Source organism: Labrus bergylta, chromosome 8, assembly GCF_963930695.1.
Source record: "Labrus bergylta chromosome 8, fLabBer1.1, whole genome shotgun sequence".
Classification (NCBI taxonomy): domain Eukaryota; kingdom Metazoa; phylum Chordata; class Actinopteri; order Labriformes; family Labridae; genus Labrus; species Labrus bergylta.
The window spans coordinates 20,871,400-20,942,279 of record NC_089202.1 but is presented as its reverse complement, the minus strand read 5'-3'; the positions used below and the strand labels follow the sequence as shown (position 1 = coordinate 20,942,279).

At 40.3% G+C, this 70,880-nt stretch overlaps 5 protein-coding genes and 1 long non-coding RNA gene across 9 annotated transcripts; 5 read left to right on the top strand and 1 right to left on the bottom strand.

The window, feature by feature from the left end:
- The first annotated feature begins 13,723 nt into the window (after nt 1–13,723).
- Nucleotides 13,724–29,346, top strand: il21r.1 (interleukin 21 receptor, tandem duplicate 1). Of its 2 annotated transcripts, none has more exons than XM_029279457.2 (10): nt 13,724–13,861; nt 15,476–15,682; nt 16,624–16,709; nt 18,779–18,887; nt 20,240–20,430; nt 20,950–21,083; nt 21,544–21,736; nt 22,193–22,268; nt 23,883–23,976; nt 27,855–29,346. In XM_029279457.2, exons 3-10 carry the CDS (start codon nt 16,649–16,651, stop codon nt 28,620–28,622), a joined length of 1,626 nt encoding a protein of 541 aa, XP_029135290.2. In that variant the 5' UTR covers nt 13,724–13,861; nt 15,476–15,682; nt 16,624–16,648; the 3' UTR covers nt 28,623–29,346. The 2 variants fall into 2 exon arrangements, with proteins under 2 accessions (XP_029135290.2, XP_020500180.2); XM_020644524.3 differs by having other exon boundaries at nt 13,748–13,896.
- A 3,381-nt stretch (nt 29,347–32,727) lies between these two features.
- LOC109992064 (uncharacterized) lies at nt 32,728–39,883 on the top strand. Its single transcript, XM_020644537.3, has 9 exons — nt 32,728–32,834; nt 33,065–33,146; nt 35,120–35,231; nt 35,315–35,481; nt 36,390–36,541; nt 36,627–36,792; nt 37,032–37,128; nt 37,245–37,329; nt 38,283–39,883. The coding sequence occupies exons 2-9, from the start codon at nt 33,083–33,085 to the stop codon at nt 38,790–38,792; spliced, it is 1,353 nt and encodes a 450-aa protein (XP_020500193.2). The 5' UTR covers nt 32,728–32,834; nt 33,065–33,082; the 3' UTR covers nt 38,793–39,883.
- A 3,393-nt stretch (nt 39,884–43,276) lies between these two features.
- Nucleotides 43,277–48,089, top strand: LOC109992021 (uncharacterized). The gene is made up of 4 exons (XM_020644491.3): nt 43,277–43,945; nt 44,417–44,722; nt 44,905–44,986; nt 47,100–48,089. Exons 1-4 carry the CDS (start codon nt 43,552–43,554, stop codon nt 47,539–47,541), a joined length of 1,224 nt encoding a protein of 407 aa, XP_020500147.1. The 5' UTR covers nt 43,277–43,551; the 3' UTR covers nt 47,542–48,089.
- Nucleotides 48,090–50,110: 2,021 nt separating this feature from the next.
- LOC109992013 (protein rapunzel) lies at nt 50,111–59,487 on the top strand. Of its 3 annotated transcripts, none has more exons than XM_065957741.1 (4): nt 50,111–50,681; nt 51,902–51,981; nt 54,582–54,670; nt 56,742–59,487. In XM_065957741.1, exon 4 carries the CDS (start codon nt 56,783–56,785, stop codon nt 57,464–57,466), a length of 684 nt encoding a protein of 227 aa, XP_065813813.1. In that variant the 5' UTR covers nt 50,111–50,681; nt 51,902–51,981; nt 54,582–54,670; nt 56,742–56,782; the 3' UTR covers nt 57,467–59,487. The 3 variants fall into 3 exon arrangements, with proteins under 3 accessions (XP_065813813.1, XP_065813812.1, XP_020500137.1); XM_065957740.1 differs by having other exon boundaries at nt 50,111–50,691; XM_020644481.3 differs by having other exon boundaries at nt 50,111–51,022.
- Nucleotides 51,711–61,315, bottom strand: LOC109992015 (uncharacterized). The gene is made up of 4 exons (XR_002278305.3): nt 61,181–61,315; nt 60,512–60,630; nt 53,194–53,259; nt 51,711–52,384 (listed from the first exon to the last, which is right to left on the bottom strand). It is a non-coding gene; the product is annotated as an uncharacterized lncRNA (long non-coding RNA).
- A 133-nt stretch (nt 61,316–61,448) lies between these two features.
- Nucleotides 61,449–67,437, top strand: LOC109992012 (uncharacterized). The gene is made up of 3 exons (XM_020644480.2): nt 61,449–61,673; nt 63,374–63,870; nt 64,995–67,437. The coding sequence occupies exons 1-3, from the start codon at nt 61,449–61,451 to the stop codon at nt 65,683–65,685; spliced, it is 1,413 nt and encodes a 470-aa protein (XP_020500136.2). The 3' UTR covers nt 65,686–67,437.
- Nucleotides 67,438–70,880: the final 3,443 nt, after the last annotated feature.

Genomic DNA, 70,880 nt, shown 5'->3' with positions numbered 1-70,880 from the left:
GTATTGATCCCACTGAACTTCTTAATTGTCAAAGCGGCAATCTTGTCCTTTTTGTAATAGATAAGTAGATAGTGAGCACTAAAAGTGACTTTGGGTTACATGTCTGAGCATCAACTTTTTATTAAATCTTTGTGTAAACCCTGTGGAAGATTTACAGTGAAATATAAGAAGGTTAACATAAGCTATTGTGTGTGCAGTAGTTATACTAAAGCTTTGTTTTTTTTCCACTAATATATATTCCAGTCTGTGTTTTGTGGTATTTAAAGTGATGAATGTTAACTAAAGGAAATACATGTTAATGGCTTATCTTGGTTGTTTGTGGTGTGATCAGGAGGGTTTACTCAGGCAGTGTGGAGAGGTGCGTGGAGCGTGCCGGGGCAAAGAGAGAGAGAGAGGGAAGAGAGAGATGAGCGAAGAACATGGCAGGACCCAAGTTAGCTGGTGATGATGTTAACTACTCAAAGTCACAGTGTTAGTCAGACTTTCTGAAGTTGTCTCCAAGGGAACTGTGAGAAATTGTGGACCACACAAACGGAGGAGGACCTCAGTCTGTCAGCCTGACATTTGCTTAAAAATCAGACTTCCTAGTGTGTGTCTGTATGATTGTTTGTGTGTGTCTAAAACCTGGTTTATACTTCTGCGTCGCACCTACACCATAGCTACTCTGTATTGGCCTACTCCATTGTGAGCACTACATACTTGTGTCTTGAGTAGCTCTGCAATGCCTGCCAAGAAGCTAGTTGGCAGAGCGATTTCTATGCTAGTTACATCGCCTGTTTCTGGCTTTGCCTCATCCTCTGCTTGTTTGTGGCATGGCGACTAAAACCAAGCTTGTTATGTTGGAGTTGGAGATGAGAGATATTGAGCAGCCATTGATTATACTGCAATTATTGCAAAGAAGAAAAGAGAGTAGACATTGAAGGAGATGGACTGTGCGGCTGCTCAGAAGAGAGAGAGAGGACAAGGGATTGTTTTGCACTTGTTCTGTCATTGAAAGACATGGATGAGAAAATGCACTTCATATATAATCTGATGCTGGCAAGAAGGTTTGACAAATTTGTTATTTGTCTGCACCTTTTTATCTCACACCAGCGTACACACAATATGCCTGTAGTTATTACTCAGAGACTGGAAGTTACCCTTTGTATTTTGGCTTCAGGTGGAAGCCAACAGGCTGCAGCAGCTAGCTACAAACTGGCGTCCAGTACAAAATAAACATCCTTTAACATACAGCCTCACTAGCTCAGTGGGACTCTGTAGCTGAAGGTTTAAGTCATCGCTCAAGTTACTGCCTGGACTACAGCAGGAGAGATGCAAAGTGGGCTTTCAGTAACTCTGCAGTGCTCAATGCTTTCCAGACCGGAAGAGAGAACACCTGCAGCTCGCTGGCTTGTCTGGACATTTTGCCAGGAGCGCTACATTTGGCCGCACTCTTAGTATGTTTCGGACCAAAAACATCCCCAAATTAAAACAAAACAAACCAAAGCACAAGTCAGTCTGAATATAGCCTGATCCCCTTGGCAAAATATCCACATTTAAAATGGCTGCCGACCAAAAACATCATTCATTTTAAAGATTGTATTAAACAGAAACATACGGTGACTCTTAGAAGACTGGCAACACAATGGCCATCTCCAGTCTTTAAAGATAAAGATCTTTTAAAGATCTTTGTGTTTAAAAAAGGAATAAAAGGTTTTAAAAAAGAAGACCCAAGAAATTAAATTTTCTAAAACGCGGACCTGTTTGTGAAACATTGAACTCAGGACTCAAATGAAATGAAGATTTTTCAGTCCCAAACAAAGTTTCACAAACATCCTCTTTAAAGTAGTCTGTTCAGAGCTGTCAGTCAACCATCATTCTTCTCAGTGACACTCAATGTCACAGCAAACAGCACACACTAACCTCAACAAGACATAAAAGTTTGAATGAGAGGCAGGTAAGTAGATTTTCCAGGCAGGTGAGCTGCAACTAAAGCTTCATGATCTCACATCACAGAGGGGGACACTGGCCTTCACTTCTGAAACGAGCCCTCTAACCTCACACTGTCAGAATGACTGATATACCATCTTAGTGCTGAATCTCACTCAAGGTAAGGTGTCCAATGATGGCACCTTATGTGTCCTGCTTTTATGCATCTCGAAATTGCTCTTTACTCTCCTTTTAGATTGTTTTTTTTAGAGTCATCTTATTCTTAATTCTGAACGATTTCCTCTCAAAATCACCTTTTTATCCATTCCCCTTTTTTAAGCCGTTCTTTGCTTCAATTTATGAGCCGCCATATTGACCTAGTAAGTGACCCCATGCCTTAAACACATTCCAATGGAGCCAACAAATTTATTTGGCAGATAAATCATTGCTTACCAAATGCTGTTGGTGTGCAAGGTCATAGTTGTGGAAGGGAATAAAAATGAAATCACAGAGCCGGTGGGTCGAGCTGAGAGCAAACATAAATGTCCTATGAGTTGGTGCTTATACACAATTTAAATAGAGATTTAAGACACCCGTTGTTTGCATGCATTTATCTAAATGAGGCACACATGGAGCAGGTCACGGTCAGTATCCTCTTATATGATTGAGCTTTACACAACAAAGACCCACACTGTCAATCACTGTCTGTCCTGGTGCAGAAAAATAGCCACCAGATGTTGGTTAGTTCAAATAAACCTTCCATGGCTGCAGTCAGGTTCGACTAGCTACTCTCTTCTTCTGCAGCTGCGATGAGAGCAACAGTCACATCGGAGCAGCAAATAATTAACATATTTATGAGCCGAGCACTCTGGGGCCTGTTCACAATAAAGTTAAATGCTTGTAACTCTTTGCATTAGCAGCTGTAATAAAATATCTTTGCAAGACAGATACTTCACTAACAAATGAGCCCATCTGGACAAGAGGTGGCAATTAAAGCTTTATGCAGAGCTATTTTTGAAGACTATATCTAAGCACATTGGGGTTCAATTTGATTTAACTCTGCCATATTAATGTGTAAGCTTATGGATGTGATGGCAATTTTCAAATTAGGTCTGTAAAGAGAAATAGAAAAATGAAATGACTTTAGTCTGCTTATTCTGTCCAGGACCATAAGAGGCTGGCTATCCCAGCGCAACCTCAACAGAGATGAACCCTAGCAAGACAAGATCCTATATCTATGGAAACTACAGTATGAGAATGCAAAGAATGCCACAGAAGATCTTTTCCAAAAAATAATAATGATGAAAATAATGATGTCGTTTTTTTTGTAGCATTATGTGAATGAAGATTGCACCAGTCGCACCCATGGTCGCACCACATACTATCTTTGGTTGAATGCCAGTCTCTGGATATAAACTCATTACCCCTCCCATCCGTTTGCGATGAATTGTCCTGAATCCTGCTGCGTTCTCACATCAGCTCACCCTGACTTCAGGTGGAAAATGTATTGGGGTACTGGGACGAAAATATTCTTGGTTAAGTCAGAGCGAAAAATTAAGATGTTTTTGTTCACACATGCAGCTCACCCTGAAAACTTTTGGAGGTTTTGTGTGTGAATAGGGCTATGTATAGTGAAATGTATAACTGAGTGAATTCCAAGGATACTGGATTAGAGGGAAGGAACTTTGGGCAGGACAGTGAAAAACACAAACTACCAACGAAAAGTCCAGTCCAACATGAGCAGTTTTAGATTAGGAGAACATGTTTTTGATAATCTCCTATTTTAATGTCTTAAGTCTAAATGGCCATAAAGACTGATGAGTGTGCCCCCTTGCGAGTTAAACGTTTAAATTTGTATGGAAGGTTTGCAGGACCTGAGACAGGAAGGCATATGAGATTCTCCTTATGTCAGTAAGTCTAAAAAAGTGAGGACAGATTTACTGATCACATTAGGGCATAGGGGCCCCTCAAATGTCTTGATTATGGATAGAATAGGCAGTTCTAGAAAATAATTGAATAAAACCAAGAGTTCTGAATCTGTTTTTTGATATAAGGTAAGCAGTATGTTTCTTCCATTGGATGTCACAGGAGGAATATTTGCAGGGTGGAAAAACTGAAAAAATGCAAAAACATTTGGCAAACATTTGCTTCATGTTTGGTCTGAATGTAGTCGTAGGGTGTTCCTAATGTGATTACTGCAGTGTCCCTGATTTTAAACCTGCATAGACTGGCTGCATAACAATTATGCATTTCCTGTTTCTACTCTCTGTTGAAGAAGGAGGTAATCATCTCACATCGGATGACAAATGCTAAAGCCCACCAGAACTTTACTAAAAACCATATACACCTGTATGATATCTGAACTCTACTGCGTGATTAACTGATAACCTCTTGACATGTCGAGGAAGAAATTCGACAAGAAAGAGTCAAATAAAGCGTGCAGCTACCTCATCTAATTCTTCATGGGTGGCGGTTTAAGATGGAATCACCAGGGGATGCTAATTTGATTTGTCTGACCAATCACCCAATAGGGCGGCTTATCCATGACCTCTGAAACTGTGGGTTTTTCCAGTCGGCTGATCAGGGCGAGAACCTTCACTTGACCCCCCTCAGTCTGTATGGTAATGTCATTTACTGGGGGAGGGCCACTGATCAGGGGAAAAGATTTCAAGTGGGGCGTTGCAGCCTCAAGACCTCTCTGCATCATGTCCAAAATATAACTCTGATTTAGAGGAAAGGAAATCTGAGGAAACCCCATCTACTGTGCTTTATTTCAAAAGTATATGTGCATCAGAAAAATCCTGACTTCTATAATACCTCCACATGATACTGAAATGCTTTTACCTTAAAATCCACACTGTTAGCCATGCTTGCTGCCAGACTGAGGGATAATAGCGTTTGTCTCAAGGGTATACGGACTGAATTATCTGAAAAACTATTTGATGATTTGCCTTGAAAGTGTCTAAAACATTCATGGGCTCTACAGGATTAACCCCATTAACTTTAGTGAGCACTTTACTTTCACATTATGCTAAGAGCTTGAGTCATGCTTTGTGTTTACTCAAAGAAGCAATCTGGGAGATATCTACTGAAGTAAATCATAAACTGACCTAACAATATGATCAGACATTAAGGAAACATGCCATGTTGAAGAGCTGTCATCTCCGAAAACAATGCAGCAGCCAGTATGTCCTCCTTAAAAGTTTGGATTCAGGTCGGCAATGGTCTGTATTTGTTTTGACTATAGGGAAGGCAGTTGTTTTAAGGCATCCCAACACGGGTGTTTTGGATGCCCCTTGTTTTCCAGATATGAGACCAGTTATCACGGCAAATCAACAGGTGTTGCAGCGATGGAAGCGAGCAAGAGAACTGGTTCAGATGTAACTGATTCTACCCAAACTAAAAAGCCTCTGCATGTTTCTAATAAGCTCCACAAGCAGAAACGTGCTCAAACTAGGATCAATGTTGGAGATGCTTTTGAAAGACGGAGAGGGGTTAGATGGCAGAAACGTTTACAGACTGGTGCAGAGCTGGATAAACACTGAAGCTACAGTGTCCGCGAAATGGCTCTCTTCAATGTTTTAACTTTGGGCTGCAGAACCCATTTTTAATGTGTTGTGTCAGAGTTACGTATTTCTTCTTTAATGCAAATAATAAGCAAAAAAAAACATAGAGTGAAGGTGATAAAAATCCCCTGCATAAAATCACACTTCTTACTTTTTACTTTACTTTTTTCGCCTCATCCGTCCTGTTGTTCAATGCTAATTAGGTAAAGTAGCATGTTCACATGCCAAAGTTACCTGTTAAAAGTCAATTTATGACCTTCTACATTTCAGAACGTAAACTTTGTAATTGACATGCTTGCATTTTGATGTTTACCCATTCCGCTAATAAAAGCAGGGAGACAGTAAAAAGGATTTCCTGATCAGCCTCCAAAGCCCTGTAAAAGCATGCTGGGCTTTACATGGAAGTGCTGCGATCAGAGCGCTGAAGCTCAATTAGCTACTGTTGTGGGTGGAGAGGTCCAAATCCTCTCTCGCGGGCCCAGCTGGGGGGATTAAGAATGGTTCCTGTCCCGTGGCTGACCTCTTCAAAGCCTGCGCAGATGTCCTGATCCCCCTTCACACACCCTACAATCATCAACACACACACTCTACAATATCTCCTCTTCACGAACTCTCTCTTGACCCTACAACCGAAACAAAGCACTTAGGTGACATTTCTTATCACAAGAGCTCTCACCCTCTCTTTGAATTGTTATCTCTCATATCTCATCTCCTCCGCCGTACGTCTTTCTGTCTCTTTCAGGGTCCCTCTGTCCTGCCCGGGGTCCTGGGAGGGCCTCCCTCCCAGTGTCGGCTGTCCTTTGACACTGAGCATGGTCAGATTTCTGAAATGACCTTAGCATGTAAATGAGCCTGTCACCCTCAATACTCTGGTGCCCCTTTTCTTCAGTGTGTTTTTTAAATAGGAAACCAAGGTCAAGAGGCACCAGAAAAGACACTGGGCGTGAGATTTTGAATCGCACATCTCAATCGAAATAGGAAATAAACACTTTTTATGGAGATGACTGAGAGGTCCTCTGAGGTCGGTGGTGGTCCTTAAAGGTTGTGACCCTTTTTTAAGGCTATAAGTCATGTCATAGTCAAAATAATGGCCACCCATTTGGAGCTTCATTTAAGGCTAAGAAGGGCACGATGGACAATGAATGGATTAAATCACTCTAGGGGGCACGATCCAAGATTACTTTCAATCAGTAAATACCCTTAAAGATCTCAAATGTGAGATTAGCTGTTAGGATAATTGTTTTCTGTTTTCAGCGCCGTCTCTGGTGGCCTGAGGTTTCTTGTTTTGTCAAGAAGATAAGATTTTAGGCAGTACTAGCTCTACCAAAGAAGTTGTACATGTAACGGCAAAAAAGGATTTCAATGACGACCACTTTAAGGTAGTGAAACTGAAATAGCTCATCTGAGCATTTGAGTGTACTAAACGTTGAATAGTTCTGAGGTGTCACCTGATATTAGATAGTGGATGATTTAATACAAATAAAACTCTTTGAGCATAAAGATGAACATTGTCCAATTCTTATGTCTTCCTCAGGACTTGTCATCTCTTTTGTAACGGTTTTTAGCAGCACTTGTTGCTGGTCACATGAAGATATCTCAAAGGTTCCAGATTACTTTATAAACTATTTGGATGGAAACTTTACTTTGTCTGCTGTCGATTACACATGGCTCGAGATCAAACCGTTATGGAAAAGTGTGCTCATTTTTGTAAATAAAGTACCAAAAAAGATTATCAGAAGCCATATGCTCCTGTATTAATATTAAACTGTATTTTATTATGCTTTAAAGAAATAAAAATCAAATTTAAAATGTGTAAAATACATTTCTAGCTTTATCCAGAAACCAAATCACAAATAAAAAATATCACAAATTAATGAATTGTTTTATTGTGGTGTCATAGAACTAGCTTAGGAACAGTGATTGATTTTTTTTTATACAATGTTTTGGTTTTAAAGAAAATGTATAGAGTTACTCTAACATCATGGCAAAACATCTGGTAGCTCATACGATGTACGTTCAGGCAAACCTTTGGCAAAACTGAGAAGCTTTGCTCTTATTAGTTCAGTTTCTTTATCTGTGAGAGTTAGCCTCACTGTTAGCAAGAAGCAACTCTTGCATGTTCTGCTTTTAAAAGAACGTGGAATATGAACCCCGGACTTTGAGGCTAAGGTCCTGACCCATCAACCCCTCCCCCAAGACAAGGAGTCTTGTTTTATACTAGATAACCTGACTTCTCCCTACACTACTGTCTTATTTACTGCAGCTGCTAACTTGTAACCAGTGCAGCCCATAACATGGATGAAGTCTTAGTGACGTCACCCACTGGGTTTTGAAGAAGACTTTTGAAGCACATCGTTAGCGGTCGCCATATTGGTGATGTTTCTAACTTTTGGTCGACCTAGCAGCAGGAGAAGAGCTGGAGCTGAGGAGGGGCCTGAAGCCTCCTGACATACAGCTACTTTTTGGAGCCAGCCTCAAATTGATGCTATGTGTCAAACCGGCATGGGAGACTGTGAGAAAAGGACACTTAAAGGCACTTCAGTACTTTTATAGAAACATTTTACTAATCAGTTGAGTGTCTAATTTGCTAGTTTCATGTCTTTTTTAAAACAGTATAAAGTTTGTATCATAAACTATGGTCCAATTTGAAGTAAAATTGATAATAACATGCTGGTTTTGCTCAATTGGTAGAGAAGGTAGAGGTTGTAGCCACGGTCGTTCGACTATATTTGTGGATATTTGTGGCATGTCATGGCTCTCTTCTCCACGTTTTCTTGCTCTTTTCAGCTTTCCTCAATTCGCCCCCATATGTCAGTCAGAAAGGAGGTCTACTAAAGCCATGATCTTGTATAAAAAACATCTTAAAAAAAAAAGATGTTTTGCGGCCAAAATGCCAAACATGAGGTTTCAAAACTCCTGTCTGAACCAGTTGGTGGCCTCACGTTAGCTAATACAACTTCTCATTCATAGTCAGTGGTTGTTTTCCCTTAACAATAAATGATAAAGGCCAACTCAGCGGGCGATTAGGGTTGAGTACGGCCATTCATGTCTGTATCCCGATGACCAATCATAACACAACATAAGTTTAATGAGCTGACAACACCCAAATTGGCGGGTATGTTCTGAGACCCGTCTACAACTTCTCCATCTTGTCAACCATCAGCTTCTCGTCTCTCTCAGATTCAATCTGTCCAACTTCAATTACTGTCATTTCTACATTCATCCCCTCTTCCAGTCCATCCGTCCATCTCCCCCTCCCCCCTCCCCTCCCTCATTACCCCCCACCTCACCACAAGGCTGTCAGAGTTTTAGGGATCCGCTGAGCTGTGAAATCGCACAAATTGCTGTTGCTTTGCGTCTGGCCCGGCAACAGAGGGGGGAGATAGAGCGAGAGACGGAGATAAAGACAGAAAGAGAGAGAGAGATTTTATGCTTCAACACTTCTGAACCTGAATCCCCCCCCCTCCCCTTCATCCCCCCCCTTCGCAGCCCCTTCCTCCCTTTATTCACTCAGACATGGACAAGCACACGCACAGCTGCAAGACAGCATATCTACCCAATACAATCCAACCCCCCTACACTCCCCTACCACACACACACACATTCACATACTTCTTCACCCCCCACCATCACCACCTCCCCTGAACATGTGACTGCCCCAACACCACCGCCGCCACCCTCACGTTAAAGACACCTCCACCACTTTGCTTCAGCATGCGGGTCACTTCACAGAACAACTCGACGAGAGGCTGCAGCCCTCAAGAGGAATAAAACCCCTCCTCGACCTGAAGAGCGGTTTCAGCCACCTCTACTAGAAAGAGCGACCCCCCCCCCCCCCCCACACACACACACACACACCCATTCACTGTGCCCCTAGGATCACCCTCTGGCAAAAGGTCACAAACATACACTGTGTTGCTCTCGATATTAAGTTGCCGTGTGTTAGTGTTTTCTTGTTTGACGGTAGCTAACAAGAAGGTGTCACACTGTGAGGATGATAGGCCTGACTTCAACTACACCCAAACATTTTAAAGTGATGGTGTGTTTTAAAAATAAGTATTTTTCACATGAAACACTACATCAATCAATCAATCAATCGATCATTATTTGTATAGAGCCAACAAGTTTTACAAAAAGAGCAGATGGGATATTATGCAGGTAGGATTTCTCCTTTGTATTCCTCGCGTTTCTGTTGTCCACACTTCATTGCCGCTGAGGTGGAGGTCGGAGCAGGCCGTGCGGTGGTAGTGGGGACGACACAGTCTAATGGTGGTGGCTGGGCGTCAGGGGCGTCGGGTGGTAGTAGTGCCAGATCACCTCACTGAAGGTCTCTACTTCATGCAGCAAAGTTCAAACTGTAGATTTGAGGGACATCCCCCAGGAAACAGGACTTGTCAAGTGGTTTCTAACATCAGTTCCCGACCTGAACTATTGGAGCCGGCTTCAGTTTGAGAGCCGTTTTCCTTTACCCTAATAGGTGTTTTTAAATTCACAGCACTATAAATGTGTGATCATTTCTCCACACCTCTCAGCCAAAGGCACACTTAGTACTCATTATAAAATTAATATTTTATACCAAACATCATGTTATTCTGGGACGGATTGAGTGTAATTACAATAAATACTTTCAGTGAAATACATGCATACTTATGAATAATAGGTCAAACATTACTAAATGTGGCTGATTCAACAAAGACAAAGTAGTACCAAATGAAGAGTCGTTTGGGAGCCAAAAGCGCCCAGCTTTTGTAAGAACAAGAGGGGCTCCAAGGATTAAAGGTTGGGAACCACTGGTGTATTAGACATGTCAGTAAAGATGTGGGCCTCCTAAACAGTAAACAAATAAGCTAGTAAAACAAAGTTAATATCACAACTTTTTAAAATGCAGTAAAAGAAAATCCTAACATGAAACGATAGCGTACTCATCCACCATTCCATCCATCCACTACTGTAGATGTCGTGATTGCCTTTTTGTACTTAACTTATTGCACTCCTCTTGTTGTTCAGCCCTGTGTATTTCTTTATCTATATTTCACTTACAATCGCAGCTCCTTTGTGTTACCATTAATGTTTTTGTACAGTGATTTAGGAACAATCTGACGCTGGAATTTCCAACAGGAATGAAAAAGTTTTATCTAATCTTCTGATAAAAAAATAATGTATATATATATATATGTAGAAACACTGAAAGCCTACAACAACCATCTCCACTCACATCCAAAATGAAACAAATGCAACTCTAAAGGTGAATTTGTAAAATTTTTCTTTAAGTCATCAGATTCAAAAGACCCAAAGGAAGAGTAAAGGTCCTTACACCTTCTTTAGAACAACTAAAGAGCGACCCCATTTATTTAAAGCCTTGCACGAACTGTAGCCGAAAGGTTGACAGAGGAAACAGTAAATTACACAAAGCGTGACATAAATATGTAAAACTAATTGAGTAAAAGCAGTTCTTACTTTTATTTTGACAGTAGAAATGTATTCCACTGGGGAGGGAAATGATTGAGAACTGAACTAAAAACTTTAGTTATTACTCATAAAGTCATGATTTAGGTGACATATTACTGAAAGCAGCGTTTGCAACACAAGCTCCAACACAAATACAGACAGATACTAAAAACATTCAGATACTAAATATAGCTCATGAGTCATAGTGAAAAGTGCAAAAACAAAGAGATGTACAACAAAACCATCTCTACATTCAAACAAGCAGAAATATTCAGGACCCATGATGTTGTCTTCAAACAAGTCTTTGCTTTTACTGATAAAGATACTGCCCTCTAGTGGAGAAATGCATCTTCTGTTCCACACTTAGATGCTCTGTAGTCCAAAACACTTTCCTTAAGTGATGTAAAAGGATCCAGAAATCGAAATATGAAGTTATCTTCAGTTTACAGGAAGTTATACGTTTCAGGCTTTTAGGATCAATATTTATTCTGAGTCTTCAGAAACTTAATAAAAATGTTCAAACAAGAACTAAAAAAGTTGAATACTTACTGCAGTCATCAGCCAGCTGAAATCAACACTATTTTTTAGTGCAAACACAGGAAACCACGCACTTTGAACATGAAAAAAGGTCTAAGCCCTGATGAAGACCTCTATGGGTTTAAAATGAGCCATTAGCTATTTGAATATCATTCAAGAAACAATGTTCTTCTTACTGAGTTGTTACTCTTGTTGTTTAGACTTCATCAGAACGAGGAACTGATTCAAAACAGAGGATGTTGCCAAAGTTAAACCTGACTTCTTAAAATAAAGCAACCTCTCACATCAAGAAATGTAATGCAACACAAACAACATGTTTTAAAAGTTCTTCAGTGCAATGGTTTACCAGCAGAAATATGAGGGAGACCAAGAAAGAAAAACTCTTTGATTTTAACCATAATATTTAAAATGTGCCGTTTTACTTCAGATTATTTGCATTTCATTGCAGATTCTTCCCTTCCACCATATGTGAAGACATTTCACACAGCATCATAATTCATTAGCTTTTTGTATTAACATTTAGGACGTTTTGTTGCCAACCAGACTTAAATCCTTAAAAATGATATGGACAAAAAATATTGTCGTATTTTTTTGTATTTTCTCCTTTTATATGTCACGTATTATTTCCATAAATGCACTATTCCCTCATTCAAAAAATGAAAATGTGCTTTGAACACTGAAATACCCACCAGGACTAGGGTATTTACAAAGCCTTGAAAAATCCCCTCTAAATTTAGGATTATGTGAAACTTTACTACTTCTTTATGTTCTCTTTTTCTTTTTGTATTTCATTCAGAATGTTGTTTCCAATTGTCTTCATTATATTCATGTAATTTCAAACAATGATTGATAAAGAAAGCTAAAAAAAAATAATAATGGGAGGAAAAAAAACACAAAACAACACAAAACAGACTGGAATCTTTAATTACAGTCCCAGGAACTAAAAGGTTCAGAGGCTTCTCTTCAAGGGACTAAAAGGTTCCTGTGGCCCATAATTGTCAACGTATCCACCGCTGCCTGAAGTCTCAGGAAGATTATACAAATCAGGCTGTATTGCTTTGCAAATGGTTTCACTGATTAACAATGGAAAGCAGATGAGTGCTCCAATCAAAATGTTAGAAGAATGAACACTGGACACCACACTCCCCTCATTTTGCCAAAAAACCTAAGAAACACTTTTATGCTTGAATCCGCTGAGGTTAAGTGGCACCGCTATGGTTACACCACAGGAGGGCGCTGTCAATACAAATACAATACAAATACACCTATCTGATTGGTTGAGATTGCTGTTACCATGGCAATTTTTCTCGCCCCCTCGGCACCGTTCTCTAACAGGCTGAGGCTAGCTAGTTAGTTCGCTAACACGAAATGTACTAATAACCTTGTCATGCTGCAGGTAATGTAGTTTATATTTTCCACAACACAAACTACAAGATAACAACACTTGTATTAACAGTATAAACACTATAATAACAACTAAAGTTACTTTTGAAAAGAAACGATCGCAATGGATTGTGGGATGGGTAGTTCCTTGACTCTGGATGGAAATTAGGAACACAGTCTTGTACCTTTGCTTTTTCTTCCGTTTATTAATGCCGTTTTGGTGCCAAATTAAATATAATATAGTCACGAGTACATGTTGTTGTCGAAAAGGTTCTATTTCACCCTTGTTTTGTTCCTTTCTGTATATACTTCTCTTTAAGTATATACAGATGTACAAATTACTTTATAAAACTGTCGTGCAGACGAGTGGAGTTTACACTGAGTCAAACTCTGAACTGAGTTTTTCTCTCCCTGGTAGGTGTTCACTGTTGCCTTAAACAGAAGTCTGTTGGTCACTATTTAAGTATTGAGAGAACAAGATGTGAAAACGAAACAGGACAAAGCGGAGTTCCCCCAGTGAGTATGTTGGACCTTCTTTATATTTCTATTTACTAAAACTAGATATCTGTGTCTCAGTCATCAGGCCTTAACAATACTTATATTGAAGGTCAGTAGTAGTTGTACAGAAAATTCTCTTGAGGTTGTTTTTAACTAAAACAATGCAGAACATTTGCTGTATTATCGTGTAAGGTGAAAGTAATTATATAATGCTCTGTCCTTTTTTTTTTTTTTAAATAAAAAGCCATATTGTAATGTTAAACTACCGTATTTAGTTATTTACTATTTAGTTAAATGTTTGATGCAGTAGTTTATTCATAAACTGACATGGTTTCCCTTCTCGTTTATAATCAACAATAATCACCTGTGTGTGTGTGTGTGTGTGTGTGTGTGTGTGTGTGTGTGTCTATGAAACAGCAACACTTCTGTCTGGCAGACTGCAAAGATGGCATTGAGTGCAGCCTCTGCAGTGCAACACCATGAACCCTCGATCAAGAAGTAATGCACACTCAGGCTGGAGGGTGAGGAGACGATTGCATGAATTTTTAAAAAGAAGGTAGATTACTTGTCACAAACAACACATTTTTACCTACAGTGTCAGTCATCATTTATTTTGATAATTTGTTTTTAAAAAATCTTTCTGTTCCACACTTGAAAACTTTGCACACATGAGAGTGACTAAGAGAGATGAAAGTCGTTTCTAACATTTTGATCATTAATAGACAAAGGAAAATGTTGTGAGTACTAAACTGACTTAAATGGGGTTTTGATCACAACCTATTTATTTATGTGTGTGTCTAATGTCTATATTCACATTACGATATCATATGGTTTTTAAATAATTTGAACCATGAAAATGGACCCGAGAAACTTCTGAACTGCTACTAAATTGTTCAAATAAAGTTGATTAAATGCATTTGCAGTCTTTAATACAGTCATAAGTTCATCACAATTTAGAGGAACTGTAAACTGTATCAGGTTAAACATAAACCTAATTCCTGATGACCTCTAGTGGCTTTTAAGAGTTCCTACACTGCAGTGCCGCAGCATTTAGTCCATTGGATGCACGCTTTCGCTTTGGGCATGAACTTTAGTCTCAAAGTTAGTCAAAGTTACAGTCTGATGAACTGTCAGATCCTATCAGTATGCTGTAAGGTAGTGCACTATTACATCATGCTGTGAAGTACAAATGTATTATCTCCATGGGGGATAAGAAACAACCATGCAGCAGGTGACATTACTTGCTGATTATTCTCTGATTTATGTTGAAATGTTAGAAACTGCCAGTAAAAAAACAATTCAGTCGTCATAGTGTCATAAACAGATTAAAAGACTGACAGATTAAAAGAATAGTTAGCTGATCAGGTGAAGGTGCAAAGCTTTGTGTGGGTTTTATATCAGAACAACATCTGGCTTTGACTCATATTTGTAGAATGACATTAAATGAGATGCGTCTGCACACCTACTTAGTGGTTTGAACACCACCAGGGTCCACCCGCTGTGCACGACACAAACTGTTATTGTTCTTTGTCTGACACATGCATGAATGATGAATCTTATAGCTGAGCTCTTTGCAGAGCATCAGTAAATTAAGATTTAAATGCTATGAGTTGAAAAAATTTAGATATAATCTTATTATGAAAAAGTGAGATACTGTACGGGGGGGCTTCACAGACGGTTTGTGACTCATTTGGGTTCTAACGAGACGCACTCATGTAGAAGCTGCTGAAACCCCCAGTGTACTATTGAGTAGACGTGTAGGTGTGTGATAAGGCTCTAATGAAAGGTATCAAAGAGCATCTCTGCTCTCTGTGTTAAGAATGTTCTCAGTACTGAAACATGTCTGCTGGGTGTTATTATGTCAAGAATTATTTGACACAGTAAGATATAATCAAAACATTTTATGAAGCGTGAATAGAAAACAAACTAGTGGAAAAGCAGTTGCATAAATTTCATAAATATATCTATATATACCTCAACTCTGAAGCAAAAAATTTATTTAGCTCTTGTTCTCTGAAAAGAAAAATGATATTCAATTCTAAGTTGACACAGATATTATCACTGTCTTTCTTTTTTAAGAAGCTGGTTTCAGTTTCCTGTTGACTTTTTTTTGTTTAACTATTGCATATTCATAGCAGCAGAATAGATGTGGTGGGAAGGCACCAAACAGACACGACTCAAAGACATTCAAACCACATCCTGAGTCACGCCACTGATAATGACGCCTTCGCTGCGAGGAACCTGAAAATGTTCCCCTAAACATTCTCACACAGTCAGCGCTGCATCGGGGACTCTGTTGGCTTGGTGGCTGATTAGCTGGCACAGTTGTGAATTTAAAGAAGGTAAGGTCATTGATTTTACTTTTAATGGGATCAGAAAATGTTGATGAAGATGATTTTTTTAAGCTGGTTTAACAAAATAATTACATTTTCAATGGATTCTAATGTAAACTTTTTGTGACTGTAATTATTAATGATGCTAATGCTTTTGATGTTTTCCACATTTGGGATTGAAGATATGATTTGAGCTTTTTGTCTATTTAAAAAGGATTTCACCTTCGTCCAATTTTGACATTAACAGGAGAGGAGTAGTGCCAGACTTGAGAAATAAACAATGATAGGAGAACGATTTGTTTTTTCCATTATCCTTCCGTTATGGTTGTGGGCAGCAGTAGTTCACACTGAAGGGACTTGGGTTGGGAACGGGAGGGTCGCTAGTTCAAGCCTTGATGTGGACCATAATATGGAAGTTGGTCTGGTCGCTGGAGAGGTGCCAGGTCACCTCCTGAGCACTGCCAAGGTGCCCTTGAGCAAGGCACCGAACCCTCAACAGTTCTGGTGCACTCTCTGCATAGCAGTGTGTAGCATCACTGACATCTCTCCGCTAATGCATGTCCACAGGTCCTGTTTGTGCATGTGTGTGATTCGAGCCTATGTGTGTGAGAAGCATGTCTCTCAATAACGCAGTGTAAAACCAGAGTTTCTCTCAGGGATTAATAAAGTATGGGGCGATTTTTTTAAATACTGCTCTTTGATCAAAAGTCAAAATATTGTGAATAAAGTTGAAATACAATTTCGTTTCGTACTTTATTCTTGACATTTCCACCAACAACAAAAAATCTTCGTCCTTTCGTTATTTATTTCTTATGACTGGCTCTAATCCTTTTCCACAACAATTCGATTCGACTAAAAAAGCATCCCTACGGATATTTTTATTTTATTTTGAGTGTAAATTTATTATCATTATTATTATTTATGTGTAGTGTTTCCTCCTGTCTTACCAGAGGCTGATAACTGTGGGTCGTCCCCATGGCTCTGAAAACTGTGCACCTGTTGTCGCTGTGGGGCCTCACTCTGTTTGTTCACGGAGGTAAGTTGATCTAATTACTCTGGTTTTCTTTACCTGTCGGTGAGAATTTCTCAGAATCACATTGTTTTTAGTACATTTACAAGTACAACTACATTTACACATACAAGGAATTTGAGTTGGTGTTTTGGTGCATAAACAGTTAGCAAACTCAAAGGCTATAAAACACAGCAGTGCTCCTACTGACAACTTAAAAAGAATAAGAAATAATATATATGATAGAATATAAAGATATAAAAACACAAAAAGGTGCAGTGGAGGAAATAATATATATGATAGAATATAAAGATATAAAAACACAAAAAGGTGCAGTGGAGGAAATAATATATATGATAGAATATAAAGATATAAAAACACAAAAAGGTGCAGTGGAGGATCTGTGCAGTTGTGCAGGTATGTGTGTGATTTAAAGTGAAAATGACTTCCAGTATTAATCTCCTCACAGAGTTCAGTGTAAACAGAAAATACTGAAGTCTAGTGTGCGTTAATGTAACGCATGTAACGCATACCAGACTGTGATGGAGGAGGAGAGGATGGACTCAATGATGACAGTGTAGAAGTGCACCATCATGGTCTTTGGCAGGTTGAAATTCTTCAGCTGCAGCAGGAAGTACATCCTCTGCTATTCTTTCTTGATGAGGGAGCCTATGTTCAGCTCCCACACGAGGTCCTGAGGGATCCCAGGAAGCAGAGAGTGATGGTGATGGTGGGTGGCTACATTTTTCCTGAAGTCCACAACCACACCTAGAGGAGCTTGACAGACTGGTGACTAGAGGTGCTTCTGTTAGTGTACAAAGAGCCTTGAGAGGAGCCAGTGTTGATGTTTGTGGCAGTCCTGACAGTATCCCAGTCAGATCAACTTAAGCACGCCTTTAATTCTTCCACAGCTTCACTGGTGCACTGCTTTGAGGTCCTCACATCAGGCTTGCAGAGCTTTAATTTCTGCTCAGATGGACCATAACATAGGAGGAGGGACCCAGTGCAGCGCGGGTGATGGCGTGATAAGCGTTGCTGATGGAGGTGTAACAGTGGTCCAAAACTTTCCTCTCTCTGGTTGGACATTTTAGAACCTGTCTGTACTCAGGATGCTCATGACTTAGATTGCCTTTGTTAAAGTCACCGGGGACAGTAACTAAGGTGTCCGGGTTTGTCTGTTCTGCACACAGTATCTGGTCGGCGAGAGCGCTGTTATCCTCGTGCACGCTGGCCTGTGATGGAATGTAAACACCAATCAGAAGAGCTTGAATGAAAAGAGATTCAAGCTCAGGAGAACAATGCTTTTTGATCGCTGTTACGTCCCTAAACCCGCCTCTGTTGACATAAATACAGATTCCTCCACCATGTGCTTTGCCAGAAAGTTCTTTGTCTCGATCCTCTCTGAAGAGTTGGAGTCCCGCCAGCTGCAGCCCAGAGTCCAGTATCAGTCCACACAGCCACGTCTCCTTGAAACACAAAACACAGGATGTAGAAAGGTCTCTGTTTCTTCCCATCACTAGCTGAAGTTTGTCCAGTTTGTTGCACAGTCAACGCACATTGGAGAGAAATATGCCCGGTAGAGTGGTTAAGCACGAGCACACCTGCCTGTTTCCCTCTCCTCTGTCTTCCCAAAGCGCACCTTGAACCAGAATGCCCAATACTTCCACGGATTGCGTCAGGATAGGGGGGAAAATCTCACTGTGATTCCTGAATTCATTCTCTCTTTTAAAAATGAACTTTTCATTGTTGAGAGTTTGTCCTGATTTTGTCAGATTGGAAAAGTTTCCCTTCATGTATTTCCGAACTTGAGTGAGCCTAAACACAGACATGCTGAGATAAACATGATATAGAGTCATGTCAGTATGAAACATACGTCTGTATTTACACGAGGTGAATAGTTTTACAGTATTGACATTACAGTGTGTGAGAGTCTAGTGCGCATAGATTCATGATCGTATGGAGAGCAAAGTACTGAGGTAACTTTCTGTGGCCCCATCATCTCTATAAAAAAACATATTAGATGTGTGTAGAGCATGAATGTTGATCATAGTGAATATAAACTCCTGTTAATGACCCACTTCTCTTCTCTGGTGCAGGAACTTCATTCTGCAATGTCACCTGCTCCACAGACTACAGTGTCACAGTGAACTGTTCGTGCTCGGCTCCTTTGACGACATATTCTGTCATCGTTGAAGTCAGCTGCAGGTACGTTTAGACTTTGATGAGCATCATTTCTTTTGAGGCTTCATAATGCTTCATGTGGCTTAGGAGCATCCGAAAGATTTTTTTTTTTTTAAAAACAACAATTTTGTCTGGGAGTTTTGCTTTTTCAACTTACAAATAAGCATCAACATAATGACCATTTTGAATATCATGCTCTTGGTTCCAAATATGCATGGTACTATGAATAATAGGGCTGGGAATTTTTGGGTGTTTCACAATTTGATTTTGATTCTTGGGGTCACGATTCGATTCAGAATCTATTTTCTATTCAAAATCATTCTGGATTCATGACTCAAAATCTATTTATGAATTAGTACAAGGGAGTGACAGATTAGCCAAAAAAGTTATGAATCTATTTAAAATCTCTGATAAGAATCTTGATTTTTACATAAATCACATTTTTTCCCAGCTCTACTGAATAGAATAGATCGTATAGCATCAGTGAGTAGTTTTGTCTAGGAGCAAACTTTAGCACAACTTTTAAAAATTGAGTTGTTTTGTGGAAAAGTTGTTTCAATGTAACGGAAACGCTGCAGAGCTGCAATGAAGTTTGACCTTAATGTTCGCTTTACTGCATCTTCCTTGATGCTTTGCCTTTCAGAGTTTCCACCAGAATGTTTCAGTATGAACACCCATCAGTGATGTTATGATGTAAGCATTGATTGAAGGAGAGAAGCCTGAATTACACATTTAAGAGGCTGATTAAGTGTCAAATACTTTAGATATGTAATAACAACAGGCTTTGTTACATCTATTATATCTTTTTTTTAACATTCAAGTAACAAAATTAGAAGATGCACCTTTAAAAGCACATTATATTGCAGTACATTTGTTGGCTCCTGCTACTTAAATGTGGGGCACGCACACTAACCACTAACCACTAACCACTGCGCCACCAGGGCCTCAGGGTTTTAGACTTTTAATGGCATTTAAAACTTTTTTTTTTTAACTAATTTGTGCTATTTTTAGGCAAAGGCATAAGAAAGTTAATTGATAAAAAAAATCATTTGATTAATCAAAAAACGACTGGTTGATTCATTGGATATGGTTTCTGGTGAGAAGCTCTCAGCATGATGCTTATGTTGGGATGTATTGTATTATTAATAAGATGCATGATAGTTATGATACAGGTACACGATACACTAAGCTGTGTGATTGTCTATCATATGTTTTCCTCCCCTAAACAGTGGTGATGTGAATCTGAGCTCCCAAACTGTCATTGCGTCAGCTCGGCTCTAAAACAAATCGCTTTGAAACCACATCCTTTAATGCTGAGACTTCCACTGATGTCACAGAGCATCATATATTAATAATGTCTGATTATCTGCCTCCAGTGATGGTTACGGACTCTACGTCAACAGCAGCTGTGAAGTTAAACCGCCTCAGTCCTGGTGCATCATGTATCCTGAAGATCTCGAGGATGTTACCTCCATTGGGACGATGTGTACGGCGACCGTCACCCAACAAGATAGTCGAGGTGTAGTGAAGGGCATGGAGTCATCTGTCTGGGAACTGAGTCATGTTGGTAAGTTAATCTGACAACGACCGTATGAATTGACCTTTCTGTTTCCGTCATCTCTGCTGATCAGATAAGTTCTTCATTGAGCGATAACGTCGACAGTTTAAAGAGGTCAAACGTCAAACTGGATACGTTTTATAGAATACAATTATGAGTATAAAGTGGTTTAGAATAAGTCAAATGTTTTTTCACAGTAATCTTTCAATGATCTTTCTGTGAATTTCAGGTGTTTGTAAAACACTTGTGCTGCTTTCAGCCACCTGTTTCCAAACGCTTCATTACATACTCATCATTTAATCATTTTCAGTTCTGTTTGAAAAGATCAAAAACTGAAGACAATCCTTCTGGGAACTTGGGAAACTTGGGAACTTGGGAACTCCCAAAATATTGATTTGTCGCAGATGCCAACCCATCTGCTTCCTCCTAAAGATTAAAAGAAAAAAAATTAACCGCCACTTGCTGTGATTTACTGGCACACATTTTCATTTTCATTATAATTCCCCTTTTGGTCTTTTACTTTCACAGTGAAAGCTCTGCCTCCTTTGGATGTCCACGTGACAAACAGTGGCAGATTTTACAACATCACCTGGGACCACAACGACAGAGAAAACAGCCTCACATACAGAGTGCGTGTGAGAGAGAGCAGGAAGTCGTCAGAGGTAATACATGAAGGAAAACGCAAAAAAAACTCTCAAAATTGGACTTGAAGTGTATCCAGGGGCGTGTCCAGAGAGGTGGCTTGCGCCCCTTTTTTGCATTTCAATCAAACACATTTCATTTTGTCAGTACTTTGAATTGTTACTGAACATTTTATCTGTGAGTCATTCAGATGTAAAGCTAAGAAGATGTATATGTACCTACTTTTTGTGTTACTTTTTAAAGTTAATAAATCATTCACAGGAAAATGAAATCTGTATGATACTTTAATGTAAGCTGTTTCAGTAGATATGATTTGTAGAGGCAGATATAGTAAAGAAATGCTTATCATTTGTTTATATGTATATGTGCACACAAACTCAATGTCACACCTGCATAAGTCAGTGCACCAGTTTGGTTTGCCCAAGTGCAAAAAGTCTGGACACGCCCCCTTAGTGTTAAACTCTTCTTCATTCCCTTCAGGATGCTGCTCTGGTATACTTAGTGGAAGGAAAGCACAAACTGTTAGAGCACATGAAGCTGAGGCCACATGTGAACTACACTGTGGATGTGGCAGCCAAAATGTGTCCTGAGAATCTGTACTTGGGTCCGTGGAGCGAGTGGAGCTCCTCTGCAGAATGGACGACTACAGGAAGCTCAGCGGTAGAGTTCAAAGGTAGAAGAAGATTTTCACATTAGAGCAATAATATGATCGTTTTAACTCGTGCTTTATCAGACTGCTGAGGCTGGTTGCAGATGTTTTGTTTAATGTAACTCAGGTTCATTAATTATTTAATATTGTAAGATCATATTTGGCTCAGTGGGAGAGTCGGTCGTCTCTCAACCTGAAAGTTGGGGTTTCGGCCCCCAGCTCCTGTAGCCACATGTTGAATTGTCCTTGCATAAGACACTGAACCTCAAATTGCTCCCGCTGCTGCGTCAGTGGCATGTGAATGTGTATGAATGGAATTAGTCAGCACTGATGGACATGTTACATTGCAGCCTCTGCCATCAGTGAGTGAAAGGGGGGAATGTAACATGAGGTGTAAAAAGCGCTTTGAGTAATCAGGAAGCTAGAAAGGCGCTGTACCAGTCAGTCCATTTACCGTTTACATGTCTGTCTCTTTTACAGGAATGAATAAAACTTGGTTGTTTTCCCTCCTGTCCATCGTTGCTGTCCTTGGAGTCGTGGTCTATTCACAGAAAACGTGAGTACTGCAGCCGAACGGGTATTAGCTTTGAAGCTAGGTGCTGCGGATTACCTGCAGAACAAATGACACAAAATGTCCCTCGATTTACGATTCTCACATGTCTAAATTTTTGACATTCCCCCAGATACAGTGCGACTTGTCACTTCAGAAACTTTACCACACAACCTCAAAAAGCCTAATTTGTCTTTCTGTTAAACAGCTGGCCGTTATTTTCCAATAAACACTGCTCGCTTTGGGAGAAGCAGAAGTAGAACACATATCATATTTAGATTGAAAAATTATAGAAATAATGATACATTAGAAATAATGTGTTCAAATCCTGTTCAGGGTCAAACTTCCTTTTGAGTTTATAATGAGCTGAATGCATTAATCGTGTAAAAAGTAAGATAGCAAAGTGAAAGTAAAGTTAGTCTGAATGTTAGTCTGAAGGTCAGAAACACGTCTAGTTCCAGTAAACCATTAGCAAAGATTCTCACTGCTTGAACACAGACGTTCCTGGTATCGCCTCCCACATACAGAGAAACCACTCCTGTGATGTATGTGCAGCAGCACATTGCACTCAAATGGCTAACAGGCATAGGAAGTCTGTGCAGAGAGGATCAGTGTCAGACACTTTGAAGTCACGCCTCGAAGTCGAGGGCACACAGTCACAGGAAAGATAATACTTAAAAAAAGGCTTAAAAAAGTAGATGAACAATGCGCTGACACGGTTTATCTGGTTGTTACTGTTCAGTTTGGAGGATGTTGAAGAGTTAACCACCTGTGAGTGAGGAAAATCACACCTTGGGTTTGGTTTGGTTTAGAGCTCACAAAAACTGTGTGCATGTTGTTATAGGCAGCAGAACATGCAGATATGTGACGTACAGACACTTTCTTTTTCCATCTCGATGGTTACAAATTTACATTTTTGTTGAAGTCTCTGGGCTTCAGTTCTGGAGCTGTTTGGTTGCATTTACTTGCAGCTGTATCTCGTAATGTGTGCACTTAATTATTTTAATGAGAGCAGACGAAAGATCTGCAAGTTTGGTTTTTCACTGTCGGTTCATTTGAAAGTGTTCGGTGCATTTTAAGACTCATGCTTCAAACTACTTAACGAGCTTTTGTTAAAGATAATGGTCGATGATACAGATACGGATCTTCTTGATCAATCCCTGCATCACTAAAGATTCCTCTTGTTTTACCTACTCTGAAGTAGGAGCTTTAAGAAGTCCTTCTAAACCGTGCTCTTAAAGCTACAGCATTTGCAGTCATTCTTGTTTTTGCAGTCTGGAGTCCTTTAACTGTCCTAGAAACTATCCAAACATTTCTCCAGGTCAAAAACTGTCGGTGGGAAAAAAATGATCTTCAATCACTTTTTCTTCCCTGTGGAGCATGATGAGCAAATTCTGTTGAAGCTCTTCAAAGTCGAGTTGTTTTTGCTTGTTTACATAATAACAGGCATAACTTACCGTAGTTAGACTCATGATGACACTGAACATTACAGCCATTTCATGCTATAAGTATTACTGGTTATGAGCTAGAAAACATCAGCACACCTCACGTACCAAAATAAAAACATCAGTGACAGACACAAATGAATTCAAAAATGTTCTTTGTGCGTATTCATTTCAGATATTTGCAGAAGAAGCTCCACCTGATCACATACATCCCCACACCGCAGGAGTTTTTCAAGCCCCTCTACCACAACTATGAAGGGAACTTTAAGGTAAGGAGAACAAACTCGGTTCACTGGGCTTTGTGTGTAGTTTCCATATGAGCCCAGCAGGTGATGCCTTAGAGGGGGACTTTCAACACATCTGCACCGAGGGGACTTTCCCGTGACTTCCCATGTAAGGGTTATGACTCAGTGCACAGGGGCTTCAAGAGGCTTTTCGTTTTTCATTTGTCTGGCACGCTGTGGGTAGATAATTGTGTGACGGCAGACCTGTTCCACCCCAGTGGAAAATACCCCCGTGTAAAGATCATTTATGTGTCATTGTGTCAGGCTAAAAAAACAGCTTGTTTTCACCTGATAAGGGCACAGGAAGGGACTTATTTTGTAACTGTAGTAGGTTGAAAACGCTACATATAAAGTTTTTATTCAAACAGACACCCCCCTATTTTTCTGTAATATTTTATGAGCTATTCTAATTGTAATGACAGATTTTCACATGGTAATATTCAGGTTACCCAGGAGATGGCGCTATTATGCCACTGTGGATTCCCAGAGAGACTTTATAACTTAGTCCTGCACATGCGCAAGTTCAGACAATAAACGAGCTGGCATGAGCAAGACGCTAAAAATGTATTGAAGGCTACGCAGTGCTTCCTAGCCTGTGTAACCTTTGCTGCCGGTCAGGATTTCCCCGAGGTCTGGTGCCGGAAACATAACCTCTGTGTGCATTTACAAACATTGGTCAGCAGAGTGCGCCACTGCAGGGAACATACTATTCTTAGAGAGGGGAAGTACAGGATGTACATGAAGTACTAAATTTGCTGAACCGGGCAAAATAAGAAGCAGATTGTGCTTTAAACAGATCAGATATTAAATAGATTGGGTCTCAAGCTAGTTTGCAGGCAACAAAAAAATACCTAAACAACATTAAAAAAAAAAACAATCTGAATTCTCTCAGAGTTTCAATACGAGTATGAAGATATAGATATAGAAATAGAGGGAGTGAAGGAAGAATCAAAGTAGTCTTAGAATAACACCTTGTAAAAGCACAAACATGTTTATTTTTGTCAGTATTATTTTTGTTATTATTCTATTTGCATGCATGTACATTGAAGAAGACATGACGGCCATTTGTGCGAGCACTGATGAAGACTTGTTGCGGGCTGTAATGAAGTCCACATAGTTAAAAGATGGTAACCATAATATAAACAAACATTTCCGTGTTCACATGAGGTTTTGGTTTGAGAACAATGAACACAGAAGTAGAAAACAAAAGTGAAATACTGTTAAACAGCAGCACAGCTACTGTGGAACTTAAACAGAATAAACAAACATGTTTATTACAACCAGCCTGTAGCATCAAGGTGGCCCTCTCATTCCTCACTCCCAATCATGAGCCACAATCAAACTCATTTTCTGTCCACAATTTATTATTAACAATAAACGTAAAATAAATCATACTTCAGGGAGAGCACCGAACAAAATCCCAAGTCAAAAACCCAACCTACCTTCCCTCAAATAAAGTGAAGAAAAGAAAATACATGAGTCTTGAGAGAAACAGGAGAAAAGGTTTCTCTCCCCTGCAACACAACCATGACTAAACAACGTAATCACAATATTTCTCAATTTAAACAAATCACAAAGTTTCCTTCTCTCCCAAAATATCTCTCTTTGGAGGTGAGGTAGAAGACGGGCAGTGTTTCAGTTTCCACAGCTCCCTTTGATACTGGCGCCCTCAGGAATCCTCCAATGATCCACAGATGCACAAACAACAAAAAAGAACACAAAGCCCCACAAAGGCAGATCCAATAATAAGAAGTACACTTTAATACACTTGTGACTCACAGTCATAACAGCCCCTACAACTTTAAAAGTAAAAAACAAACTCATCTTTGATTTAGTTTTGTGTTAACCATTTTTATGCACTTTTTTTTTTTACTGAAAAACTTTCAAACTGGATTTAAAGTTGATTATTTTCTCAAGACACATATCAGTTACTGTAAATCTGACGCTGTGTGATGCTCTGCAAGTTACATTTTATATCTATTTTTTGCAACATGACCACGATTAATCCAACATGGTTTCAGAAGTTCTTGCTGTAGCTTGACTTTGTTATCTGAGTCTTGCGGTGCAGACTGCTTGCATTTCCCCAGCTGCTCAGAGACCATTCAGTGCTGCTGATGAGCTCAGTAACTTCAGGATGTGGTGTCTTTTGCTTCACAAAAACTAATTCATGCTTATCTGCCCATCGTCTCGCTGAATGGAGGCAAAAAGGGGGCTGCAGAAGTATGTGATTCTTTAATTATGATTTAATTATTATGGAGTTAATCCTCACAGTCTGTCCATGCACTGCTGATACACTAATTTAATGCAAACTTTAAAAATCCTCTGAATAAAGTGCTTACGTTTTTGAAGAGCAATGCTATATGCAAATTAGAAAATGACTTTGTTATTTTAAGTTTATCCAAATAAAATTTGAGAAGCCCGACTGATAGTAAGAAATGAAGTAGTTCCTCCAGGAGGGCCGTGATAAACGTTACTTTACTTCATCACATCATGTTCGTACTGATCTGTTTGAATGAATTAATTGTGTCATTACAGTTTTTTTAAAAAGTGGCTAAATGTTCAGATAGATCCTGATGAACAACAACATGAAAGCCCCAAGTTAAAAATATATCTCGGTACTTGCCCAGGTGTCTCAGCCATGTTTCTTATTAGTGATTAAACATGCTGATTCCCTCCTTTGACAAGGTGTACATTGCACCCTCACACACACAGAAAATGTTTTTTTCATTGAAGAAACTCATGTCAGCTTTGCTGAGGGTTAGATGAAGATCAATGTCACAGATCCAGTATATAATGGGTTAATAAGCAGCCAGTAGCCACGTAGCTTAGCTTTCACACTGGAAGCATGGGGACACAGGTAGCCTGTTCAAATGTAAGAAAAAGTCTGCCTTCCATCACATCTTAAACTCACTGATTAACACATTATATCCCAGCTGTAAATCTATTCTAAATCAACTCTTAGTGGGAATAGCATGCTTTAAGAATCCTTGACTGGGTCAAAGGACAGACTAACAGTTAGCCCTCCACTCATGTTCTTAATGTTATGCTAACTGCCTGCTAGCTCCAGCTTCTATGAACAGAAAAGACAACAGAATGTCTAAATCTTTCTGAGTAATTTGATGTTGAACATGCACTGAGTTAATTATTAGATGTATTATATTACTTTAGCTTATTAATGTGCAATGTAATAAATAAAAACTAATGTATAAATGTAATGAAAATAATAATATTAATTATACAATAGGATACATTGCTTTAATTCTTCAACTCTGAAGAGTGTGTGACGCTTCCTCACTTTACATGACATGCCTCTCGGGCTTCTGCAAAACTGTAATGCAATTTGATATCATACACTGCTTTTACCCATTTGGACACCCACAGTATATTGTTGCGGCGCTGATGCAGGCTGGCAATATAAAAAAGGACAACAGTGAGCGCTCCAAGTCATAAATATATGTGGGTACTCGTCTGATTGTTGTAACCACACTTCATAGAAGTGGTTAAACACATACTGACAAAACGGTGGATACATTTTAGGTTCTCGCTTTCATAAGTTGCATAAAATTCTTTCATGTATATAGAAAGCCCATTTACAATGAAAAAACCTGTGTCTGTCATTTGCTGATTGCTAAAAATAAAGCCAGCTGCTTGTTGCACTTGTTTAGCCATTCTTAAACCAAAGTTTAAAATTATGCGTTTGATTTTTTTTTGTTGCTAGAACTAGTTTCTGATCAGATGAAGCACATCTGCTTACAGTATTAATGCTAAGCTAATGCCCTGATGGCTGCTGTTTCAGGTTCATATTCATATGTTGAGAAAGCTAATGAGTAAATATTCACTGCCTTCCAATTTGTCTGTTGCAGGACTGGGTGAAACCTGTATTCAGCGAGAATGATTTCCTAAGCATCAACTCAGATGTTAATGTTCAGAGGAAAAGCGAGAAGCAGCCTGATGTCCTCCAGTGGAAGAATGAGAAACGAAGCTACAGCGAGGACGTGATCAAACAAGGTGGTCATCATTTCCTCCACATGATGCAGCCTCACAACAACCCCCTGCTGTTCGTCCAGGCCGCTGGTAGTTCTCAGAGCTCAGGTCACTCCAGTGGACACATCTCCATCCACACCGTAACCTTGTCTGGAGAAGGAGAGTTTGAGGAGGAAGTTAGGTCAAGGAACTCTGAAAACAACCTCAGAAGTTACCGAGATGGAGAAAGCTTTGCTTCATTTGAAGACGACAACAGAGAACTTGCTGGCTACAATTTAGAAGAGCTTCGGTTGTCCAGGTTGGATGGACATAGTGGGATGTTATCTCAGCTTGATAACCAAATATCCAACGACATATCATCAGAAAATTCCAACTTTGAGCCACATGCCATGATTCATGAACCAGAGAGGTTATCACTCGACTCGTTCGTCTCACTCGAGCAGTCAGACGGCTACCCTCACGTGGACCTGGACACTGTCGACAGTGGGTTTGGAGAGTGCAGCAGCCCTGGAGCCTCAGACTCAAACATGGCAGGGCAGATGGATTTATTTCAGGAGCACAAAAACTCAAATTCCAACTATGTCAAGCAGTGGATGATATGTAGCACTATTCAGGAAGACTCAAACAACACAGAGCAGGCTTCCTGAAACCTAATGATACATGTTACTGACAAACTGAAAGTCACAGATGGATACACCGTTTGACAAAAGTCTAAATACCTTTTTTTCTGTGAATAATGTCATATTCAAAGGTTTTGCAATTTGTACGATATATGTATATAGCAAGATTGCTTTGTTTGCTTTTGTGATATATTTTTTATTTAGAAATGTACAAAGAAATAACATCATACATTACACATTTTTTCCCTTTTCTCCCCTCGACCCCGAAGAGATCACACATAGTACATGTACAAAAGTGGATTTGTGCAAACATCACCCACATCATCCCTATGGCGACCCCACATACCCACATATCCCCACCCTGGATCGTCATCTATCATGAAGATCCTTTACTTATTATTTTTGAATGTTTCAATTGGATGCATAAAAGTTTATTTTGCTTCTTTCATCAATGTACTTCTTGAGAAAATCTATAATTCATAACTCTCGCACTTGAGACTGTATCGACCTGGGTTCAAAATGTTGCAGTGGTTTGTACATCTGCATGATGTTTTTTGTTTTATCTCTGTTTACACAGCTTCATATTGTCATGGTCATGCAGGCTTCGTCTGCTTGTACTGTAGCACCAGCAAGCTTGCTGCCTTATCAAGATGTCTGATAATGCCTGTTCTCCTTGCTTGTGCGTATTTTCAGTAACCACTGTAATCATCCGTCCTGTTTTTGTGAAATGTCAGTAAAAAGAGCAAACTTAGTCAAAATTCTTATCTGTTCACTCACAAAAAATTTTTTTGTTCAAGGCCTCATTTATCAGAGTGAGGCAGAGAAACAAGCCAAACAGGCTGTGATGACCTGCTCGCTCACTTTGTGTTGTGAGTTTTTACAGAGTGTTAAAGGTTTACCCTGTAGTTTCTGTGCTTTTTACAACTGCAAAAGTGCATTATTATTCCATTTTATCAGGCAACACTCTCCCTTAAACCCTTTTAACATCGATAAAATTAGTAATTTAGACAGAATTTGTTTTTCTGGGTCATTGCTGAGTATTTTGTCTGTCTTCAGCAAATATGATTATGACATTATGCAGGACTTTCTGGGGTGGTTAAAGGTACAAATTATTCAGATTTTGTATAGATCTATGAGCTGATTTTATCTGAGATTGTGTGAGGGTGGATTGATCTCTTGAGTGAAAGGGTTCCTGATGGTGGTGTGTGGTGGGAGGGGGTGGGGAAGTGTGGCTCATTTACTTTCCGTGTCCAAAGTTTCCCCGACTGCCAACAGTCTCACAGTTGTTATTGTTATTGCAAGTCTGTCCCATCAACCTATAGGAATCTGTTACTGCGTGCTCACAGGTAATCTTCAGTTTGTTTCATGGAAAGTAGTAGTCTGTAAGTAAAGTTTTTGATATAATAATGGCTCTGAACAGCATCATATGAGATTGCTTTTAAGATTCAACATTCGGTTCATTTGTCATTTTCCGTTTTCTTTAGCTATGTATCTGCAAGAAAGATGAAATGAGGTTCTCCCAGCCCACAGCACTAAGATTAGGGATATGTTTAGTAGAATTTAAGTCATCTTCAACCAGCTGGGGCTGTAGCTGGACTGGCTGTAGCTCTGGTTAACAAGCCTTCTCTATCAGCTCTATTACCCCGATGTAAACCTGCACAGCGGACAGGATAGCATCTTGTAGGAGCAGCACTGTTTTGCACATATTTGGATCGAAAAAAGGATGATAAAATTGTGTGTGGGCTGTGTCAGGAATGTTTAATCACATTAAGCATGGGCATGTGGACGTTAACCTGCAGGGAGGACCAAAGACTGACGGCTAGCCACACTCGGAAAACCCAAATTCTGTTGTTGACCCCTCGGACAGTATTGAATAAGTTCTGCTCAAATAGTGATTTCTTACCTTAAGTCTAGTCAGTCTAAACAGAATGCAAATGTCAGATTAACCGACTAGAAAATAAGTCATCTGGGAACATCCTGCCATAAATGGTAAATGGACTTGAGTGTGTACAGCGCTTTTCTAGTTTTCTGACAACTCAAAGCGCTTTTACACCGCAGGTCACACCTACACATTCACACACTGATGGCAGAGGCTGCTCTGTAAAGTGACCATCAAAAGTAATTAATACCGTTCATACACATTCACACACCGCTGATGAAGCAGCAAGAGCAATTTGGGGTTAAGTGTCTTACTCAAGGACACATCAGACATGTGGCTGCAGGAGTTGGGGATCAAACCCTTGACCTTCCGGTTGAGCGTTGACCAACATTACCAACTAAAGTACAATTTAAAAAAAAACAGCTTAGTTAAAAAAACAAGAAGCAGCAATCATGTAGCAGCACAGTCGTTGAAGTAGTCTTTGTAGTTGTATTTTTGGGGATAAAGTTCTGAGCTTCACTTTTCAGACTGATAAAGTTCAGGTTTCCAGTCGGAGGCTTGAAAGTCCATTAGCACGATGTGGCATTGGCAGAAACATCTGATTTCCCCCAAATCAATAATGCAGAAAATGGACCAATCAACTTTTTTTATCTCGTTCTTCAGCATCTGAGTGAACCCAAGGCCAAACCACATTCCTACTGCAGATGGAAGTATTATCTAACCCATCGTTACCTAATAGTGCATATTAGTCAGAAGGTTCCTTTTTTGAATACATTATGCAAAGTAAAGTACAGTACCAGTGCATTATAACAACCTTTATTTACAGCCTCAGTGAGAAGTTTTCAGCTGCTTATGAACCAGCCTGAAGATTGACTATTTCTATGAAGTAATTATGCCTGTAACCAATTCTCTCCAGTCAGTGTCAAGACGAGGTGAATGCTGAACGCTTTTCTTCTTTTTCCTTTTTACATTTTTCATGGCAAAGATTCACAGTGAGTAATACAGTGAGTGTTTAAAGAGAGCAGGATGACAGAATCAGAAAACACTAATTATGCATAATAATAATAATAATAAATCCAGTCTTTTTGCATCACAAACGTATTAAATCAAAACTACTAAGAACTCCTGGGCATAGAGCAGCATGATGAAAAACAAACTATCACGAAAGCCTCCAGGTTTGACAAAAATCTAGATGGTCAAACTAGATGGTTTATTTTAACCATCTAGTTTGACCTGTCCTATCTGTTCATATGGAAGAGGCCAGGTTTATGACCTTTACTTCAGCCAGTCAGCATGGGGAGCTCTTAATATTTTGTTGCTCATTAAATCTTAGTGTAATGTCTATGCTTTAGTTTAGGGAACCCAAACTTTTCAGCTCGCGACACCCACAGTAATGTTGCTAGCAACTGGGGACCCCCATTGTCCTTGGAAGTGGTTAAAACATGTAATTGTGCGCACAACAAGGCACACTATTAAGCCCATCCAAATAGTGGCATTAGAACAGCACAAAATAACACAAAAGCTCAAACACGTAATATTATTATAGAAGAAAAACACCTTTAATCTCTTGAACTACTTTTTTGTATATATCTTCACAATAAAGGCTAAGAGCTATTTTTGATTGGCTAAGGTCGGGAAATTAAGGGATAATGGTCAAGGGATTTGGGATGAAGAGTTGAGGGTAAGGGTCGAGGGATGAAGGGATGAAGGGATGAGGATAAGGGTCGAGGAATTATTGAGGGACGATGGGATAGATGGACATGAGAGGGAGAGAAAAATAGATGGATGGAGGAGAAGGTGTCAGATGGTGTCGGTATACGACATGAGGAAACCAGTGGGGTCGAGACTCTGGGTGGGGAAGCCGCCATCTCTTTAGTGCTCTCTGTATGGGGCCCCCAGGGGTTCAAAGGTCAAGAGAATAGGAGAAGAAGTGAAAAAATTGAAAGTGGTTTAGGGTTGGGTCAGGAGAGATATAAAAGCAGAGTCAGAGGTGTGTTTAAGTCTGTTTGAAATGGATGTCTATGTCCTCTGAACCAAGTTATATAAAAAAAAACATGCAGACAGGTGATGGAATTACAAAAAATTAATGAATTCATAGCTTCCATACAAGGTGCATGGGCGTAGTGAATGGTTTAAAGGGAAATACAGAAAGCACAAAAACATCCACTTTGCAACAGATTTGAGCTGGGTTGAACAGTGGCACAAAGATCAAAGGCCCAAAGCTAAACCAAAGAAAAAACCTGTGACGTGAGAAAAAAAAACTTTTAACATCCTGTGATGCAACTAGTGATAAGTTAAACCTCAGTTCCATCTCTCATTCACTGTCTGAGACATCAGCAAGCAGCAGGACAGCCCCTTAGGTAAAAATCTATTTTCCATCAGCTACACATAACAGCTTACTTCTGATGTTCTTGATTTCTGATAATGTATTTATACTTTTGTGTTTGTCTGTCTTATGTTTATCACACAGGAATCATGTGAATGTTGGTTTAAACGCGAATGATACATTTCTCGTATTACACGAACTGTGGTTATAATAAGACATTTAAGAAATGGACAATAAGGAGAAATTTTGTTTCGGTATTCACAGTGTGATGCTGGTGGAGACATGAAGCATCTGCAGCTCCTCTTCTTGTGTGGTTACTGCTTCTCAATGACCGGCAGCATCAGAGGTACCGCTCACTTATCCTGACATGCTGATCTTTTCCTCTGAACCTCTCTATGGTGAACTCTTAAATATAGCAGCGACATATGACATATTTCATCTTGTGAAGTGGTTTGTATTCATGTGGTCAAATGATGCTCTGTCTATAGACTTTCTGGTGGGCTCATTACTTTAAGGTCATACAGTACAGTCATCAATCCAGGAATCATCTCGTTGTTGTGTTATCTTTGATCATTTCTGACATTTCCAACAGTCTTTGACATTTTGAGTATAATTATAATATGCAATTTAGCCAATTCTGATACCAATGTTTTTTGAATTTTATCTTTTTTATTCTACCTGTCGGTTGTTCAAAGGAGCTATCAGAATCAGAATCAGAAACACGTTGTTAATCCCCGGTGGAAATGTTGTTGTTGCTCTTAAAAACAATATAGAAGTAGGAAATATAGAATATAGAAATGAAATAGGAATAGAATAAGACATGAATGCAGAGTAGCCACATGACAAAATCATAAGCTTTATGCAAGCACAGGGAGTTGAATATTTGAACCATCTTGACAGATATTCATGTGCCGTGTTGAACAGTGTAAATAAGCGATGTGATTGGATGCGTTATCAGTCTCTCATCTTGAAAACTGTCTTACAAACTTTCACAGATTTTCCCCAGGAACGGTGTCTGGCACCCTCACTGACCACATTTACTTCAATGTTTGACCATGAAAAACAAGTTTGTGCAGCAGGTGTTGCTTCTGCTCAGTTGTAAATATAACGCATTACTTCACTTAATTAACCTACAAGCTGCCGAAAGTAATTTGTGGCACTTCTTGTTACATTACTTTTGCATTACTCCGTGACATCACCTGAGATGCACACTCATTAAAAATGTAATATGCCCACATCGACACAGATTCTTATTCTAATCAGAAGACATACAGGAGATCTCTCTTTTATGCACTTTAATAGAAATAGGCGCCAACTAGCCTGTTTGTCAACGCTTTCCTCACTGCCCACTGGCTTGTTGCTGCCCACTGGCATGTTGCCTTTGCAGGTGATTGGAAAGATTTGATGTCGAGTTCACAGCAGCGGAGCCTGCGGGCACAGTTTAAACTTTCCCGTCACATTCTTGTCCTTTCTCACAACAAAGTCAAATGAGTGTGCAATTTCTCCAAGCCTAATAATCAGAATCAGAATCGTGTAAAGTACATTTACACATACAAGGAATTTGTATTGGTGCAAAAACAGTTAACAAAGGAAATTAAGCAAAATAGCAAGAACTTAATAAATAACAATAAAATAATATATAAGAAGTAATTACAATATATTTATAATAGAGTATAAGAAATATAAAAACACAAAATGTACAACGTGCCACGTTGAGGGTTGATGGGGGCCACATGTGGGGCTGGATGAGAGTCTGTGTTATGTGGGGGGAGTTGGGGAGGGCAGGGACATTGCTCATGAGGCTGACAGCAGAGGGGAAGAAAACTGTTCTTGTGGAGAGAGGTTTTTGTCCTGATGGACCGCAGCCTCTTTACAGAGGGGAGGGTCTCGAACAGTCCATGTCCGGGGTGAGAGGGGTCAGCCACAATCCTACCTGGTGTCTTGATTTGAACTGCTCTACCATTTTAACTTTCCTCCTTCATGGACTCAAGCCAACATCAGGAAAGCAATGTCAGGGGAATGGTGTGCGTGAAAAGAGCATTTACACATATTTAGGCATTCTTTACAAATGTAGTCTAATTACAGTAACAAGCTACCCCCCAACTCTGCATCTGCCCAATGTCAAACCTCTTCTCTGAATCAGCAGATTGGTAAACTAACTTGCCAGCATTAAATTGATACAACACAACAAATACACAACAGCTACTTAAATCAGAGCATGCCACTTTTACACATTTATATTGACACCGTATTATGTGGCTTAAAAATGTATTTCTTACATTGTGAGTAAATGCAACTGTTTTTTTTCCTCTTCCATAGCCAATGGATATTCCTGTGTGAGTGCCTACTGGGACACAGTTACATGTGTTGTGAACATCACTGGTGATCTCGTGGGCCGGTCCAACACCAGCTACAGACTGGACTTCATTGGGTAAAAGCCCTTCTTTTTGTAATGTGATTTCACTTCTTTTTTTTTATACTTCCAACAAAACTGTTCTGTTATATTTTTCTAAGCTTCAGTGACACCACTCCCTGTCCCCTTGTGCTGATGAATGACAGCTACAACTGCGTCTGCAAAGTCAAGAGAGACTATTTCATGGACATTGATGTATATCGCATAGACCTTTGTAATGAATCCGACTGCGATACATTGGAGGATTATTTTATGCCATCATTGAACAGTGAGTATTCATCTCTTATAATTCATGCTTGTTGTAAATGTGAGTGACTGGTATGTGACTGTGTTTCTTTGATGTCTTATACATGGATGTAGTGTCGCAGTATTGGTCTCAACACCGGTCTTGAGACCACTTTTTGAAGCTCTCTGTCTCGTCTCAGAATCCAAGGCATTTTTACTCGGTCTTGTCTCGGTCTCACACAAGGTGGACTCTCTATTTTAAATCAAGACCACCACTGATCAGCAATGTTGTTAGAAGGCAAACACCTCTCCTTTAAAGGAATAAATAACTTCAATTCATTCATAATTTGGATTTTTATCCACCGGTTATGTCCACAATTTTCCCGGTGTTACGGTCTAAGTGAGCGACACGCACCTACACACAACATGATGACTGTTCATTGATATTTATGGTCTTGGTCTTGTCTCGGTCTCGCCCTGCCTTGGTCTTGGTCTTGACTCTCTCTCGATCCCTAAATGTCTTTGTCTTGTCTTGGTCTCGGAGCACTCTGGTCTCGAGTATGTCTTGCCATGAATGCATGTCTGATTAAAGCTCCTGAGAGGAGTTTTTTAGCTGGTTGTGGAACAAACTGAAATGTATTTTGATGCTTCTTTATGAGCTACTTAACCAGATCATCAGTAGTGACAATTTCTATGTAGTTGTTTCAAATACGTGGAAAAGCTTTGTCCACAGGAGGCACCAAAATTGACACAAACCAATAAAACCTCACAGGAGCTTTAACTTTTTGTCCATAATTTGAACTTGATTCCAAGATAGTTTAACATTTCCCAAAGTGAAGTTCCATTTGTTTTTAGGAGAAACATGACATAATGTATTTGCAAATGTTATTGCTGTATTAGAAAGATTCCTGTAAGTTGGACTAAATATGATTGGAAATATGTATTGATCAGTTCAGCTGACGCCCCCACATGATATTGAGGTTGACCCAAGTCCAGAGACTTTCAACGTCACCTGGAGAAGTGGGTACGAAGACCATGACAAACTTCGCGATGTGCTCGAATACGACGTCTCACTTCAAAGGTCCCAAAGCACTGACAACAAAGTAAGACCAGATGTTATACCTAGCCAAGCTTAGACACCTTTTTTTTTTACAATAAGCTCTGACTAATTCAACATTTTTGATGCAGATTCTCAGCCCCGGGTCACAGAAATTTGTTCTAATTCCAAGAGCGGCACTCGAACCCGATGCTACATACTGCTTTAAAGTCAGATCTAAACCCTATATCAAAGATTATGAAGCAATTTGGAGTCAGTGGAGCCAATCGACATGCATCAAAAATAAAGCAGGAGAAGGTAAAGTGATTTCTTTTTTCTTCTTTTGTTCATAAAGTGTCAATGACACACGTCCTGTTACACACATTTAATCAAAGTCTGCTTTTTTTATACCATATGTCTCGAGAAAGAGTCCAGAGATAAGCCATTTCATGTATAATTCAGTTTGAATAATAATACAAGTCATTCATGGACATCAGCCACCTGATAGCCGGGCAGTATGACTCAGTAATTCTGCATTACTCTGTAATTGTTCTCAGAACAAGATAATATATTAGTCACTTTGATGAAATGGCTGGTCCCTGTGTGTGTGGCTGCCGGCATCCTGCTGTTTGCCTTCAGCAGTCCTGCTGCAAGGTAAGTCACTTGTACTGTAAAAATTCAAGATGAAATCAGCTTTATCTGTTCTAGATAATGATTGCATGCCTTAAAGGTAAGATTTGATCATTGCATCTGTTTCATTTGCAAAACAGAATGAAGATAAAAACTCTGTCCCACACTCCATCACCAGCTCCTTTTTTCAGACCTCTGTATCAACATCATGAAGGCAATCTCCAGGTGAGGTGTTCTTCATCTAATTGACTCAGTGCAAAAGTCTCTTGTCAAGAGGTAAGTAGTCACATGGATGTTTAAATGGGTTTTTTTTTCCTTTGGTTGATTGGTAACTTTAAAAGAGTGGAGGAATCATTGCTCAATTATTAACAGAAACGCTATATGTTGGAAAAGTGAAATGTCATTTTAAATGTGTCTTTGCTTTTGGAAGTCACCTCGCGACCCCCCTCCCATTGTCTCGTGACCCCCACTTTGGGAACCACTGTCAGACTGTACGTACATGGACGTAATCTCGGTGACATCTTCATTGTTTTTTGAAGCAAACTTTTGATGCCCTTTGATGACGGTTGCCAAATTGGAAATGCTGTCTCAAACAAATTTTCGGTCAACATAGTAGCAGGCAAAGAGCATGAGCTAAGGCGGGCCTTCTAAAAATCAAAACAGATGCGTTATAAAGAAACTACTGCATGTACAGTGTGGGCAGATAAAGACATTTACTTAAAAGACCAAAGTTTTTTTTTTTACCTGGCTGTAAACATGTTTATTCGGCTGTCAAAATGGATATTTGAATATGGGTTGTATATGGGACTTCCAGGTCTTATGGAGCCCGCCTTAAGTGGACACTTGAGGAACTGCAGATTTTTGCACTTCTGCATTGCTTCATTTTTCAACAATGGAGGTTGCTTCTTGTATTACATGAGCAGTTGAGCTTTACACCCTGAGCAGGACAAAAGGGAAACTGGATATGTTGAGTCAGGAGTCAATCCTCTGGGGACCATGAATATCTGTAATAAATTTTGACAGCTTGAAGGACAATTATTACCATATGGATAAAATATCAGTAAACTTGTTTTAAAAAGGTTTTAGTTTTCATCTATGTTGTGAATGATTTGTGTAAAAGTGATATACATCATCATCTTCATCAGATCTAATGCATCTCTTTTCTGCTGAATTTGTAGGAATGGTTTTCACCTAAAGGCAAATTTCTTCTCACGTACAAACCTGAGGAGATCTTGACATCCAATGCTGTAACTGTTGTTTCGAAACCTGTTAAAAAGGACCCAGAGGAGAACCAGGACCTCCATAACCCTTTGGTAATGCAACTGTTTCTCACCCAGTGCCAAACCTCCTACGTTGGCTTACCCGCGATACATGAGGCCTCACCGCCTGCAACTATGGTCTGTCCAGGGGAAACGTCTTACACACAGCTGCCCTGTTCTGTCTGGGGAGTCAATGTCAACATCAGCCATGCAGACTCTGGCTGCAGCATAGAGGACATGACCAAGAGCGCAGACAGCAGTTTACCAGACAGTCCCGTTGATGATGTTCCCCCACCATGTTTCTGCACTGATTACTGCATCCTCAACAAAACTGCAGGTGGTTTTGCTCCTGTTTTAGTTTCCAAAGGAAGCCGCCTAAATGCTTCATCAGATTCCCTGCAAGACGATGAGAGATCAAATATTACATAGAGTAAGTGTAATTCATCTGCGCTGCCATCTTGATATCTGGTAATGCAGCAACCTTAAAGAGGACATATTATGCCCCTTTTCCACCTTTTCAAACAGTCCCCTATGGTCTAAATGAAACTTCTGTGCTGTGCTTTGGTCAAAATATAACATAAATCAAGCACCAGAGGAGGTTTGTGACCCTGTATAAACCAGCTCTCTCAGAACGCTCCGTTTTGGTGTGTGTGTCTCTTTAAATGCAATGGCTCATTTGTGAGTTTTCCCAGTAGACATCACGTCTTCGCTAGCGAGAATAAAAATGGCAGACTTGCGCAACAGTTTTGCTCTAGGTTTGGGGTGGAGTCCATGGGTGGAGATAATATAGGGGAGGGGAGGGTTTTTGTTTTTTTTACCACTGTGACATCACAAGAAGAGCAAATTTGAAACAGAACATTTGTCTCTGTGTTGTAAGACTTATGCAGAACACAAACAAAGGACTGGATGAGTTTAATTCACAGTCTGTGGGTCGGTAGACACTCAGGTTACCAAATATATGTATATGTGGATTTTTTCACATGTCCCCTTTAAGACATAATGCTTGCACACTCACATTATCTCTAGTGTATGCTACCTCTTCTAGGTGATCCATCTTATTTAGACAATGCAGGTTTTGTTCTATGTCTTGAATTCTCTACCTCTATGAAACATTTGAACATACCTCACAGTCTCTGTTCTAATGAGACAAACATCAACTCAGCAGAATAGATACAACATTAGGCTTACACTTGATGCACTTATAAGGCTTGACAGCAAAATGTATTGACACATACTGGGTTTTCATCTGAAACTCTATTGCTTTTTTTATTGCTTACATTTTTACTTCCATTTCTCTTCATCTTTTAATCTCGTGTTCAAACTGAGAGAAACTAAATCAAAAATGAGTGAATGAGTTTTTCTTTGGCTGAAGATAAATGTTTTCAAGTATTTGCTGGACTATTATCCAGCTTTGTAAAGGTTAGTCGTTGATATTTGTGCTGTGGAATATGGCAAAGCTCTTACAATGAAAATATACTGTTTTCATTTTCTTTATTGAATAAAGTATGACATTAACATGACTATTTCACTATAACTTACTCTATCAATGATAGAATGTACACATATCAATGTTTAAGTGTTTTTTTAAGGTCTATACTGATTAAGAAAAGTATTTTCTCTATGATACATAAAATCAGGACCATGCAGGGCACAGATACCCAGCAGACATAAAAATCCCAAGTGCAAATAAAATAATGGACAATAAGGCAAATGTACTTAGGAGTTATAAGCTCATGAAGCAGGTACAATGTAATCAAAGGACTAGACCAAATGAATTAGCATTAGAAATTACTGATACTTAAAAATAATTAATGTAATTATCTTATGTTGCCTCAGTAGATATGAGTGCTTGTAAAATAACAAATAGTTGTAAAATTACTTTTACTTAAATGAAGCAGTACTTTTCCCATAAACAAACAGTTGATATAATGATGATATAATGTTATTATAATTTGTATGTATTTTTGTCTAATTGCTTAATTTGATGATACCACTTTTTATCTAAAACACTCACACAAACTTACAACATCACACCTGCCATACCACAAAATACCAGTAGGTTGCGGTTAAGTAGCCCTGCAATCTAGACTCAATTTTAATACAATTTACAAAAACCAAGCAGCAACCTCCAGTGTTGAAAAAGGAAGCCAGTTTAGAAGTGCAAAAAAAATTGCAGTTCTTCGTGTGTCCACTTGAGGCTGGCTCCAAGAGCACAGGAAGTCACATACACACAACATTCAAAAATGGCTGTTTTTACAGCATAAATTAACACGTTTACAGCCTGGTACAAAAAACAATATTTGTCTGATTGGTTATTGTCCTCATGGGCACACACTGAACGGAGGGGATTTTTAAAAATAATACATCCATTTTGATTTTATGAACGGTACAATTTATCCACAGTTAGTTGTGAGGCTGAACTGATTGACAGATTTGCGCGATGTAGGGGTTTGTCAGGAGGCTTAAAACACTCCTCAGCTCCAGCTCTTAGTCTTTCTTTAGGGAGTCTGAAAGTTAGGCTGACACAGGATTTCCAGCATGGTGGCTACTGATGAGCCCCCGGAGCCCCCTGCTGTAACAGTTAGACGAGCACTAAGGCTTTATCCATTGACATTTATAATCTGTGAAAAAAAACTGTAGAAGAAGAAAAGCTAGCCACCAACAGTGCTTTAAATCTTACTACCTTGAGGGAAGTTCTTTTAAGTATGTGGATTTATGACATGAAACAGTTTCTCCAGATAATGTTGATAAACAACATGTTCAGGTTGCCATAGTTTGCTCCAACAGTCCAAAGATAACTTGATAACGAGTCGGCTGTTTCTTGCTATTCTATGTGATGTGGGAGGATTAAAGAAGATCATCCACAGACACAGGTGAGGATGTGGTCAGGAAGCAAGCCCACTCATTTTTCTATATACGATTATCTTTTCATCAGGTGTCACGTTGGTATAACACCTACACAAATGTCTTCCATGTGCCATGACACAGTGAAGGCCTTTCCCCACCAACACACCCCAGAGGAGAGACTCTAATAATGGACCAAAGAGCAGCTGGTTGAACCTTCTGACTTTGTGAAGGTTAATGAAATGGCAGGTGTGTGAGGGGAGCATTTAGGCGCTTTGCTAAATGATTTCCAAAGTCAAGTCAACTTTATTTATTTAGCAGATAAAACAACCGAGGTTGACCAAAGTGTTTTACAGAGTAAAAAGGTCAAACATGACACAAGAGGACATCATCATAAAATAATGTTGATCTTGAAAGGAAAGCCAAAGAGAAGAGAGTGCCACTGCACTGGAGCTGTTATGACTCACCATCACAGACAACAAGCAGAGGGGGTAGTGTTGTTAGTAACCAAACCACATGGCAAACCCAATCCCGTCATTTAATGCAGACGACTTTTAATAAATTGTGCTCAATCATGACTGTTACATGATTTTTTTGACCCTTAGACTATGAGTGTGAATTTAAATTTCTGTTTCAACAACTATGAAAATAGTTGACTAGTAACATTCCCAGTATATACTTCAATATGTTTGGGAAAAAACTCAGGTCTTTTGGAGCCATTTTCACAGCTCTGTATCTGAAGCAGTTTATCTCATCACTACTTCAAGCACACTATCTCTGTCAATCAATGAACCCTCAGCAATCTTTCAAAGAACTGATGGCTCACATTTGTAGAATTTCCTGAAAAGCATTCATTGCATAACACTTTTCTTGTAAAAACAAAAAGTGACGGAAGTGGTCTTGAAGTGAAAGTGATTGAGAGACAAGGTTATAATTTACAATGATGTCACGTTTTGGTAAGTAAGAAAAATGTCAAGAGCAGCCTAAGAAGGAGGGGGAAGGGGGGGTAGCAATAACCTGACTTTTCTTAAGAGCATTGAGCTTCATATGCCTACTTGTCCTGGGTGGTTTCAGGTAATGAGATGTCATACATTCCAGCACGTGAATAAAACCTGCAGCTGTGTGGGAGGGAGGCTTCATCATCTCAAATATCATTTATGCTGGTTTATATTGTGCTGATTTATTTCACATCAACTGATTCAAGGGAGAAAAATCAGGATCCTGACAGTGAGGACCACGTTTATCAGTGTTTATGGATAGCTTTTTTAACGGCAGCTTCCCATGTTTAGCTAATTTTGCAGAGTAACCCAAGATTTCATTCAGGCAAGAACTCACTTGCTCTCTGCCATGTTTTTACCATTCGGAAATCATGGTGATCTGCACCTGACTTACACCAAATGGTAGTGGTATAGTGGGGCCTGAAGAAGTGGGTATACTCTTAATTTTTTTCCCCAAATTATTTTGTAAGTGTCCCATCCAGCGGAGGATAAACGGCCTCTGTTACTAACAGTGACATAAGACTCCTCTTGCATATTTAGTAAGTGTGTGCTAGCCAATTAAAGGCCGAGTAGAGAGGGTCACCCCTTCAACATCCTTGGAAATACAGCATCCTACTGAACATGGACAATCAATTAATGGTGTGAACCAGTGGGGATTTAGAAGTGGGTGTACCCTATGCACTACACCACTGCCCGATGAGGTTTGATACTGTGAACCAGTGATACTCAACCTGCAGCTACTGAGCCACATTTGGGACTATTTGTGGCTCTTTTAGGTCCTATTGGAAAAATCTTGGCAAGTCATGTCACTGTGTTTCCCACACAGACTCCAGGACAGAAAGAGGTTGTTGTTGTTTTTTTTATTAATGGCTCTTGCAGAAATATTTTTTGGTCAATGTGGCTCTAAATTCTAGCAAGGCTGAGTACCACTCCTGTAAACCCTTGTGTCTCGCATTTTATAACTTTGTTCAGACATTCCTCTTCAGCACTGGGTGGCGCTGTGGCCGCCAAACAAGCATCCACTCATGAGCGACGTCACCGAAGAAGAAGAAGAAGAAGAAGAAGAAGAAGAAGAAGAAGAAGAAGAGGACGACACAGGAAGCAAAGCTGAAGATCAGCTGTTCCTGTTGTTAGCCCGTCGATCTTTACAAACTCTACTCTCCGGTGCTCTGTTTTGTTTGTGCGTCTTTGGCATTTCAGATGATTACGTCACGGCGTTGAATGTAACCGTGTTGTTTTTGTTGACGTTTTGAAATCGGTTAGACTCGTATCATTGTTGCGAGGTTAACGGTTTCAACGCGGCTCGTAAGTAACATCAGAACAGGCTGATTTTAAAGCTGATTCTGATGATGAATTTAGTCAGAAACAAATCTCTGCACCCACACCTGCGCGACGATGAAGCGCACGTGGTGGAAAACGCCATCCGGCTGGCGATAGACTCGATAATGAACGTGATTTACGGTGTCAACAGTGCCACGACGCACGAACACAAGCGGATGGTGGCCGACAGGGACAAAGAGATCCAGCGGCTGGAGCGCAAGGTGAGGGAGGCGGAGCACGAGCTGAAGGTGCAGCGCCGCCAGGGATGCTCGTGCAGGTTGTTCGAAAACGAGCACAGCCTCGCGAGAGGAGCACAGAGCTCTGGTGACGCACGGGAGAGAGAGCAGAGCGGGTTTGAACCCAGCTGCATGGACCCGGAGAGGACAGCAGGGCAGCAGGAGTGTGCAATGAGTATCTCCTGTAAGTAAACACAGGCGCATGGTTTATTTGAACAAGAAGGTTCAGGTTTGTAGACTTGACATCCATCATGACACACTGGTTACAAAACAGACGTAACGAGGAACAACACAGTAGAGAAAAGGAAAAACTACTTGAAAACCTACTTAAACATGACAACAAAACATTGCAAAAGTTCTCAAGGTTCCACCAATCACAGCATTTAGGCGATAGAAGTCTCCACTGAGCATGTACTGATTGAATAAAGTACAATAAGTATGAATCCTCTTCCTGGTTAAGAGATCTGCTGGTTTCCTGAACTTGAAGTGATCAAATACAGGCATATCTTTATCATCCTGACACATTCATGTGGATCATAAGGGTTAGGGTTAACTAATCTGTGTGGAGACATGTATGTTTATAAATAGTGATCTGAGTGTCTGTGATCTTGAACCCCACCCTGACAATGCCCTGTGTTCCTGTCCTTCTTCACAGTGGGCCTGTTTGCTCGCCCCGCCTCACACGTCTCCTCCCAAAGCCACGAGTCGGCTCTTCTGTCCTCCCCCAGCGGAACGGGTCCGGACCAGACCTGCACCTCCCACTCCTCAGAGTCCCCCGGGGTGTCGGATGCAGGCAGGAATCTGCCCACATCTCCCAGCAGCAGCGGCTTGGTCATCAAAGAGGAGCCGTGTGACATCGACACGGTCTTAATCAAGTGGGAAATGAACGAAGAGAGAATCATGGATGGGGGAGAAACCACGAGCAGTCTGTGTCAGGAAAAGGAAAGCCCCAGTGCTAAAAGTAATGTGCACTATCATGAAGTCTTATTATACATGAATATTCAAAATGTTAAATGATCTCTATTGAGAAGCTTTTATTCTGTGTTGCACAAACCGCATGTTTTGTAGTGCTATAGTTTCTATCCTGACATGACCATCAGGCTGTTTAAATAAAATAAAAATGTCCTTTCTGAACTCTTTTAGAACAACTGGAGAACAGAGGGCTGAGGGAGAAACCTCACACAGACTCAGGAGGACACAGCCTCGCTGAGGGAGAACACCTCAGGTGGGTTCTTTCAGACGTTTGAAGCCTCTACATTTATCTACTGTCTGTGTATCAATGAGGAAATGTAAACATTGTTATGTTATTCTTAGAAAATGAATCAACAAGAAAAAGACTCTAAATAATGAAGGGCTTATCTTGGACTGTTGCTTTGTTAGATACAGTAGCGTTAGAGAGACAGGAACTGTGGGGAGCAGAGAGTGGGGGATGACATGTAGCAAAGGGCAGAGGTCGGATTCGAACTCGCAGTCGCTGCAATAAGTACTATAGCCTCCGTACATTGGGTGCACGACATAACTGCTAGGCTATCCAGCGCCCCATTACTGTTATTCTTATCTATGATTGAAAGATCTGTTAAGCCTCACCACAATTTCACCGGCCTCAATATGATTTAAATATTTTAGTTAACTTTTCATTTTTGTTGCATTTTCTTCCTTTTATTAGAGAAGACACGCAATGTTGCTTGTTTTGCCGGCCAACACCCAAACAGTTTCATTATATAGTATGTAGAAAAAAAGAGAAGACAAGGTTCAAGGTTATCTTTATTATCCCCACGAGAGGGCAGCTGGTTTCGCAGTCAGCAATGAAACATCTATTTATGAGAAGAAACTAGGAAGTTAAACTCCAATGGGCAATAAATACAATAGTTAAAAAATAGGTTCAAAAGAAACACAGTTTGTTGTTTAAAAAGGCAAAGCCAGCAGGGACACATTTTGTAGCCTTCTTGCCGTGCATGCTGGGAGGCTGAGTGTGCTGCTGGATGAAAGCAGCTTAAACTCTGAAAACAAAGGAATGCCTGTGATCAGCCAGGACTTCTTTAAAGTCCTAACCTTTTTACATGTGTGTGAGGTCACTGAGGGTCAAACCCGCACTACCTTTCAGTCTGTTACAATTCCTAATGCTGAGTGAGTAAGATTCTGACTGTATAAAACACGGATGTACGATTAGTGATTATATACATTTTTCATTTATATTATTTAACGTACAGACTGTGTGCAAAGACATTGATCATTTATACCAAGAAAAGATGGTTGCACCAGTCGCTAATTCCCATCTGTAGTCCCAGGGTTATCACCCATTGGTTGCTGAAGGGGTCGTTTGAAGCCCAGCGATGGTGGTCTCCATATTGGAAATGCTGTCTTGAACTAACTTTTGTTTCACCCTGTAACAGGCAAAGAGGTGGAGCTGAGGCTGGCCTCAAGTCTTCTTGCTAACAGCTACAACACTCCTATCTGTCAGAACAGCTATGCCCTTAAAAATGCATTCCATGTTTATTTCTGCTCTCAAAATGAGCATTTTCTTATTGGTCAGTATGAAACTTCTGTGGAAGCAAGCCTCGAGTGGACACTGAAGGAACTGCAGTATTTTGCACTTTCACATTGGCTTAATTTTTCGACTTTGTATTTTGTCGCCTGAGAAATGCTTAAATAACAAATGCCCAAACCAAAGACCATCACATTTTTCTGTTTATTGAGCGATCAGTCAGAAATCTGTAATTGGTTCCTGGTGCAAATAAAATCATACCATAATGAACTCTGCAAAAAAGTCAAATCTAAGTGCATTAAATTGTTATAATGATAAGAGATAGTTCAATGTGTATTTAATGTTTTACCGCCGGAGTCAAGCAGAGAGATTAACCTCTTTGTTATTAGACAAAATGGCTAATCTTTAAGTGTTATGGAAGATATTCCTTCAATAAAGCAGAATGCCCTGTGGTCCAAAGGCGTCCATTAGGTTACTTTCACCTTTGATTTAAAGCAGGGGTTCTCGACTGGTGGGTCGTAGAGATGTTTTCAGTGTGTGAAAAAGTCTATGAAGTGCTTTTTTATACATGTTTGTTTTGTTTCTTTGCTCTGTCATGTTTTGTACCGTCTGAGGTCCAAAGTGCACTTTTAGTCATTGAATTAATCTGATTGGTTAAGATAAGAAATTTAGGATTTAAAGCATGATTTCCTTCTTGACACTCAACCAGCAAAGAGGCAGGATAACGGGTTTAAAAACTAGTCAACTAATCATAAACCCACCTGAAGACTTGTGAACAAACTAATAGAAAATAAATGTGTATCTGTATCTTCTTATCTGTGTGACACATACTGACCTGTCTCCGCCTCCTCAGGAACAAGAAGAAGAACGTGCCGATGTCGGAGCTGCCGGAGGAGGTTCAGAAAGTGAAGCGTGCAGCCTGGAGAGCAGCGTCCAGGAGGTACTACGCCCGAAAAGTGGCCCGCCAACAGGCAAACCCCTTACGCCCCGCCCCCCTCCGGCCCCCTCACATCATGGACTCCCATTACTCGCAGCCCATCTCGTTCGTGGGAAGGAGGAGGAAGGCGCTGATATCGGAGTCACCTGGCGACACTCAGACGCAGCAGAGGGAGGCGTGGCGAGCTGCATCCAGGAGGTACTACGCTCGAAAAATCACTCGCCACCAGACTGATCCCTCCCAGTTTCGGCTGCAGAACATGGAGCCGACTGGAGAAACACTGGCGCCGAGCAGAGGAGAATCTCACACCAACACTGGAGGAATCATGTGCAGCAGAAGAGGTTTTACATTCCGCTGAACATTGGACTGTATAGATAGATAGATAGATAGATAGATACTTTATTGATCCCAAGGGATGGATGTTTACTCTTTTTATATTTGTACTGGTGGTGGTGGGATCACTCTCCTGTTCTCTGATTTGATCTGAACAGTTTAAACTTTAAATCAGCCTTGTTTAAACAGTTGCATTATGAACCAAACCTCCCAGAGAACTAAACTGCTTTAACCATAACAACTGATTTCTTAATGTTTCCTATTTCTTTAATTTAAGCATATCTGATTTACTGATTTGCATGCCAGTACAAAATGCAAACTGCTAATAAAGATTAAATGAATGTATTCTTTCTGAGACAATATTAAACTATTATCATGTATAACTCATCAGCACCCCCTGGAGTCGAACATGTGCAACTACAATTTTTTCATCAGGGTCAAGTTAAGAGCTCAGCATCGTTGGGTTTGAGATAAATAAAGAAAAACTCACTGTTTTTTTTTACTGACTGGAATCAAAATGTATGAATGTGTCTTTCTTTGAACAGTTAATAAATACAAGATGATTTAAATATAGTCATGTCTCCCTGCTGAATCAGAGAATCATACCTGTTTACATTTGTCTCAGTCAAACACATTTCTTAATTTACCTCTCTGGTCCAGCCAATCATTATTAAAAGGAGGTGATCCAGCAGCTTTAACTAACTACAGGCCAATATCAAATTTGTGTGTCTTGTCAAAAATTCTTGAATCTCTTGTGTGTGATCAACTAAAAGAGTTTGTAACCTCAAATGATCTTCTCTCAAAACTGCAATCATGCTTCAGGAAAAAGCACAGTACCATCACTGCGGCTACAAAAGTGATAAATGATATACTTGTTACTCTTGATAAAAAGCAGTACTGTGCTTCACTTTTTATTGATCTGTCAAAAGCTTTTGACACTGTGGACCATGCTGTTCTAAAGTATAGGCTTCTTTGTTTGGGTTTGTCAGATCATGTAGTTTCCTGATTCACAAATTATTTAAGTGACAGGACTCAGTGTATTAAATATGATGGTCTGTGTTCTGAATTTGTGAGTGTCCACAAGGGGGTGCCACAGGGTTCGATATTAGGACCCCTCCTGGTAATTATGTACAATAATGATTTGGGAAAAAATGTGTTCGATGCTAACATGCATTTTTATGCAGATGACACAATTATTTACTGTTTTGGATCAGCTCCTGCTAAAGCTGTAGAATCTCTGCAGAAAGCTTTTGATGTGGTCCAACACACACTCCTGGAGCTAAAACTAGTCCTCAACACTGACAAGACTAAACTAACGTTGTTCTCAAACAGGACTAACACTAAGAAAGTACCTCAAACTGTCCCCACAGTGTCCACTCTTGAAGGAAATGTCATAGAGGTGGTTCATATGTACAAATACCTTGGTGTCTTGCTTGATGACTCCCTCACCTTCAAGCCCCATATTGACAATCTTGTGAAGAAACTGAAACTTAAATTGGGTTTCTTCTTCCGAAACAAATTTTGTTTCTCTTTTGAGGTGAAAAAGCGGCTTGTCACTGCAACTTTTTTATCCATTTTAGATTATGGAGACCTGATGTATGAATGCCTCAGCTAAATGTCGAAGTAAGATTGACGCTGTTTATCATGCTTCTCTGAGGTTTATTGCTAACTGTGGAGCCCTGACCCATCATTGTGAACTGTATTCTCGAGTGGGATGGCCTTCTTTGTCCACCAGGAGGCTGGGACACTGGTGCACTTTTATTTACAAGGCCATGCTTGGGCTACTGCCCTCTTACATCTGTAACCTAATCACACGGAGAACTGTTGATTCTTACGGTTTGCGTTCAAATGATCAGTTGTTGCTGTCGGTTCCATTTGCCCGCACAGAGCTGGGAAAAAGGGCTTTCGTCTACTCTGCTCCTTCTACATGGAACATGCTGCAAAAAGACTGGAAAATAACTGAACTGATTTCTTTGAATGCTTTTAAATCCAGGCTGAGAGCACTTGAGACGACCTCTTTTACTTGTAACTGTTTTTTATCATTTTAATTGCTAATTGTTTTTTTTTATCATTTTAATTGCTGTCTGTGTGTTGTGAGTGTGACTGTGTAACTTTTGCTGCCTCTTGGCCAGGACTGCCTTTAAAAAGAGGTTTTTAATCTCAATGGGACTTGCCTGGATAAATAAAGGTTAAATAAAATGTTAAAAAAAAATGATTTCATGAATACTTAAGCAAAAATGCACTTACTGACTTCTGACATGTTCTAAAATGTCAATAAATAAATAAATGCAAGACGATACAAAAGATGATTACACGGAGTACAGGCCAAAAGAAAGAGCACATTCATGTTTTACATGTGACTCTATTTTATTGTGTGTTGTCTTTCAATAAAACCATTACAACCAAAAACATGCGCAATTAAAGAAAAACAAGATTTCCATTCTTCATAATTATTATTTTATTTAAAAGCTGCTCTCATCACATTGAATGAAATCTGACACATTCACAGGCTTGTTCTGTTGTCAAATAAGGCACGTGCTGGAGTGAGCGAATAATGCATCGTTTTATACAAGAAAATAAAATAAAAGAAATGAGTAGACATAATACATTCAAATAAGAGGGAGTCTGGGATAAAGTCTATTCCTGTTAAGTTGTACCCACAGCCCAGAGCCTTTTGTGCATACAGTATTATGCAGCTCACTGCCTCCAGGCTCATTATTGGTGCTACACACCGACACAGCGCTCCTCGTGCCCCCCAGCTAAAAAAAAAAAAAAAAGGAGAGGCTGTCTGTCACCCTGGAGCCTCCACATTACACCTGTTGGCCACAGACATCTGATGTCGCATATCATAGGACACTGTGCCTTCAGTGTGAAATATGACCTGTTTGACAGCTGCAGCGGTGTTTGCACAATGAGGACAGGCGTGCGTCCGGCTGCAGCTCCGGCTGTGCTCTGGTGCTGACAGGCTACACATGCGCATGTTAGGTCTGAGCGATGTGTGAGCAGATAAACGAAGGCTTTGTCATTTCTAACGGACACTATTCGGTTTTTTTTCTTCTTCTATTTTTGCTTTGAACCCCAGCATTGAGGACAAGGCTTCTCTTCTATGCTGCTGCTGCCTGAGGCTCGGTGTCTCAGAGAGGGGACGCGAGGTCCTAAACTCAGGTCTGGACACGTAAGGAGCCTACACCCATCCTATATGACTATGTGTTGTTGAAATATAGCTCGGACGTAAACATAGACATCAGCAGGCTCTGAAGGGAACAGGTTTGTCCTTTAACGCTCTGCTGGCTGAGATGCTAACATGATTTGCATAGGGGGTTTATTTTGGGGAAAACAGTCTCAACCGCCGGCGTAGTCATCCACCAACCAAATAATTAGTTGGATTCGCCTGCAGAGGATTTACATAAAGTATTTTGTTCTACGAGGATTCATTTATTCTTATTTTAGCTTGAATAAAGGACCAGACAGGACTAGCAGAAAGACTGCTGTGGCGCAATGAGCAGGTGAGTTTACTGCTCAGGGTTTTGACTGTTTCATGTTACTTTTGGCTGGATATGCAGTCATAGTAATTCGTGAGCCATGTCAGAGTGTTGTCCGTTTTATAACATTAATTTTTAGTATTTTTTTATATTAAAATAGTTGAATTATTAGCTTTGAATGCTGTAAAGCCACTTGGGCCATTTGGTACATTTTCCTCACTGCACTCTGCTTTAAAATGGACCACTAATTCGATATTCTCTTAGTTTTAGCTTTTTAGCTGAAGTGCAATCTGTGAATTTGAACATAATTATTATTTTAAATACCTTTAATGCTGGATAAAACTCCTACATTTCGTCCTTGGGCCTTTGGAGAGCTCCCTGTGCCTTTGGATACACCTGTGCACATTTGGAGATGTCCATTTGGATCCAAAGCGGTCTTTGAGCCTTGTTGGATTCTACGCGCTTGTAAATGTTTGTCTTTTTATTTTTCTGGTCTAGTCCAAAAGAAAAGGGTCTCTTTGACTCAAAAATACCACCATGGAGTATCTGGAGTCTCTCAAAGATGCCCCAGGGCTTGGCAAACGCACCAAAAGCCACAGAAAGAGTCCCAGAGATCAGCTGCGCACTGACTGACAATTGCGCTTCTGTATCAACTGTATGCCTACTAGATGGACTAGAATAAGTTGAAAATATGGGGGTAGGACTGGTTGTATATGAGGAGTGGGCTTTGCTGTTTTTGGCCAATAAAAAATAATTTTAAGATTTTATTTTAGAGTTTATATATATTTGGGGCCAAATGTGCCATTTTGTGGGTTTAGGGGCTCTTTGGGCCCTTAATAAATGGCAAAGTCCAATTTGGACACCCCTACACATTAGACATACATGGAAGTGTCCTTTTTGCAGGGATTGCTGGGAAGAAGAAGGAGGCTGTCGAGCTTGGGACGTTTGAAGAGGGAGGTATAGGCAGAGCCAGTGTCAAAAAGGTAAGAAATCCTCTCTCCTGCTGTGGCCAATGGTGCCCAATGTTGGCTGAAGGGCACACAGAGACTGTATATTTGATATTTAGACGGATAAATTGAACTTTTAAGGTGTATTTTGGTGTATATTTGGTGTGATAGAGAAGGGAGGGTCAGGGCATTATGGTGTGCATTAACAAGGAAACATGGAGGCACGGCTAGGGGGAGCCATAGCTGGGCAGGAAGGCAGTTATCAGGCCCTGTGCTGTGGGAGAGGGGATGTTGTGCTTATATTAGTACTCACAGACACAGAGAGAAGTCCGGAAGATTCTCCATTGTTGTATGTTTGTCTTCATTAATGTAGTTATTGTTTGAGCAAGATTAGCTTCAAGGGTGTACACTTCCTGAGTGAAGTGCCACAGGCTGTCATCTGCACAGACACACAGAAAACATGGAGAAGTGGAAGACACGTGTTCAAATAAGTCTTTAAACTGTAAATAACATCATTAAAGTGGAGTTTAAAAAAGATTAAAGCCAGTATATTAGCATTAGCATCAGCATTAGCATTGCTGTAATCATAGAAAACATTCAAGATGGCCTCTCCACTGCAGGTGAGAGTAACCTGACACTTCCTGGTTAGACTTCAACAGCTGATTTGTTTACAACTAACTAATTTAGTTTAATGTGATTTTTAATGGGATTAATTATGTCTTCTGACAGACTGTCTCTGTGTGAATGCACAGAAAGGCAGAAATAAAACCTGTAGGCTGAGACTTTCTGACTGAGATGTGGGAGTGTGGTTGTGTCATGTGTTGTCTTTAAATGTTCCTGCAGCTGCTGGACACTGATTGGTTGATCCATGGCATACACTTCATACTAAGTAACCTGTCATTAATTTGAAGCACTTTCCATTTTATTAAAATGTAAAACCAATTAGATCATTCATTAATAACCTGTGGCCTTCAGATTGATTAAGAATATGACACATTAATCAAGCTCACTCATTAACGCTTTAATTGAAAGAATAAGGAGTCGATTTGGGGAGGATTTTATCCACACAAAGGGTTAATTTTCCATTTCACATTAAAATGAAGCTGCAGGCGGCTGTCAGATTAATCAATACCACCATTTTTTTGTTAAATATATCTCAAAATATGACTAGTATAAAATAATTGTAAGGTTTTATTTACTCAGAGGTAATTTGTGTAGAAAAAGAAATGTAATTAACCCTTTAATTACCTTCGTCTCTTGTTGGTTCGCCCTGTTGTGGAAGAACGTAGAAAGATATCTGCTGCAGAGCACCATCTGTGAAAACAAGGACGGAAAAATAGACAAGGCAAATCATTTACTGATGGTTTAATATCTTTCAAGTAACAAACTACGTAGCAATAACAGACTTGACCGCCAGTCATGATGCAAATGAAGCAGAAAAATACAACATTTATGTCCAGAGAGTGTCTCAGAGAACAACTGCTGAGAATGTGTGATGTTAAAAAGAAGTACACTCTGCAAAACTAACATTTGAACATGTGGAACATTTGATTGAGATTTCAGTTCATTTGACTAAATATTTGAAGTGGAAGTTTTCTAAAGTACATAGAGAGGAACATGTTGTTTTCTTTGTTGTTGTTGAATTCATGCATTTGAACGCATCATTTAAAGTGATACTGAAGAGAAAGGGTTAAATCCTGTGAGTCTGTGAGTGTTACTGCTTTCAGTCCACACTGGTGGTGCTGAAACCAGATGGAGAATAACATGAGCGTCTTTGTCATTAAAGGTAAATTACTGCCCCCCTTTGGTGGACACAGGTATTTAAAATAGGAAGCAAAACAGAAACAGAAATTACAGCCTTTTCTTACATGAGGTGTGTGTGCGTGTGTGTGTGTGTGTGTGTGTGTTTCAGGGCCTGTTTGGACTTGCACTGCCTTAATGGTCATCAGCTGTTAGGGTCCCAAGTGTTGACACAACACCGGTGTTATCTTTGTGACTATGTTGTAATAGTTTGTTAAGAGCACGCATGCTGAGCTCTTACTGACTTACTGAGGTGTAGTGTGAGATTTAACAGGAGTCCTTGAGCCAAATGTGGCTCTGTGGTTGATTTCCCTGACCTAGTTTGTGCTTGTGTTAGTGGAAAAACGTCCCAGTATGATCCTTCACACTACTAAGCTCTTAAAAATCGGACTGAAAACGTTCAAATCCAGCCTCTTAACTAGCTTCAAATATCTTCCTTTGTTGAACAGCAGCTCCTATTATGTAACAAACAAGTCGTACAGCTCAGTCAGGCGTGACATTATTTGGTTTTGCAGCTAACCCTTTAGCTGCTGCCTGCTAGCGTCCGAACATGCCGTCTGCTGCTGAGGAGCTATCAGCTCGGCCCATAGACACACAGGCAGAGCGGCCTGGTGCTGAAAGAGGCTGCAGTGCTGCTGAGAGGAGCTGTGTCATACTGAAGCAGAGTTAACTCCTTCACTGCTGGAAAACAGCAACAAGCAGGGGGACAAAACTCTGCTCACTTCCTTGTTAAGGGAGAAAGAATGAACTAAAATATGTACAATCCCAACTTGCAGGTTTGATGTGCTCAAGAAGTCGTTCTTGTGTCTGAATCTCTGTTTTAACTTTTGTTTCAGGAATCCTCCTGATCAGGACCAGAGTCCCTTTCTCGCAGTGACAAACCAGGAAGCGGCTCCTGTGTGAGTTTGAAGAGAAGAACTCTGATGTAAGAAGCTGCAAAATATCCTTTCAACATCTCACAGCGTCCTGCATGTTTAGTTTTACAACCTCAATTAAATAAATAAATTAATGACTTTATTTCAAAGTTACAGTGGTGAGAAAAAATCTCCACCTAAAGCCAAAGCTCTGAAGCCTCCTGGTGAGCAGAGGTAGAGTTTGTGAGGGCTTGAGATAGATAAGGTATTAAACAGTAGAAATGCCAACTTCCAGTGTGTATTTATATTGATTTCATTTAAGTGTTTAACTAGATAGACGCGTAGATATGAAGACTCACAGAAAGTGAGTCATTTGCCACCTCAGAGCCCTCACACTTGCAGTGTCACAGTGGGACATCACTAAACACTCACACATTGACAAAGAACAAACCTCAAAGTCTGAGTCTGTGAGTGTGGAGTTTCAGTTTCATTTTTAAACAAGAATAAGGTGTAGAGCAGGGGTGTCAAAGTCCTATTTTGTCGGGGGCCGGATTTGTTCAAATGAGACCTCAAGTGGGCCAGACTAATTTTGCAGACTTCACTAGCACTCAACACATGGATATATAAGCTAATGTATGATTTAAAAAAAAGACAAAAAAAGGTGTTTGTATAGAAAACTGCATGTTAACGCATAAAATGTAAAAGTACATTAGGAAAGGGGTTAACTCTGTCGTTGCAAACTGCATGTTGGCACATGGAAATATTTAAATGAACCACATTTCAGAAGAAAACATCAGTAATTATGTTTTGTTTAAGATTATTATATCATGTTTTAATATTGCTGTTCAAGGTTATAGAAACTTTGACACAGGTTATTCTACCTGCCCTGGGATCAGTGCATTACGAGAGAGAGAGAGAGAGAGAGAGAGACTTTAGATCTGTGTGTGTCAGGCCACAGCACAGTTTGCACTCGTTAAGGTTCATTACAGATAAAACCTGCTCACATGAATAAGTTATCACAAACACACAGAGTGTCTTTGATGCCAAGACCGAAGTCATCTTCGAGTATTTTAGTATTAGGCATTATAAAATGATAACATGTTTCCAAACCAACAGACTTGAATTGATCCTTCAGCTTTGCGCACTGCAGTCTGATCAGCTCCGTGTGGAGTGCACGTTCTTCAACTAAGTAAACTCAGTTAAACAACTTTTGATATGAGTCTGGAAGTCCGTTCTTCTACGTGTCCGTACTATCGTAATCTAACTCTGTCACTGACTTTTTATGCGCCATGAATCCAGCGGACCTCTGTATGATTGGACAGCCTGTGCGTAATATCGTTTTTGGATAAGAACTAAATTTCCGTAATACTTATATTTTTACGGTCTGATGAAAGCTGGTAATAAAGGTGCAACAGCAGGCTACTGCATTATGATGTCGCGCTGAAACTTTTAGGTGATCAACACGTTCACCTCTGGGTGACCTAAAAATTAACCATCTGTAAATAAAATCTGTTATTATTCATTTGAATTTACTGTTTTTACAATAACCAGAGGTAAAAGAAGTCTATCATCAGGCTCAGCGCTGGTGTCCACAACCTACACTGAGTCTGGATGTGAGGACCGAGGGCTCCGTGTCTTGGCTGGATGGACTCTCAGTAGTGGGGATGGATGGAATGACAGTAGTAGGGCTGGTTGTAACAGTAGGCTTAGTTTTCTTAATGAAAAAACTTTCCATGTTTCTAACTCTCTTCATTTTCCCTCGTTTTGACGCGTTTATTTTCTTTTTCCATTTCAGTTGGGCTACTCTGGCGCTCAGGTTGCTCGCAATTTTTAAACACACACAACTTAGAGCAGTGAACAGGACCACAGCCAATCAGAGGCAAAGACCCGCCTGAGCTCTGTCTCTTATTGGTTTAGAGTAGACCACGATATGATCCTACCATGAGTGTGAGTTCGGTCACAGGAGAACACAGAGAGATGATGATGCGCTTGCAAAGAAATCTATGTTTTCACCCGGGGCAGCGTCAGGTGCACCAGTGCGACCTAGAAAACATTTTAGTCGCACTCTGGAGCCCTGGTGGTTCTTAGACAACATCAGTTGTAGTAAACTGTGATGTTTCTCTCCTCCTCTCTCGGCCACAGACGTCCAAACGGTGACATCAACATCCGCTCAGCTGGACACCATGATGGACGAGGATATCATCGAGGACCGGGCCAAGCTGAAGCAGGGCCTGTGCAAAGTGCTGCAGTGTGTAGCCACCATCTCCTCGGCAGCCGCTGTGGTTAACCCCATTTTTGGAGTGGCCGGCTCCCTGATCCGTGTGGTTCTGCACCACATCGACGACGAGGACATACGCACCCTGAAGCGCGAGTTTGGCTCGGTGAACGAGGGGCTAGAACAGCTGTCCCAGATGAACCGCAACACGCTGGTTCAGATCAAGAAGGAGACGCTGGACGGCCAGTACTGCCGCGTGGAGGAGAACCTGAAGAACCAGTTCAGGAAGTTCATGTTGATGGTGGAGGCACGGCCGGATCACCGCGAGCGCAAGAAGGACGACTTCGAGGAGAGCTACGCCAACGACTTGGGAGACCAGAACCTGCACACGCTGTACGACGGCGTGGTGGGCAAACCCAAGCTCTTCAGCCGGCCCATCCTGGAGGTCTACCTGAAGCACTCGCAGGGCGACCGCCAAACTATGGAGCGACTGTGCACGCGCCTCACCTACCTGTTCTGCATCGGCCTCATCGCCTTCATGGGCTACGCCGCCGTCATCGGAGACGACGAGGAGGGTCTGAGCGAGGAGTGGGCCGAGAAGATGGAGCACGTGCAGGAGAAGATGCAGGAGGCTCTACGTCGGTGCCATTAGATAGGAAGCATGAAGAAGAGCTTCTTTTTTTTTCTGCAATGCTTTGTTTTCAGGACTCGAATGTCCATATTCCCTCTGCATCTCCTCCTTTGTTTCCCTTTTCTCTCCCTATAAGCACTTTGTAAACATTGACTCCGCTGATTGGAAAATCCAGCGGTTTGGGCAACAATATGTCTCATTCTGTTCATAACGCTATTGGCCCAAACGTCCTACATATGCAAACAGTCTCTGAGCCACATGCACACATAAGCCCCCCAGACTGATAAAGAGAAGAAGAGATGATTGACTAGATATCATGATCATGCTCAACTTGACAAAAAACGCTTCACATTACGAGTTAAATCTGGACGGAGTGCAGTAGTTGAATTGAGACATAACACTGAATCGTTAATCTACTCTGAAATGAAAGTAAGGAAACTAAACACTTTACATCTTGCTACATAACACTAAAGCCTTCTAAAGCAGTCTGGTCCGAACATCATGTGGAATCAGGCTCTGACCTAAACGCACCTTGGTCTCACTTTAAATGTTTGACACTGCAATGTTTCTCCAACCATTACGCACTTATTTAAACTTCTGAAAGTAGATTTTTTTTACACTAAAGAAAAAGAATAAAACGGGCAAAAAGACCAGTCAAACACCTTGACACCTGAGACATGACTGCTTTCATTACCACAGGAACGAGAAGCAAGTTTTTAATGCTGTCATATTCATGTTAATCCACTAGGGGGAGCTATTACAGGCCATACCTTTGCATTGCAGAATTGTCATTCAGTAAAACACTATTAAACCAATCCTAACACGTAGCAAACATCCCAAAGTGTTCATATCTATGAATGCAACTACAGAGATTTTATTATTGGCTCATGGTCAAACCGCTGTCTGCTCATCGTTACACATGTGCAGGGAGCATTAAGGTCATGATGCACTATATACAGTCATTTCTGCCAAACCTCGTCTAATTTAACACTAATTTCTGTTAGCTGTTGTCATGACGACTTTATTTGTCTTCAGTAAACAACTGCAGTGACAGAATTAAAAACACTAAAAGAACCTTTAAAATCGGAATATTTGTGATGCTACATCTGGTAAAACACTTCACCAAAGAACGATACACTAAATATAATTCTCTCTTTTTTTAATATTCTTCTTCCATGACTGTTTTGTGTTTGTTTTCTACACTTCTACGTTATGTTGTGTTTGCAGGATGTCAAACCGTCACTGTACGACTCCTTCAACTCTTCACTGTCTCTCTTTTTTTCTCTTCCACATGTCCTGTTGCCTTAAGGAAATTCACGAGGCGCACCAAGTGTATTTGTAATATATGAGTAAAACTATTGGTGGGTTTCTTTGCTGTTTGGCCATTTAGAGCATACAAAACAATCCCTTTTTTTTGTCTCCTAAGTTTTGGCTCGTCTCGTACTCGTCCTCCTCTGACCAACAGTGCCTAAATGTGCCGCTCATTTTTGTATTATTATCTTTATTTTGAGGGTTTTTTGTCTTAATCATTTAAGTATATTTTTATGTCATATAAAATGTTCTTTTTGCTCCAGGTTAGATTTCATTTTATGGTTAAATAATATTTGTAAATGTTTTTTTATCTGTTATTTTAGTGAACAGGTGGTATCAGTAGAATCGAAGGGGATCTCTGCAGCAGGACAGATCAAAGAATCAACAAGGTTATTAATGAGAGAAGAGCGAACATGTGATCCCTAAACAACATCTGATTGTCATGAATGGTTTTCTATCCGTCAGCTCTTTTGATCCCACACAGGCCCCGCCTACTTTCCTCATCTTTTCAGTAACTGACTCCGCCCTGAACTCCTTTAAGGTTCTCTTCTCTTTTACATCACATTCATTGTAAGGCTGCGTAAAGAATCTCTAAATGCTGTCGATATGGAAGACTATTATATAAACCTCTTAAAGGCTTTGTATTGAAATGTTCAATGTGAATATGTTTGCTTTTCTTTGACGCCTGGTTGTACATGTACCACTACAAATAAACACGAGTGAGTAAAAGACTTTTGGAAGTTTTCTCTTTCTTTATTACGATAAAAAGCGATGTGGAGAAATACTGCAGCAGAAGTTAAAGTTTTATACATAATATTAAAATGCTGCGTGTCCCACCTTTGCCATGGACGGGACTGTGTGTTAGACTATCGTATACATTATTAGAGTAACTGTTGTCCATACACTTTATAAAAGCCATAGCCTATTATTTGACTGGCAAATTAAGCTATAAAAATGTGTGATTATTTATTTTAGCAACAAAGAAAATGCAAAGTAGGGACAAAATAAACTTAATGTAGGCTAATTCTGAATATAATCTGAATAAACGTTTGAAAAGCATTTGTTTTACTGAATTTGAGCTGCTTATGGTACATTCTTAACGAGAGCACACACACACACAAAATAGTTTGATTAAATTGGGATTCATCCTGTACTTCTAACGCTTTTTTATTACACAGGGTGAAGTTCTGATGCAAAGGTTTTTTCTCCTTACGTCAGTTTGATCACTCCATCATATTAAGTCACTATTCTCAGGCTTTTATTTGTATCAAATGTCACATCTCGCGGGGTAAACGTCCTCTGATAGTGAAGCAATGAGGCTCTAAAGAAGGAACCAAAAGATGCAGTTTGCTGATTTGTCCGCGAGAGGGCGTGAGTACTTCACTTTCCTAATCCGTACACCTGTTTTCACTGAACTCCCCAGGGGGGCCCGCAGGACTAATGCATCACATCTGTTATATCTACGTCTCCACATAAACAAGCCTCAAATCCTGCCTCATTCTCCAAACAGTTCTGCTACATGACATGCGCGAAGGTGATCTACAATGAATGCAAGGGTTCAAAAGAAGGGAAGAATGTACTTGAGGTGAAGTAAAATGGGCACGAGGTTAAGTACCTGTGGTATGGCCCTCATGCATCATTTTCCAGCTGAACAGGTTTGACTCTCAGCTCGGAGTTGGGAACCAAAACAGGAAAATGTGCATTGTAAGCTTCTGAAAAGCAGATTACTGAGAGACAAAGATTTGAGGTTCTTACCTGCTCTGCAGAATAATGCACGGTGAGTCTCTGTGAGACGCCGACGCAGCTCGTTTATCATGTGATGGAGCTCGTTTTCTCGGCATGACACGAGCTCGTTTTTCAGAATCCATTTTCACCTGAAGAACACAGGAATTGTTTCAGAAAATAAGATCAAAGTCATTGGTATAAATTGAATAGTGATGTGGATAAATGACGTTAAAACCTGCATTGTTTGGGGGATAAAAAAGATTTGCGTAAAGATTTCTGATTTCGCTGGGGGAGGCTCAGCCCGTGCGCTCACAGGGCGCGTCATGTGCGCGCGGATGAGATGTGAGGACCTTGTTTGATCATTAAACGGTGATAAGAATGATAAAAAAAAAAGACCTTCTCGATTTAAAATGTGTGTTGTAATCTGATATATCTATATTTGTCACGCAAGGCTGAGCAGCAGTTAGAAATAAACACAGTGATAATAAATCCCTCCTTCACATCAACATCTCAAAATGAAAATAAAAGGTTCTGATTCTTAGTCCAAATTTAAACGTCCAAGCTTTACTTTATAATCACATCTGTGTTTGTGTGTACAGGATGTATAATGAGTCCACAAGTGTTTATGAAAATAGAAAAATTATGATCCAGCTATATTTGAACCCTTAAAAACACAAGGAGAATTTAACATTGTCTTACCTTAACCTGCATCATTTGGCATTCTCATCTGACATTTCAGAGCTGCTCAACAAGACATTTGCTCCAAATGTCTTAAAAAGAAAAAGCTGGCTGTAGATATTACTTTTGGGGAAAAACAAATAGGTAAAATGCGTAAAAACAGGTCCTTTTTTGTTGGCAAGAGTCTGACACGTCCTTTCTTGTTGAAGACTGAGACCAAAATGGAGCCCCACACATATTTCAGCTCCCGCAGTTTGCGCTCTATCTGTCTGTCTGTCTGTCTCTCTCTATGTCTCTCTTTCTCTCTCTCCTCCTCCTCCTCTCTCTTTCTCCTTTGCAGATACTGAATGCGCATCTTCTTCCTCTCTGGATCCTGTTTTGGACCCATCCTCAGTTCCACAGTGGGAAAGAGAACCGTGTGAATTGTCTCAAACTTGAAGGAAAAAAAAAAAAACTTGTTTGCAGCTGTTGGAGCTCATCAGGCGTGAAGGAGCAGCAGAGTCATTTCACTGAGGTACAGATAAACGCAGTTATTGTATAAATGTGATGATGAATGTCTTTATTTTCCATCATATGGGCTGACTGTGCAGTAAGGTGTGTCTGCTGATCTCTCGGGATCTGTGCGCAAAAGAGGATGCCATTTCGCATTTTTCTTGGATGCGTATGACAGAGTTTAACATGACGCAGTTTGGACACATGAAATGTTCTTCTCCTATATTTACTTAACGGGTGTTGAAAGCTTTTTGTTTGATTAATTTAATGTCCAATTTTGCTTTTATTTGCTATACATATCGAAAATAGAAACTCAAATTCGGGATTAAAGATTAAAAGAAACAAAAGTACGTTGATATTAATTTGTGGATGCCTTTAGTGACGCAGCAGCTGGTCTCCATCCACTCCAACATGTGAACTCAGAGGTCTCGGTTATCTGTGTGTGTGTCAGGTTGTGAGATGGGATGAAAGGAGATTTTAAACAAGGTTAGGCCTTGGTCTGCTCTGCCCTCACATGAGTCACGTGCAGACTCAAGGGCATCTGTGTCATTTTCTCCTCTAAGTATTTCAGGCTCCCATTTTGTTTGTATGACATCATTACCTGCATCCTTTCGGGTGGGCAGCTTTTCTAAGACCTCTGTGTATCATCAATTCAGAGCAGACAGGTTCAAGGTAAAGATTTGAACTCTTATTTTAAGCCCAAAATTTGAACTTTCAATATATATCTTCACATTTAGATTTGGATTATTGGATTTAACACTGGTTTTATAAAAGAAAAAGTATTGAAAACCTGCATTAAGAGATTGAATATCATAAAACAATTCTGATCAAAATATTGTACCAATGGCAATTATTGACTCTTCACACGTAGTTTGTCTTTTTGATGTTATTTCCAAATAACCATTAAGTTTATGATGATTAGAAAACATGTCAAATCCCTGGAGGAAAGTCAAGAGTGAAAAACAACTTTTTCTCGATTTTTCTCAGTTGTTATACATGTTGCTGTTTGTCTCTTGATTAATCCACTTAATGTGTCAGCTCCGAGATACACAGAGTTATTCACCAATGTATTTAATGATCTTTAAGAAGAAAGCTCCTGCTTATGTTTTAATTATGATGTGCTTTATGTAAAAAAATGAAACATAGACCAAGACCATAAGAAAAACATCTAGCTTCATTTCTTTTCAGTAAAACTAATTTGCTGAAAACATTTGGTGCCATGGACATTTTTTAAAATATGTATATGATAATGTTCCAGATTAGTGGTCCACTCATCTGAGAACCCTTCAAATAGGTTGCCGTGTAGATTCTAGAGGTTTAGGTAAATACACAATACAAAGTTCTAACATAAACATTTACAATTCTTCGCTCATCTTTCATCTAATCTTGTTTATTTTGTGAAACCATAACACGATGTACCCCTGACTCTCTGAAATCTGCAAATGAAACAGTCTTGTAATTTTAAAGTGAGAAATCATGGGGCATCGGTGTAACTTCCTGAAACTTCTAGAGCCAAACAACCAGTGAATACCCTGCGATGAAGCTTTGTTTTAAGGTTTTATTAGCAAAGTGTGAGAAGATCGTTAATGGTCAGTCCTTCCTAAACCAGGTGAAGGCCCTGGACCAAAACTCATTTTAAGAGTCTACTTTGCATAAATACCTTCAGAGTTTACACCATATAATCCCTTTCAAGTATTCATCTCCACATGTTTTCCTTCTCAGAACATGTCCAGTCCATTGGAACGCGTCGTAGCCCAGAAGAAGGAGGCCATCGAGGCGGCGATGGACATGTTCGAGAAGGGGGCCGAGGTGTTGGCCAGCGCTGTGGGCGAGCTCTTCCCCCTCTGTGAGGCGGCCGCTCCGGTTCTCCGCCTTGCCTTGGACAACGTGCAGAGCAAAGAGGTCTTCTATGTCAAAGAGCAATTCCTCATGGTGAGGAACAACCTGGACGTTCTCTCGGCACAGCTGGATGACATCGACTGCGAGATCAAGAAGGGGAGATTGGACTCGCAGTACTTCTCTGTGGAGGAGAACGTCAGGAACCAGTTCCGGAAATACATGGACATCTTGGAGGCCAAACAACAGTTCAGGGAGGTGAAGACCCGACTTTTTCTTGAGCATTTTTCCAAAACAGGAGGAGAGAAGAATCTGTTTGTGCTGTATGATGCTCTGATGGGGACAAACAGCTTCGGAGAGTCGGTCTTAGACGTGGTGGAAAGGTACGTTTTCAGTGTTGTCTTTTCATACCAATGCTTTTTCCTTTTGATACTTACTCAGATGCAGAAGGTAATTTCTGCTATCTACGTCTCTTAAAGGAGACTCACGTCAAGCAGTCTGATCAGTTAGCTTAAAGCAACCATGATGAACTTTTGTTTTATGTTGATTTTGGCGACCCCTGTGGACAGAGCATGCATCTTATCTCTTTGCCAATCTTATCCTTTACGTGCTTGTGTAGTATTCTCCAAATCTCAACCTACGTCCTTAAAGGGATACTTCCCCCATTTGCATTAAGCTTTTTATCGTGGGCCACCATATGGCCGCCGGGGCCGTCGGGGCCGCCGCGACACAAGGCCGGCCTGTCGGCAGCAACCGTCTCGCAGCTATATTGCTGTATTGCTGGCCCCCGCCGGCCGCTGCCAGCTCAGCAGCCGAGACATAAGGCCTGCCTGTCAGCGGCGGTGAGGACGAGGAGCCCGGGCCGGCTCGAGCTGGGGCGGCCTGGTAGTGTCGGTGCTCTCACTGTTTGCCTATGGACACAGACATAGAGTTTGTTTTCTGCCAGGAACTTCCAAGATACCAATTCCTTCTGGAAGAAATCTCGGAATCAGTTGAGGAAATGGCCTTATGTGTTGAAGTAAATATGTCTGTAAATGTTTTTATTACTATATTTCTACTGCTATATTGTATATTTTGGAGAAACTGTATTGATCAAATTTTCCCTCTGGGATTAATAAAGTATTTCTGATTCTGAATTAGAGGACCTTAGTGGGAGTGGCCTGCGGTGCTGTGCATTCTGGGATTTGGTGTCTTTCATGAGCCAAAAAGACACTTTCTGCCTTTTCACGGCCAAGAAGGCACCAACTTCAAAATTTATTTCACATTTCTACTACATATATGACCCAATGTCAATACAGATTCATGTTTCAACGGGTGAAGTATCACTTAAATGTCAAAGGTAACACTTTCCGAGAAATGGAGAATGTTTGAACAGCATTACACTATAACAGGCATTAAGATACTAAATATAGATTATTAATCTTCTTCCTGACAAAAAAATATTTGATGAAAGGAGCATCATATTGACTTCTTCAATGTACATGCAAGTGGTTTCTTTTTTTTGCAGATATGTAGCGAGGAACCGTCGCCTCCTGGAAGATTTCTGTGTCCGGATGAAGGAGCTCTTCTGCCTGGGTCTGATCGCTCTGCTGGGACACAGTGCCTTGACGCAGGGCCAAGAGGAAGAAGAGGAGAAAATCCGAGAGTGGAGTAGCAAGATTGAAGAAGTTGAGTCCAGGATGAAGACCACTATCGAGTCCTGCGTCGCTGGATTTGCGGAGCAAGCAAAGTTAGATTCCCAGCGCATCCTGCAGGAAAAACAAGAGGAGAACCTGCAGGAGACGACTCAGCAGCTTCTGGAGTTCTTGGTGAAAAAGTACGATTGGGTCAACTGGTCAGTGCGGCTCATCAACCACTCGGGCAGCACGTATCGGAACTGGCGAGCAGGGGAGCATTTTCATCACGTGGCGGGACAGAACTGGTTCGAGGTTCTCCAGGTGAACAACATCAACCTGGTGGTGTCGTTCAGCTCCAAACCCCAACCGGTGCCACGAGACTTCATCCGGCAGGTGATGGAGGGCCCGGGGAAGAAGGGGAAGGCCCCGGAAGCGGTGGAGGTGCTGGAGAAGCAGCTGTGCGGGTTTGTGGTTCACGCCGTCAGCCGCCACAAGGAGTCTGCGGCTGCGTGGAGCTTTCCGGAAGACTGTCACTACTGGGAGAGACACAAGAATGTGGCGGTGTGTGTGCACTCAGAGTGAAGCTGTGAACGACTCGTCTAGTTTGTCCTCCTGAGAGTATGTTCTCAAAATTTCAGTTCATAGTTTTTCCTTAAGACATAAATTAAGAATCTCAAAACAGGGGATTGCCCCAATCTGATACGATAAATGGAAGTCTGCTTCAATACAGATCCAAATAGGCAAACTAAATATTGCCAAGATTTGATCTCCTAGTCACAGTTTCATAGATTTCAATCATTCCAGTTGTATGCATTTCCTGACTGAATTACATGCAACATGACATCACTTGTTAAAAATTATTTTAGCAATTGAGCAATTGATATTTTATCACTGTAGTCATGCTAACTGAATTCTTGCAGCAGGGACCGTTATTGTTTACCTTCTTTTTAATGTGAATTATTGCATCCACAACAGTAAGTCGCAATCTGTACAATTTTATTTATTTATTTGGGCTTTAGGATCGTGGATTAAGTAAGAAACCGGGTAGAGAGAGCGTGGGGAATGACATGCGGTAAAGGAGCCACATGTTGGATTCAACCTGCAGCATACATCATAAGTTGATGAGGTAGCGACCAATACATTTATAAAACAGTATAAAATATGAAAATACCTTTAAAATAGTATCATACTTTCAATAACAGTGTGTGGTTGCGCAAGATATCTTACTTTAGGTATAAACTAGAACAGCTCAGATGAGATTGATGCAGTGAGGTATAAATATTTTAAAAGGTAAAAGCTGAAATAGCAAGATCAGCGAATACTCTGAGTTCACATACTGATGTTAGAGAATGAGTCAGACTGGTGCATCTCCTGTAGAAGCCTTGCATTTTATACTGTTTTAATGCTTACTGCACTTGAATTAAATGCCTGTGTCAGCTTTTTACCCAGCAGATAATTTACATTTCATGTAAGTTTATTTTATGTTTTACCCAACAAGTTATTCACTGTTTGCATGTTGTTAACAGTGTTTCTGTGTACCATTCATGAGTCACTAACCAGTTTATTTGTAACTTTATAACGCAAAGTGTTTTTACCTCAGCCGTCACAATCCAGTCTCCTATATGAGAAGCAGCTCCTGCTCCTAAAGAGGTGTTTCTGCTGAGGCTGCATCCTCAGCTGTGCTCCCGTTTTGTCTCTGCTCAGCAGGCTGGCCTACATAACTCTGACAGGACGACCGAGGTTACTCTTTCAGGCGTAAAGAACAAAAAGGCTCAGTTTTGGCAGCGGAGACGCAACAATGTGCCTTGTGTTTTAAACACATACAAACCCCTCAGACCAAAACGAGTGGACCCCCTCACTGCTAACCAGAGCTGTGCCTATGATTACATAACCAATGGTGTTGCTTCAGCCTGAATGAGAAGCGATGTGATCTGTATTTGTGCATTTTTTAATTAATGATGAATGATAAATGCTGTGTTGTTTTGCACTTCCCACATGATTGTGATGCATTATGTTTTTTATTAATGTGTGATTGTCTCTCGCTGCAGGATACATTTTTCTTTGAGTTACATCTCTTCTTTTATTTCTAACAAACCACTGTGATATTAAGATATGAATTTTAAATATTTTCACTCTCCGAGAGATTTTTAAAAAGAGGTGAAAACTATCATAGCAATTGCTCCACTTTTATAAATGTTGTTACAGAAATTGCTGACAAAGAAGGAAAGTTTGCATTCATGTATATCAAGATGATGATTATTTATAAGATCACAAGACCCGTCAGCTTTTATGTTCAAGCTAAATATTCACAATAAAATCAGTGCATGAACCATGTCCTGCATAATCTTTCTGACAGGGAGTGACAGAAAACAAATCTGTAATAGATGTGTAAACAACTCTAATCTAATATCTGCCTCTCATTTCTTTTGACTTACGCAGCACTCTTAGTGTCTGTAACCATTAAAATAAGGCAGTGCAACCTCAGCAACAGGGACTCTAATTTAATGGATATTTACACATAAGTCAGCATTTCCTGACCGCAGACCCGGTTTGATAGTCTATGAATAACCTTCGGCTGAGCTGATACCCTGCAGACGAGCAGCAAAGTGCTTGTCTTAGCAGGAACGGAGCGGTCATAATGCATTGTGGAGGTGCAGAGCGGGCGAGACTGCCATCATTTCATATCTCAGTGGATCTGCAGGGTCTTTAGCTGCTCGGCTCCTCTGACGTAAATCAGGCCTGTCAGAATGAATCAAGTGTTATCTGTATAAAATGGCACAGTGCAGGCGGAAGCAGACTGAGTCTTATCAGCGGAGATTTCTCTGTGTGCAAAGAAAAACGACCTGCTGATGATGGAAAGGTGACGTTGTTCTAAGTTTCAGGTGCACTTTTGTTGAGTAAGAAATTAATTTGGATTAAAACTAATTCTACAAGAGATATATTTTGTCCAGATGGGAAAATATGTCTTAATTCATCCAGTATTCAAATTATTCAGGCTACACAAAAGGTAGAAGATTTAATTTGTTGGTTGTATTCTGACGCTTTTTGTTATTTTGGGTGTTACGTTACATTTGGTTATTCCTCTAATGTTCATTTGTATAGGGACAGTTGTGCTGCAAGTGAAGTGATGCCACAAATCAAAGCATTTAACGAGGCAGAGTGTCTTAAAACTCAATAAAACTTAACATAAACTACACAAAAGACAATACAAAGCTCAACCGTAAATGTGTTCATTTAGATCGTAAAACCTAGAAATACACAAGAAAAGACTGACAAAACAAAATGAGAGCTCCTTAAAGATTACATATGTTTGATGCTTGATCATCCAGAGTCTCACAAGACCATATCACTACTTTCTGCGTACTAGTCCTCAACATGCAGTAGACTGTGGAGCTTCAAAACAAAACATAAAGGACCATGTGTCACTGTCTAAATGCTTCTGGACTGTTACACAGAGGATGCTGCACCTGCTACCTTATTGGCACAAAGCCTTTTATAATTAGAAATCCCAGACGGATGACTAACACACTTCACTTCCTTTGAAATATCAGGACTGTAATCCTCCGCTGAAAATGCAGAGCAGACAGAGAGATGGGCGTGTCAGACGACAGGTCTGACTTTGAACGCACCACAGAACCAGTCCAGAGAACAGACCACTGAAATGTCACAACACAATGCATCAGACAAAAAGCAGAAACTGGATGTTGCTACACCTGCTGTTTGACAATAGACCTTTTCACCTTTTATTATACTTACATTAAAGGAGCAATATGTAACTCTGACATCTGGTGTTTAAAATGGGCAATGCAGTCCAAATTCAAAACATTAGAGAGAGCTGTATCCCCCCCCGCCCCCTCCTCTATAGAGTCGATGTTCACAGAGGGTGCAACGTCAACGACACTGAAGCTTCAGTGTTTAGCCAGCTCTGCGTCGGTCTGTAAACCTTTCTGTGTTCTAACCTCTCTCCATTTTTCAAAAGCATCTCCAATATTGATCCTAGTTTGAGCACGTTTCTGTTCGTGGAGCTTATTAGAAACATGCAGAGGCTTTTTAGGTCGGGTACAATCACTTCTATATGAAGCAGTCTCTAACTGTTGCTTAACAAACTGAGGGGCGTCCAAAACGGCCCCCTAAGGGTGCCTTAAAACTGCCTACCTTCTCTGGTCAAAACAAATCCAGACCATTCAGGACCAGAATCTAAAGTTAGAAGGAGGACATACTGGCTGCTGCATTATTGTCAGAGAAGCCAGCACTTCAACATAGCATGTTTTCTTAATGTCTGATCATAAGGTCAGGTAGCATCATCCTAATCTCATTATTTCTGTCTTTTAAATCAAGGTAGCCAACATCTTTAGGGAGTAGTTTTCACATTTTAACAAAGAGTGGTCAGTATTTCTAAGGTTTCTCTCCTGTGTAGAGCTCAGCAGCAGCCTGCACTGTAAGCCAGAGGATTCATTAGTGGTTGTGTGGGCTTTGCCTAGGTAACTGCTATTGATCCAGGAGGCTCTTCCCCTGCATAAAAGGCTTTAGCTGTGGAAGCCCGTCAATCCTGACTGTCATTATAGGAAGACTGAAGCCTCTGTTTACCGACCAGATCCCCCTGCATCCATCCTGTGCCGCAAGAGCCACAGTTTGCTTGTTCTGTGGTCGAGTGAAGGTTAAAGAAAGGCGTTATGGAAGAAAAGGACAAATCTGATGAAGGGATGGTACCAGAGGAGGTTTGCAGACAGAGGGCGCTATTAACATACAGATCTACAGAACTATATTACACTGACTTCACGCTCCTACTCTGATTCTTCAGCTGACATCACTCTTATCCAGGATTCCCTCCAGTGGCAGAAAAGCTGCTTCGCTATGGTGAGATAAATAAAAAGGTCAAGAGCTCTGCAAACGACTGAAATTAAGTCGTTTTCCCAGGAAAGCAGGGTAAAATAAAATGTACAGATGAACGTCCTCTTAGGGCTTAATTTTTCTTTTATTCAAATCTTTTTCTTCATCTGTCGGCCATGTTGTGATGTGCCGTCCTGATGTTTAAAAGATGTGAAAAATGATTTTGGAGCATTTTTGCAAAGAAAGTCTGGAATGCTTCAGAGACTGATTTTCCTTTCTGAACATTTAAATGACAATTAATTCGAGTTTTTTTTGCTTTTTTGCTTTGTTTCAGTGAAAGTGAAAGTGCACTTTGAGTGAGACATTATGAAAGTTGATGACTCGATTCTGGATTTCTACCATTTACTAGAGAACTGACGGTAATCAGGCACAGATGTTTCCCCTTCCTCTCCTGTGGCTTTGGGCTGCAAGTTTTATTTATTTATTTAGGAAATAAAAAAATCTATCATGATGCAATTGCAGAAATAATAAATGGATTACGTACCCTCGCAGAAAAAAAAGACTTTCAGTTCACAAAAAACTTCAAATTAACCCTCTCCCAGCTCCCCACACGCCCTGCTTCCATCAAACTCAATCTCCTTGTCTCCAACTGGAGATAGCAGCCAATATCAATATTTCATAAACAAATGAAACCGTGGATGGAGGCGAGCGTCAGAGTGGCCCTGGAGGGAAAAGACGATCAATGGTAAGATAGGTCTGTCCGCTGATGTCTGCCAATCCCGGCCCACACAGGATAATGCTATTACCCATCAGCCCGAGTGGACCATCGACCGGCCTGCCGCTCTCTGAGTGGACTAATCCAATAAAAAGCATTAAAACATTTGTTCAGTGACACACTGGCTGCAGGTCCGAACCCAGAACTCTAAAGCTCCCACTTTGCCCAATAA

Coding starts and splice junctions, on each gene's coding strand:
- il21r.1 (XM_029279457.2), top strand. CDS start 16,649: ATGGCTCTGAAAACTGTGCACCTGTTGTCGCTGTGGGGCCTCACTCTG. Junction 20,431..20,949: donor CTGGGAACTGAGTCATGTTG/GTAAGTTAATCT, acceptor TTACTTTCACAG/TGAAAGCTCTGCCTCCTTTG. Junction 21,084..21,543: donor AGAGCAGGAAGTCGTCAGAG/GTAATACATGAA, acceptor CATTCCCTTCAG/GATGCTGCTCTGGTATACTT.
- LOC109992064 (XM_020644537.3), top strand. CDS start 33,083: ATGAAGCATCTGCAGCTCCTCTTCTTGTGTGGTTACTGCTTCTCAATG. Junction 35,482..36,389: donor TTTTATGCCATCATTGAACA/GTGAGTATTCAT, acceptor TGTATTGATCAG/TTCAGCTGACGCCCCCACAT. Junction 37,129..37,244: donor TTCAGCAGTCCTGCTGCAAG/GTAAGTCACTTG, acceptor TTTGCAAAACAG/AATGAAGATAAAAACTCTGT.
- LOC109992021 (XM_020644491.3), top strand. CDS start 43,552: ATGATGAATTTAGTCAGAAACAAATCTCTGCACCCACACCTGCGCGAC. Junction 43,946..44,416: donor GTGTGCAATGAGTATCTCCT/GTAAGTAAACAC, acceptor CCTTCTTCACAG/TGGGCCTGTTTGCTCGCCCC. Junction 44,987..47,099: donor GCTGAGGGAGAACACCTCAG/GTGGGTTCTTTC, acceptor CCGCCTCCTCAG/GAACAAGAAGAAGAACGTGC.
- LOC109992013 (XM_065957741.1), top strand. CDS start 56,783: ATGATGGACGAGGATATCATCGAGGACCGGGCCAAGCTGAAGCAGGGC.
- LOC109992012 (XM_020644480.2), top strand. CDS start 61,449: ATGTCTCTCTTTCTCTCTCTCCTCCTCCTCCTCTCTCTTTCTCCTTTG. Junction 61,674..63,373: donor AGCAGAGTCATTTCACTGAG/GTACAGATAAAC, acceptor TTTCCTTCTCAG/AACATGTCCAGTCCATTGGA. Junction 63,871..64,994: donor GTCTTAGACGTGGTGGAAAG/GTACGTTTTCAG, acceptor TTTTTTTTGCAG/ATATGTAGCGAGGAACCGTC.